Source organism: Hemitrygon akajei, chromosome 25 (genome assembly GCF_048418815.1).
Source record: "Hemitrygon akajei chromosome 25, sHemAka1.3, whole genome shotgun sequence".
Classification (NCBI taxonomy): Eukaryota; Metazoa; Chordata; class Chondrichthyes; order Myliobatiformes; family Dasyatidae; genus Hemitrygon; species Hemitrygon akajei.
The window spans coordinates 52,462,294-52,534,382 of NC_133148.1; the positions used below are offsets into that span (position 1 = coordinate 52,462,294).

General features: G+C 43.1%; 1 protein-coding gene and 1 gene segment (V, D, J or C); both read right to left on the reverse strand.

Moving 5' to 3' along the window:
* Positions 1–9,109: 9,109 nt before the first annotated feature.
* Positions 9,110–23,940, reverse strand: LOC140716631 (Ig heavy chain C region-like). The segment is given in 7 exon segments: positions 9,110–9,810; positions 10,466–10,786; positions 12,347–12,664; positions 12,750–13,052; positions 16,627–16,926; positions 17,806–18,117; positions 23,798–23,940. Coding segments are annotated over 6 exon segments (1,746 nt in total).
* Positions 23,941–24,736: 796 nt separating this feature from the next.
* On the reverse strand, positions 24,737–25,655 carry LOC140716304 (uncharacterized). Its single transcript, XM_073028898.1, has 2 exons — positions 25,517–25,655; positions 24,737–25,407 (listed from the first exon to the last, which is right to left on the reverse strand). The coding sequence occupies exons 1-2, from the start codon at positions 25,560–25,562 to the stop codon at positions 24,737–24,739; spliced, it is 717 nt and encodes a 238-aa protein (XP_072884999.1). The 5' UTR covers positions 25,563–25,655.
* Positions 25,656–72,089: the final 46,434 nt, after the last annotated feature.

Genomic DNA, 72,089 nt, shown 5'->3' on the forward strand with positions numbered 1-72,089 from the left:
GGGTAACTTTTGGGATTTTTTTTATATATGATGTTTACCGGAAATATTCTGCTCTTACACCATCCAGGCCAATGTTTAGACCACTAGTGATCTCTCTGCATCTAAAATGTAAAGGTTTTTACTTTTGGAAATGAAAGAGAAATTGCAGAAAGTGCTCAGCAGGTTAGAGAACATTTATGGACAGAGAAAGGGATAACATTGCAATAGCATCACAAGTGTACTCTGTACCATTGCTTCAGCACTAGTTCTGTGCCTGGCTGTGTACTGTGCATCTCTCTGGTTTACTGGCACTCAGCAACTGTCTGGTGTCCAGTTACATTCCACAATGCCTGCTCCAGTGGAACTCAGTTCCTCCAGTTCTGCTGACAGATAGACTTGCTTCATGTTTCTGAGATGCTGGTGAGCAAACATTGATCCTGCAGTCATTATTTCATCATTCCCTCACTGACAAGGCCGGCATTCCTTGCTCTGCTCCAGCCAGCCGATCACAGAGCAGTGAAGAGTTTGGTGTGGGACTGATGGATATGGGTAAACAGGGTAGGAAGGCCACTGTACATCACCAAAGAACATCAGAGAAATAGTTTGTAATCTCAAACTAGAATCCAGCACAGTCACCTCTGGTTGTGTGTTCACACCATTGTCCTGAGGCTTGGGAACAGACTGTAGGTCAGTGATCCTGGTACTAGTACTGAGGGAGTGCTGCACTCTCACACATCTGTCTGAGATGCGACAGAGGGACCCAGATGGGCACTTACTGATGGACAGACAGACCTTGTGTTGGTAGTTTGGAAGTGAGTCACGTTTTGAAAGCATCGGATGAACTCTGATTCTTTCCCACTCTCTGCCTCTGCATTATTAATCCACTCACACAACCACAACAATGCCACACTTGCCGTTACCTATTGACCTTGCTTGGCCCTGGGTTGTGTCTGTGGCAGAGGATGTCAACAGTGGAGTGAATCTCAGAATCATACCTTGAATGTTTTTCACATCCTGCCTGACGCTGGTGTTGGAGGGGGGATGAGACACTGTGCATCTGAAAACTGAGCCTTCCTTCCACTCCTCTGTGCTCACGGTCAGGACGTAGCTGGCAATGAAAGTCCCCGCCTGTTCCAGAGCAGTTGGTCTCACACTGATGTTGGAAGAGATCAGAGAGTCCCCTTTCTCCCAGGTGAAGGTTATTTGTTGCGGGTAGAATCCAGAGGCAACACACTCGAGGGTGACCGTGTTCCCACTCTTGGTCTCTCCCTCTGGCGGGGGCAGCAGTCTGACTTTGGGACCTTTTGTCTCCACTGGAACTGATGGGCAAACAATGGAAATGTCAAACATTTTTACTGAGGTAACCAATGTTGTCCATTTTAATCGTTGACCTCTTGCCCACCTTTGGTACTTTTTGTCTGTGCTGATACTGGTGAGGTTGAAGAAGGTTGTTGGGCAGAGCAAGTGTACTCCACCCCTCTGGCCCACTCCGCCACACTGGTCTGGAGTTGGCTGATCACTGTGTCTCGGGTTCCTTCCTCTCTCGGTTTTTTGGTCACATTTGCTTTGATTTTCTCCCTCTCGTTCACCTGCCAGTGGATTTGGACCTGGCTCAGATCAGCACCCACAATCATACACACCAGAGTAGCAGTCTGGTTGATCCACATCTCTTCAATGGAGGGATTTTGGATAAAGACAGACAACTCTGTAGATGAGAAATAGAAAATTTACAAACTGGACAATATCTGCTGTCAGCTGGCTTGGCAACTTCAGCTCAGACTTATCCTGAAGCTCAATTTGTACAGAATTGTACATTGGAATGAAATCAGGTTTGTTTGCAGAGTGGGTTGCTCATCTCTGCTTACAACCTTTGACTGAGAAAACAAAATCAAACATCAAGGAGCTTATTTCTTTAGGACCTTTTCAGGTCACAACAGGGACTGCAGGACAGTTGCCCAGCTACGTGACTGTTAGCTGCTGGAATGCCAATGAAATATGCTATTGGAGCTGCGAATTGCAATGAGAGATGCAGTTTCTCATCAAAGACAACATTTCCTGCAATCTTCTTGTCTCGGTGCATGTGAGAGTCTGTAGATCCATTTATGACAGTGACCTGAATCAAAGAGCTGCCTCATATCTGTTCAGACTGAGCCTTGGATTCCTCCAGATCGAAAATTCTGATGCTGACTTTCGGATCTCCCATGAAAAATCTCTCCTTTCATCTCTGTAACTTCTCTGCCGCAGTCAATGATCTCGCTTTGTTACAGTTGTCCTGTTCACTTCATCTATTTCCATCTCTACACCTTAAACCTCCCTGCCATTCTATTTTCTGTGGAGACTGTTTTTCATTTGCTGGACACTCATAGACACGGCTTTGTGTCCCATCATTCACATCATTAGTAATATCAGTGAATAGTTGCAGGGCTTACAAAGAACACTGCTCACGATTAAATGCTGCTGGGTTCAGTCCCCTGATACGTGACACAGTGATAATGCAGTTGTTGATGAATGATTGTAAACAATTTCAGTCCATTAGTGTACAGCAGATCCTGGCATGGTGTGGGGGCAGCTACCTCAGGTCAGCATTTTGTAGTCACTGGAAGAGCTGAGCACCATGATCAGTAAACATGAAATAGCACACCTGTATTCAAACCAGGACATCTCGAGGAAGTCTCTGAACAATGTCCACTAACATATCACCTGTGGAAACAGAGGAGCCAACACTTAATCACTGTTATACCACCATCAACAATGGTTACCATGTCAGCCCATGGGCACACTTTGGTAAGGGTGATCAACTGGCTGTACTTCAACTCCAGGCATATAGGCAGAGACTAAAGACCACAGTGATGGTAGTGAGGACCAAGAAGATATCATCAAGGAAGGCAGAAGTATGCTTACTGGACTTTTGATTTGGTGAACTGGACAATATTCAGAGACTTATCTTCAAATCGGAATGAATATGCCACAGTTATCACCAACTTCATCAAGACCTGTGTGGATGAGTGTGTCCATTCGAGAACATACCAGACATACCCAAAGAAAAAGTTGTGGATGGAGCAGGAGATTTTGAGTCTGCTGAGGGGTCGATCTGTGGCAGTCTAGGCTGGTGATCCTGCATTAGACAAGATGCCCTGTGAGCGGCCTGTTGCTGTGTGGCTCGCTGTGACAGGCGGGTCAGCCTCTCTGCCTCGTGTGGTGTCCCTCTCTGCTCTTTCAATGAATGTCGGTGATATCGGAGATGGTATTGTGGCTCTGTGTTTATGGATTGGACTGTTGTGTTTATGGACTGTGGACATTTTCAGACTTAACGTTTTATACTCTGTGTTTTTTATCACCCATTCCTTTTCCGTTTGTTGTACGAGGGCAAGGTGTTTGGGGGTTGGTCTGTTAGTTTTTTGTGCAGGGGAGGAGTTTTTTTGGGGGGGTTATGTTCCTGTTCCATTTTGTGAAGGGAGAGAGGGATATTGGGGGGAGGGATTGATAATTGGGATGTTGTTTTTGTTGGTCATGGAGGGGAAAGGATGTGTTTGATGTTTCTGTCTCAACAACTTTCATATTCTTTCTTGTTTTCGTGGCTATCTGGAGAACACAAATTTCAAGTTTTATGTGGATACAAGCTTTGATAATAAATGAACCTTTGAACAATTCCAATTGAGCTTAGAGAAGGAATCAGATCCCCTTCTGCTCTGGCAGACTTTTCAGGCCATTACTTCCTACAAGGTGAAAGCCAACAACATGAATGGCAGTGATGCTTCATTCCCAGATGAGGTCAGTGCCATTTAAGCACACTTTGAAAGAAAGAATAAAGCTACATGTGGGCAAATCCCTGCAGTGTCTGGTGACTCTGTCATCTCTGACTCGGACACCAACGGCAAAACAGCTTTCAAGAGGATGAACCCTCAAAAGGCATCAGGCCCTGATGGTGTACCTGGTAGGGAATTGAAAACCTGTGCCAACCAACTATTGAGAGTGTTCAAGGACATCTTCAATATCTCACTGCTACAGTCAGAGGTTCCACCTGTTTCAAAAGAGTGAGAATCATACCAGTGCCCAAGAAGAGCAGGGTAGCTGCCTCATTGACTATTGCACAGTTGTACCCACATCTACTTTGATGAAATGCTTTGAGAGGTTGGTTATGGCCAGAAACAACTCCTGCCTAAGCAAGGACTTGGACCCACTGCAATTTGCGTATTGCCAGAATAGGTCTATAGCAGGTGGAATCTCACTGGCTTTCCACTCGACCTTGGATCACCTGGACAATAACAATACCTGCTGTATGTCAGGATGTTGTTTACTGAATACAGCTCAACATTCAACACAATCATACCCTCAGTTCTAATCAACAAACTCCAAAACCTGGGCCTCGAGACCTCTTCTCCACAACTGGATCCTTGACATCCTTACTGGGAGACCACAGGAGCATCTTCTCCTCACTGACAATCATCACTGGAGAACCTCAGGGATGTGTGCTTAAACGACTGTTCTACTGTCTCTGCACACATGACTGTATGGCTAGGTACAGCTCAAGTGGCATTTATACATTTGCTGATGAACTGTTGTGGGCAGAATTTCAGGGTGATGAGGAGGCACACAAGAGCAGGATAGATCAGCTGGGTAAATGGTGTTGCAACAACAACCTTACATTCAACATTAGTAAGATGAAGTAATTGATTGTAAACTTCAGGAAGGGGAAGTCATGGGAACACACATCAGTCTTCATTGAAGGATCAGCAGTGGAAATGGTGAGCAGTTTCTGGTTCCTGGGTGTCAAAATCTTTGAAGATCGATCCTGGGTCCAACACACCTATTTCTTTATTTGCATAGTTCTGATCTCATCCTTTGTCTCTTCTTCCAATTCTCTCTGTCTCTGTCTCCACTGAACTCACAAGACGAAAACAGGAGAAAGTGCAGACCACCAGATTCCATCCACAGGGCTGAGATTTCTGGGGATTCATTCCCTCTGAGGGAAGAAATTTCTCTGCACTGCAATTTCAAATGTTCTGCCCCTTACTTTGTAACTCTGTCTCTTTGTTCATTGCTCAGTGATAGGTGAAATTCTCTCAACATTTACCCTCTCGTGCCCCTTTTACATCTGATATGTTTGAGTCCAGAAATCTGGATTCTTCTCAACTGCACTCAATGCAGACGCAGACTGTCTGGTCTTGGTCATTGTCTGACAATCATTGAGTCTCAGAAAGGTACAGCACAGAAACAGGCCCTTTATCCCATCTAGACTGTGCCGAGCCATTTAAACTGCCAAGTCCCATTGACTTGCACCCAGACCATTGCCCTCCATACCCCTCCCATCCATGTAACCATCCAAACTTCTCTTAAACATTAAAATCAAGCTTGCAAGCACCACTTTCTCTGGCAGCTCATCCCACACTCTCTCAAATCTCTGAGTGAAGAATTTTCCCCTCAGGTTTCCCTTAAACATTTCACCTTTAACCCATGATCTCAAGTTCTAGTCCCACCCAACCTGAGTGGAAAAAGCCTGCTTGCATTTATCCTATCTATACTCCTGATAATTTTGCATCCCACCATCAAATCTCCCCTCAGTCTTCTAAGTTCCAAGGAATAAAGGCCTAACCTATGTAATCTTTCCTGATAACTCAGTTTCTCCAGTCCTGGTAGCATCATTTTAAACTTTCTATGTACTCTTTCAAGCTTATTTACATCTTTCCTACAGGTAAGAGACCAAAACCGAACAGCTAAAGATTTTTATTCTTCATGTATATGAAGGATGTAATTAATAGTTAATTAAATTCAATTCAACTCAAATTCGGCCTCACAAATGTCTTATACAACTTGAACATAACATCCCATCACCTGTACTCAGTACTTTGATTTGTGAAGGCCAATGTGCCAAAATATTTCATTATGATCCTATCTAGCTGTGCCTCCATTTTCAATAAATTATGGACCTGTATTCCCACATCCCTTTGTTCTACTGCACTCCTCATTGTCCTATCGTTCACTGTGTAAGACCTGCCTTAGCTAGTCCTACCAAAGTGCAACACCTCACACTTGTCTGCATTAAATTCCATCAGCCATTTTTCAAACTATTTTACCAAATTTTCCAGATCGTATTACAAGCTCTGATAGTATTTGTTGCTGCCCACAACAGCCACAATTTTGGTGTCAATTGCAAATTTGCTGATCCAGTTAACCAGGTTATCATCCAGATCATTGATACAGATGACAAACAACAATGGACCCAGCACCAATGCCTACGAGACTCCACTCATCACAGGCCTCGAGTCAGAGAGACAAACATCTCCTATCACCCTCTGGCTTATCCCACAAAGCCAATATCCAATCTAATTTGCTGCCTCATTTTGAATGCCATGCGACTGAACCTTCCTGATCACCCTCCCATTTGGGATCTTGTCAAATGCCTTGTTAAGGCCCATGTATATAACATCCACAGCGTTTCCTTCATCAACTTTCCTCGTAACTTCCTCAATAACCTCCATAAGATTGGTTAAACATGCCCTACACATATAAAGCCATGCTGACTATCCTTCATCTGTCCATGTCTATCCAAATACACATATATCCAGTCCCTTAGAAGACCTTCCGATTGCCTTCCCACAACAGGTGTCAGGCTCACTGGCCTAAATTTCCTGGTTTATTTTTACTGCCTTTTTTAACCTATGGAACGTCAGCTATTCTCCAGTATCTCACCTGGTGTTAATGATGTTTTAAATTTCTCTGCTAGCCACCCGCCCCCTCCCCACAATCCTTAATTTGCTTAAAGACAGTAAACCTCCTCCTCTGTAATCTGTAAAGGGTCCATGTCCTCGCTTCTGCTTTGCCTCACTTCTATAGACTCTCTGTCCATCTCCCAAATAAATACAGACACAAAAAATCCATTGATGATCTCCCCATCACTTTTGGCACCACACATAGACTACCATTCTGATCTTCTGGAGAACCAATTTCTTCCCTTGCAATCATTGTGCTCTTGACATATCTGTCGAGTCCTTTGGGATTCCCCTTCACTTTGTCCGCTAGGACTACCTTGTCCTTGCTTTTAGCCCTTCTTATTTTTTTCTTATGTGTTCCCTTGCATTTCTTATATTCCATAAGTACCTCATTTGTCCCTACCTGCCTATACCTGCTGAGCACTTCCTTGTACTTCTTAACCAGAGACTGAATAAGAAATCAAGTATCACACACACTCTGTTGGGATTTCTATGTACTGATTAAGGAAACTTTCCTGAATACATTTGACAAGCTACATCCCTTTTGTAGTATGGGAGTCCAAGTCAAAATGTGGAAAGTTGAAATCACCTGCTATCACAATCTTATGTTTCTTGCAATAGTCTGTGATCTCCCCACAATTTGTACCTGCAGGATGGTTTATAATACAGCCCCATTAACATGGCCATATCTTTCCTATTCCTCATTTCCACCTGTAAAGCCTCACAAGAGGAGTTCTCCAGTCTCTCCTGATTGAATATGACTGTGACAATTTCACTGATGTGTAATGCCATACCTCCGCCTTCAATCCCTCCCACTCGGTTGCATCTAAAACAATGGAACCCCAGAATACTGAGCTGCCTGTCTTGCCTCTCCTGCAACCAAGTCTCACCAATGGCCACCATATCATAATTTCTTGTGTTGAGCTCTGCCCTGAGCTCATCTGCCTTTCCTACAATAATACTTGCTTTGAAATATACGCAGCTCAGAACATTACCCACAGTCATGTGACGGGTCAAAGAACCAGCAGAAATGGAAAACACATTGGAGTCTGGTATTGCTCTAAACTAATAATGTTTATTAGTAACTACGCAATACAGTACTATAAATGTAGGTATATTTGAACAGATTAGCAGTGAGATGTGTGTGTGTGTGGAACTAGGAGCAAAAATAGGCTCTTTCAAACCTGGGGTAAATGGATAGAGTCTTACGATGATAAAGAGAGTTCTGTTCAGTTCGAGGTAGTTATTTGAGTAGCGTTGTAGAGAGAGAGAGAGAGATGATGCCATCGATCTTCCTGTTGTCTTCCGTTTTCTTCCGAAATACCTGTTGTTCTCCGAAGTCCTGTAGAAGTCACCGACTGTGATTATAATAACATGTGACCATTCTTCAGTGATGGAATTATCACCCAGGCGAGGGTGGACACACAAATGATTCCCCACCAGTCACACCTTTTCACACTGCTAGAACCACTGATCTATTTCCCCAAATCGATCCTCCAAAAGCCCCCACCTTCCTGTGGGTGCAACAAAGCTCATTCAGTGTCCGAAACTGTGTGTCTCTGTGTCTCTGTGGACCTGGTTCTTATCTCCACATGATGGACACCAGCTGTCCATCAACCTGCACCAATCTCCTCTCTCTGCAAGAACTTTGCAAGCAGGCAAATGTCCTTGGAAAGGTAAACAACTTGTACAGAAACCATAACATCAATCCTTCGAGCAATTTCTGTCTCTCTCATTGTAATGGACACCTCCCTCTCTCTCTTTCTAACAGCCCAAACAGTGTCCAAAAGCCAGTTTCATTCCCCCGACATTTTAAAGTGATAGACTACAGAAAATATGAAACCTAGGGGTACATAACACTCACACCACACTCAACTTTTTGATTACTGACTTTGTCTGATGTCTGAACAAACTCTGACTCCACAACCTCTCCACGATCTGTTCCTGCACTCTGGTTCTCATCTCCAGCAACTTTAGTTTAACCAGCCCCCACCCCTACCCTGCAGCACAAGCAAACTAGGATATTCGTCCCCCTTCAGTACAGATGCAAACTGTCTGCCATGATAGATGGAGGTTTAACTGCGCCTTTGCAATAGTACAGTTCCCAACAATGATACGTTTCATTTAGTTAGCGACACACAGGCACCAGATGAGGAGCAGCAACCTTAGTGGGGACAAGGAGCCCTCAAACAGCAATCCGACATATTTGACACAGATATGACGTTTGGTAAGAGGTTTCAACTCTCAACTCTTTGTCAGATACCGTAGGTTCTAATTTCTTTGACCATTAGTTTACAGCCGATGCAGGAAGGGTTTAGACGCCAGAGATATAAAGACACCGATTTCTCACTGTGTGGGTCACCAACGACACCTCATGTTGAAAGTTCCTTATTTGCCATTTCCAAAAATCACAACCAAGACATTTTCAAGTTATATTTATTGAACTTGGATCAGTACATTGACAGATACAAAGATTTAATACATTGTGCAGTCCCAGACAAGGTTGAAATCCATTCAAACATGGCAGAAGAAAGTCTGTGAATGTACACACAAACTCAGAGATTTGTGGTGAATCATGTTTGTAGTTTAATTTGGTTCTTGATCTTAATTTCATTCTTAATTATTTTGAAAGGTCCAGATTTTAATCATGTTTTAATCAGCTAAATAATCCTCTCTGATAATTAATAATAATAAAACTAACAAAACTAGGGTTTCGTGGATTGAATCCCACAGTGTTACACACAAGATTTAAAACTATCAGTCAGAACAAGTGAGACATTGACCAGGGTGGGTTTGCTGTGAGATTTATTGATGCTTCGGAACAGGTTGGTTGTGAGCGACTCATGACCCACCACACAGGAGAAAGTGGTGCCGCTCTTCCACTCATCAGGAGAAACCTTCAGCTGACTGGTCATTGTGTTCCAGCCTCTTCTGGGGTCCTTGGTCACCGGCTGGTTCACAAACCCTGTCTTCAGAAGAGTGTCATTGGCCATCCAGGCCACATAGATCTCTGCGGGAGAGAACTTGGTGACCAGACACATCAAGGTCACAGTCTGATCGGTGTCTACCTCATCCGATGAAGGGGGGAGGAGGTAGACGTGAGGACGAGTCAGAACACCCCCTGGAACAGAGAGAATCTCAGTTAGAATGAATCTTCCAATAATTCCCTCCTTACCCGACACATTCTGGTCTTGTACCCACATGAACAATTTCTAAATCTGAGAGACTTCACTTTATCTGAAACTAAAGGCCTTTCCCTTTCTGCTCATCACTGGTATTTGTGGAGTGGAAATCTTGAACCTGCTGCATTTTACAGCTTCCAGCAAGGTTAGTCCATTCAGTTCAATCAATGGGAGTCGCTGAACACAGCAACTCGACAGAAAGTGGGACTCAGCCCCTGGACTTGCATCATCCTGTGCTGTTTGTTCCATCTCCCCTGGAGCAGGGGTGGCAGTCTCAGCTGTGTACGTGTGAGAGGGAGTGAGAACCTGTGGAACTCTTTGCCACAGAAAGCACTTGAAGAATTATCATCTAATATATTCTCGAGTGGATTGTATATACTTCTTCATGTGAATGGCTCAAAGGATATCTGGAGAAAGCAGGAACAGGAATTGAATTTGGATGATCAGCTGAGAACAGACTGAATGGTTGAGCAGATTGAGAGACCCAATGACCTACTCCTGTTCTCATTTTCTATAGTCTGTCACCCTGCTGGATGGTGATAAATATGTCAAATTACTGAGATCGGACTCACACTGAATTCTGTCCACACGTACCTGTGTCCTTCCTGATGGATTTCTTCACCGGTGTTGGCAAACTCTCATCCTCTATCACACACGAGTACTCAGCCCCACTGTTCCACTCTGCAGCAGGGACTGTCAGTCTGCTGGTGATCATGTCTTCAGCTCCGTTGCTGTCTGGACCCACAGTCCTCACCCCATCTTCCCTCTTCCTTCCGTCCACCTGCCAGGTTACACTGAATCCCTGTAAATCACTGTGAACCACCTCACACAGAATGGTGGCTGTCCTCTTTGTCCAGATCTCTTCGAAGGAAGGTTTGCTTAAAGTGACTGAGGGGTGGGTATCTGGACATTCATCTGGGAGAAACGTCACAATTATTATTTCACCATTCCCCAATAGACGAGTTTGTCACTGACAAGACCAGCATTTCTGTTCATCTCTGGTCAATGATTTGCCAGTCCCATCAAGATGAGATGAGACCAATCTACATTGGTGAAGAAAGGAATGTCCCCTATTGAGCAGACAGGGTAAACACCCTGAGGGAACGTAAATGAACAAGATTGGCCCTTACATTGTTTTTGTAGTTTCATGGTCACTTGAACTGTTACCAGCAACTTATTAAAACAAATACAGAAAATAACCAGTATTTCAGATTGTGTCAGTGGAACAGGAGCAAAGTTTCAAGTGAAAATATTTCTGAAAATACACTTCATATTTCAAAATGGGAGTAGCGGAAAGATTTACTTTTTGTCACAAATGCTTAAAAATACCTTTTTTCCTCAAGGTGTAACTAACATTTGCCTCTGCATTGTCGGAATGTTGTGTGTTCAAGCCGCCCTCCAGAGGCTTCTACACATTGTCCAGGCTGACTATTCCCACACAGGAGCAGAGGGAGAGCTGCTCTGCTGGAAATTCAGTCACAACTGAGGCACTAATCGGAGGCTGGGATTATGTTCAAAGGCAGAGGGAGGGAGCATTTTGAAGACAAGTATCAGTGATCTCCAGAGTGCCTGTCCAGTAAAATGATCCAGATTCCCCTCAGGTTATGAAAGTATTTTCTGGGATACACTTATTTCTATGGTGAAAGCCTGGATTATGTTGGTTGAATGCAGAAACAAACAGATGATTGGCCATTTTGCAGTGCCATTTGAGATTAAAAAGATTAAGGCGTTGAAGGTGAAGGTGAATTAGGAATTCGGCTCACTACTCTATGAGGCTTCACTCACCTCAGCACTGAACTGACTCTGCAGCTGTGGCCTGGAGCCATCGGCACTCACCTCAGCACTGAGCCTGGCTCCGTGGCCGTAGCCTGCAGCCATCGGTCTCCTGGACCGGTTGCAGTGCTGAACTGGTGACGTGGCTGTGGATTTACTTTAGGGGACTCTGCGGTTCAGGTTCTGTTGATTGTTTAAATTTTATTGTTTGCACAACTTGAATTTTAGAATTATAGAGTTACACTGCATGGAAACATACCCTTTGGACCAACAAGTCCATTCTGACCAAGATTCCCCATCCAGACTAGTCCCATTTGCCACTGTTTGACCCATATCCTTCTAAACCAGAGGTTCACAAACTGGGGTGCGCAAACCCCTTGGTTCATGGTCGGGGTCCATGTCATAGAAAAAGGTTGGGAGCCCTTCCAATCCATGTACCTGTCCAACTGTTTGTTCATTTTCACACATTGGATGTTTGACTCTGAATTCTATTGTGTTTCTTTGTTTTCTGACTGCCTGCAAGAAGAGAATCTCAAGGTTGTATGTGGTGCACAGACTTTGATGATAAATGTACTTTGTACTTTGAACTTTATCAGTTCCCTCAATTAACTAAGCCAGAACTACACTGTGATTTAGTGTTGACCTTGAATTCATAGCACAATGTAAACAATGTCGATGATGGTGTGAGTACCAGGACCTTACCTGGGACGTTCTTCACTTGCTTCTTGATACTGCTCTTGGAGGGGGGATGATTCACTGTACAGCTGAAGACTGATTCTGTCTTCCACTCCTGTAAACTCACGGTCAGGAAGTGTCTGACACTGAAAGTCCACCCCTGCTCCAGAGCGGTCGGTGTAGCGCTGGTGTTGGAGGTGATCACGGTGCTGCCTTTCTTCCAAATGACATTTATTTGGTCCGGGAAGAATCCAGAGACCACACACTCCAGTGTGGCCGTTTGCCTTTTCTTGGTCTCTTCCTGAGGTGGAGGCAGCAGTCTGACCTTGGGACCTTTTATCTCGACTAGAAGAGACAAGAAAACAGAAATGTCAAACATTTTGACTCAGGTAACTAATGCTGGCCATTTAATCGCTGGACTCTTGCCTACCTTTGGTACTGTTGGTCCGTGCTGACACTCGGGAAGATGAAGGAGATTCCTGAGCAGAGCACTCATACTCTACCCCACTGAACCACTCCTCCACACTGATCTGGAGTTCGCTGAGCACTCTGTATTGCGATCCATCCTTCTCCGCTTGATGGGTGTGAATTCCTTTAGTTTTCTCCTTCCCACCCACGTGCCAAGAGATGTGGATATCTTCGGGATCTGTACAGAGAACCGTGCACTTCACGGTAGCAGTCTTGTCGATCAACATCTCTTCAATGTCGGGACTTTGAATAAAGACTGACAATTCTGTGGATTAGAAATGGAAATGCTCAGAATCTTATGGAGATATTTCTATTGGATGTGTTAGGTCAAGACAGATCATCAGTGCATGACAGCTGCATTTAATGCAAACAGAGTACATAAACACCCAGGACTAAATCACGTGTCTCATATTCCTGATTCAGAAAAGAAAATCAGAGCAAAGGATATGCTAATTAGGTTTTGAATCCCTTTCTAATAACTGTACCAATTGGTTCACTGTGAGACAGAGAAACATACAGATTTCTCAGCAGAGACACAGCTCAGTATATTCTTTGTTTGGAGACTCAGTGCCATTGATCAGTATCAATGAACACTGTGAATCAATGAGAATCTCTTTCTCCACCTGGGCTGAGCCTGGGATTCACTCAGCTTAATAACTTCACATCCTGACATTCCAGTCTTACTGTGGCTGTGCCTCTCCTCATCCCTGCAACCTTCAAAACCCACATAAACTTCGGAAAACATCATATTCTTTCAACTCTGCTCATTCATAAATGAGCACTATTTCTGCTGGTGCCTGTGATTTTAGCGTTCGTGCTTACAATCATTGAAGCCTCTGTCTCTCTTGAAATGAGCAGCCATGGTCAGAGTGCGTTGTTAAGTTGCTGGGCTGATGAACTGGCAAAATGGGTTCAAATCCCAACCTGGTAGATGGGAGTTTAAATTCAATTCATCAATGCTTTTTGGAATAGAAAGATGTGTACGGAGGTATTTGTAGTTTCATTCCCTGTGATAACTTCCGGAGAGAAGTCCCATCTGATCCGGCTGGTCTGTGACTCCAGACCTGCAGCAACACGGCTGAACCTGAATCACCATCAGGAATGAGGCAGCAAGTCCCTCAGTTCCAGAGCGATCAGTGATTGATAGGAAATGATAAATGAATAAAACAGCTCTTTGATCAAGTGTTGGGTCACCTGTCCTCTGGGTTAGTGTTGCTTTTGTGTGAAGTTGTTGAGGCCGTCTCCCAATGCACGATCATCAGTTCACGGACATTGCAGCTCTCTGCACTTTGTGTACACCATTTACACACTTGGTCACCTTCGGGCACATGGGTGTTTTTGTTCTTTGACATTTAGTGTGAAGGCTGATTGTGTTTGTGTCATGGTTGAGTCCTTCAGTGAGACTGTGAGTCAGTGTCTTTGTCTGAAGAAAGAGCAGATGTAACACACACTGTCCAGTCTGACTGGGATGGATCATCTGACAAAGTATGATATGTATTTCTTAACCTTTCCCATTTCAGTAAGATTATGAGCAATTTTCCTTTAAAACAGGAAGTCCATGCGTGCAGTCTAGATGATCATTGTTGTCGTGTAATATCACAAATCTGCAAACCTAGGTGTACACTGAAGGGTCATGGAATTGTGAATCCCAGTTTAATCAGCACTGTGATGTTGTTAAATATGTTTTCTGCAGGTTTCTCAGTTCGGCCCCATATCAGCCTGGTCTTGATGTTCAGCAGTCCCTGGGAAATGGGATCCTCTCATAAAATCTGACCGAGTCACGATCGCTCCCCTTATTGCTGAATGCTGGTGTTATTCCACAAGAAGTATATAATCCTGTCAATGCTTGGGTAATTCTATCAAAACATTCTCCTTTGGACATTCCTTGGGATCACTGAGTTTCCCTTTTGGACTGAATTCAGTGTCCAGCACATGGATCAATGTAACTTTGCAATTGGACAGCAGACTGGGTAGACCCCTGTGTCTTGTCTCACCAATTTGTCTTGTGCCCAACATTATCAAAGGGTCATCCGTCCTTTGACTGAGTCAATTTGGAGTTTCAGTCCCGTTCACCTTCATCACCTCGTGCCTCACAGCCACTGGGTGAAAAACAGGTTCCAGTTCTTGCTGACTGGAGTCAGACAGGAGGGAATCTGGCCAAGGAAACTGGAATTGGGATCTGTGTCGCACTGAAGCAACAATGTACACAAATGAATGACTGTATGGACAACCAGAAACACAAGAGATTCTACAGATGCTGGAAATGTTGAACAACACACACAAAATGCTGGAGGAACACGGGAAGTCAGGCAGCATCTATGCAGGGAAATAAACAGTCGATCTTTCGGGCCGAACAGCTTCACCGGTACTGGAAAGGAAGTGGGCAGAAGCCAGAAAAAGAGGTGAGTAGAGTGGAGAGGAATACATTCTGTCAGATGAGAGGTGAGACCAGGTGAGGGGGAAAGGGTGTGAATGGGGAGGGGGTATGAAGTAAGAAGCTGGTGGGGGGTAAGTGGAAGAGATAAATGGCTGAAGCAGAAGGAATCTGACAGGACAGTGCACCATGGAGGAAAGTGTTCAAGAGGAGGGGAACCAAATGTAGATGATGGGCAGATGAGGAGAAGTGATAGAATGAGGCGGTATCTAATATGGTGATTAGAAAAAAAGGGGAATAAAGAACCGGGGTAAATTACTGGAGGTTGCAGAAATTAGAACTCAAGCTATCAGATTGCCAGATATCTGGATGGAATATGAGGTGTTGCTACTCCAACCTGACTTTGGCCTCACCAGGGCAGTAGAGGAGACCATGGACAGAGATGTCAGAATGGGAATGGGAAGTCAAATTGAAAATGGTGGCCTTCAGGATAGTAGAAAGTCGAACAGAAATGTGATTGGAGAGGTAGTCAGTTTGAATAATGGGTTTTCTTCTCTCTCTGTTAAATTTCCAACCCAATGGATACCAGGGGCAGGTCTGGAATCCAGTAAGTGGATTGTAATGAAATCAATGACGAATTGTATACACAGCCAATCACTTTATTTCACAGTTTCCTGCTGAACAATGATACTGTCGGGTTGAACCATCTGAGAATGTTGCATTGATATTACTCTGGTAAAAGAACCTTGGCACAGGCTTCAAAAAACAGCTGGGACAGTTTCCACCTGAAAATGGAACATTCATAGATTTAAGTGTTAGATATTTTCAGCTCTTTTCCCATGCTTGGAAAAAGGGAGCCCCACATATTCCCACTCTCTATCCTCTGTATATCGCATCCTATTGGGATGAGGTTGTGTCAGCCATGATAAATGCATGTGCTCTCTGAACCTGGTCAAGGATCTGAGGACACAAGGTCAGAACATTCACTCGAGGATTGGGCATCAATTCAAAAATAATCCAGGCACCTACATTTCAGTGAATGGACAATCGACAGAAGAGCCTCTCAGGAAACACTGGAAACAAAGTCTGGGGACTGAAGCAAATACAAAATTGCAGAGATATTTTTTGAGGAACTAACACTGAGAAGACAGTGAAAAGGGGAAAGGGAGATTTTCTCCAGATTCTAAAGCATGAGATGTGAGCTTTGCTCACTAACTTATTTTCAATATAACTACAAACAGAGACAACTAAAACAATTGAAACACAATGGACAGGTGACCCTAATCTTACACCTTTCCTGCCCAGTAGATGGGGTTAAAGCTGCTGGTGATATGAGTTGATTCAAAGTGCAAAGATCATCTGTACATCACTCAGCAAGATTGACAGGAGGGACAGGAATTGTGTGGGAGTATCAGTGAGCTAGTTTAGTGCTGTGTTAATTCATTTTTCTTCAGACATTACTCACCCTCTTGATACGTCATGTTGACCTGACCACTGAAACCGGAAAGTGCGTGCTTCACTTTACAAGTATATTGGTGTTTCTTGGTCCATTCCTGCACAGGCACTGTCAGGTAAGTAATTGTTTCAAATGTACCATTAGATCTCTGAGTAGAAGGGAGAACGATGCCTTCTTGGGCAGATCCAGCTTTTTTCCAGGATACTTCAATGTCGTCGGGAGAGAATCCAGATATCACACAGCCTAGGACAGCATTTGCTTGACTGTGGATCACCTCCCGGGATGGAACAAGGGAGCTGAGCTTCGGAGCTGGAACACATTTAATATCTGTCAGTACATGATTGCTTTGCCCATGTTTTTGACTTCATTCCCCCTCATCATGGGCTAGATCCCCAGTTCCAGCCCTCTCAAGAATGGTGTTAATTTACAGCTGATCTGATGATCTGATGGCTCACACCAGTGAGTGAGAGGGCTGGGTGTATCACTTGGGCCTCCCAGCAGTGTGTCCCACTATGCTATGATAATGCAGAGAGGTGGGTCATGGGGTTGAGGTGCAGACCTGCCGTGATCTAATTGTTTAATGGAGAATGACTGATACCAGCTCCTGTGAGCAGGAGTACATGGTGTGGTACTGTTTCCACTGGTGAGTTTGGGAAACACAATTTTAGGTTCAATGGGAAAGAAGAACAGATGGACAGGAGGGAATTATTTTGTAGTAACTGCAAAGGCTGGTTCAGATCTGTGAGAAGATGGTTAAAGAAGGGCAGTGGGGTGGATTCCTTCATCACATTCACAAGTGATTGCTTTTACCAAAAGAGGGGGCAGCTGCAGGGTGGAGGGGAAAGTGCAGGAGTAGTGGGGTAAAGTTTAAATTGTTGTTCTGTGTGCAGGGGTACGATGGGCCAGCGGTCTCTGTATGTGTACAGGAGCTGCTCTGTAGGGAGGGTTTAGTGGGAGGGGCTGGTGGAGAGGCTCCTGAAATTAGACAATGGAGCAGATACAATGGAGGCAGATCCTGATACCCAGTTTCGCACTCAAATTGACTTTCATACGTTTCTCACTGCCATTGTAAGAGCAGAATAAAGGAGTTAGTTGCCATGCTCCTACATTATCTGACAAAGCTTCCTACTCCAGATTTATGTTCTGACATCATTGCAGCTTTAAATATAAATTATTTCTGATACTAACGTTGAGGTTGAGGTTTCTGCCACTCCGCTGTCTTAATCTCGTTTGGCTTGTACCCTGCCTTGCAGTAGTAGACTTTATTCTTCCAGTCCGCCGCAGAGACTTCGAGCAAGCTGCTCATCGTGTACTTTGAATTTTGCCCCAACACCGCTGGGTACTTCTTGATTCCTGTGGTGATGTCCCCACTGTTAGTGGACCATGTCTGACTGATGCTCTCAGGCTGATAGTCCTTGACCAGACAGAGGAGCCTGATGCCTTGGTCAGATTCTCTGTTGCAGGAAGGTATGATGTAGACTGATGGCAAAGACTTGATCTCTGAAATAGAAAGAAATTCACAGATGGTTCCCTGAATAAATGCATTACCGACAGAGAAAGGAGACATTATAGAAAGCAGTAATTCTCAAAATTATTCACCCCATCAAACAAAGCCGATATCACTTTAACACTCAGCTGTGAGTCTGTGTCACTGAGGTAGGAGGGTGTGGATCAATCCCACAGTGGCAACTTGGACACACAGTCCAGGCCAACACTTCAGTGCAGGACTGAGGCAGTGACCCAATGTCCGCTTGGTGGGATTTCAGTCAAAATACCAAAGTGACAATCTGTCTCTCATCCAAATACAATTCCTGATTCTGAAAAGTCTGTTAGCCCCTGATCAGCAGAGTTTACAGAAGAAGTAAGATCTAGAAGTAACTTATTTGAATAATTCTGATCAGTTCAGTGTTGCTGTTGATGAGAGGAGTGATTGGTGTGGATATAGTGGTACCTGGTCTCCAGCACCATGTGTGCAATATAGTGGAGGTTGGGAAATGGACCCTGCTTCTGAAATTCAACTCAACAGGCTACATGATACAGCTGACACTGCCTCACATATTTACCGTGTGTGACTGAGCAAGAATTTCAACCCCACTGAGCCTGTGGAAACTACTGAGTAACCGGGAGGGAATGGTAACTTGCATCAGAAGGGACAGAGGAACTGTGGAAATATATTAGTCCAGACTCTGTGGAGAAGTGTCAGCCAACACATGAGATTCCTGGGCAGATGGAGAAATCTCAAAATGTTGTTAGATGTAGGTGATATTCTCACTGAACGACCAGCCCAGAGAGTCCTGTGAGGAAATGCGGGTGGTGTCAATTCCCAGCCACTTAAGGTGCAAAATACACTTGAAAGCACTGGTTCTCAATTCAATTCACTGGAAAATGAGATGTGTTGACTTACCAAGGTAGGTAAAAGCGTCAAGATCAATTAATTAATTGACCAGTTGACAGCTTTGAGAGGTGGATATGTTGAGGAGATGTGGTTTGACCGGTTGTCGGAATTACCTTGGACAGTGTTGTCGATGGGGTTTGTTCTGACCCACCAAAGTGACATCATTTACCTCATGATTGACTCTGTCAGTGACAGATTGTTGCTGGTGGATGAGGTTAAAATCACCCAAAAAGACTGTGAACACAGCAGAACATGCAGGAACTCTGGGAGTAGGAGACTAGTGGGAGAGTATGTGTCAGACAGTGTGAATTACAGAAGATGAGGACTTTGTTGTCCAACAGTAAGATGGTCAACAGACACACACAGGCTTCAGATTGATTCTGCTATCGAAAGGGCAGTAAACTCAACATTAGGAGGAGAAGTGGAGTGGTGGGAAGGTTCCGATTTCAATCAGGAGCAAAATAATGAGATATTCAGTTCACAGTATTCACTCCGGGACAAAGACCATAAAATATTGAAATCTGGGTTTCAAATAGAATAAATACAAGTAAATAAATATAACAAGTAAATAGGAATCAATATAATTTGACTGGTCAATAATGACAGCTGCATTGTTTAGAACCATTTCCAGGTGACTCTGGGGACTGTGAACTCAGAACATTTGCCTTCCTGAGCAAACACAGTTGATTCAGGTTGACAGGACAGGCAGAACAGAGAAATGGTCCCTTTCTCATTCCTTTCAGACTGAGCCTGAAACAACCAGTGAAATGTTGATGTCAGACTCCCTACCGGGGACACAACTTCTGTGAAACAGAGGAACAAGCTGACCTATGCTGTGGGTGAAGTGTCACAGGAGAGAAAGCACAGGGCACGGTGCCAACTGGACCATGTCCACACAGACCAGGCTGAATTGTGCTGGTTCTAACCTGCTGGGACTCTCCCCACACTGCTACACAGGGAAAGGTGGGACGCCGCTGGGTTTCTGGATGCTATAGGCTTGTGGTGAGGTGTATCATGGGCGTCAGCTTTCAATAGCCTAAATCAGCACCCTGCTGGGACTCTGGGTCCAGAACACTCTGACACTTGGTGCTTGGAAGTAGGTACAGAGGAGATGCCAGGGGTATTTTTTTACACAGAGAGTAGTGATTGCATGGAATGGACTGCCAGCAATGGTAGTGGAGGCAGATATGATAGGGTCTTTTCAGAGACTCCTGGATAGGTACATGGAGCTTAGAAAAATAGAAGGCTATGGCTAACCCAAGGCAATTTTTAAAGTAAGTACATGTTCGGCACAGCATTGTGGTGTATTGTGCTGTAGGTTTTCTATGTTTCTGTGCTTGGTAATTGTGGGGAAGGGATTGTCTTGTGTCAATTCTGTCATGTAATTTAACAGATTTGAAATGTCTGGGAAACATTAAAGTTGATGTAACTTCCTGTGGCAACAATTAATTTAGCATATCTTGCTTAAAATTATACATCTGAAATGCACTAAACTATAATAATCTGCCAGAAATCATTCCTGACTAAATCCCTTCCCAAGGCTCAGAATCCCCAGTCAGATGAATGGGGAATGTGATCCTTTGTCAAGTCCAGCCTGTGAGGGAAATGTGGAGGTGGATTTCCCAGTGTTACCCTGGGAATTCCAGCAGGACCTGGTGTCATGTGGTAGAGTGTGGTAACAACTCTGAAGGCATCTGTCACTCAGTAAATCCCGGGGTACAGTAGTCTGTGGAACTCTGAGACTGACTCCAGTGTAAGTGGCTGAACACTGGTGATTCCCTTTGGAATTGCCAGCCACAGCCAGCAACATTTCACCCACACTGTCCTCAGCCTCCCAGGTACACAGCAGCTCAAGAACGGGCTGGTCAGCTGAGGTCTGAGGAACCTCACTGCTCTTTGTCGACGTTAACCCCTGAAAACAACAGAATTGCTGGACCAAGCATCTGGGACCATTTGGACGACCTACAACCAAATAGTGTCTGTCTATTCATCTACGGCACAATCAAGATCCAGATGAGGAATTCGCAGTGGTGGGGAGCTTTAGGAATTGCTGGCTAAAAGTGACCATTCCCTTTCAACAAAACACAGACTAGATTGTCATGTTGTAGTTCAGTTTGTGGGAACAAGATGTAGACAAGTTGCAGATTTAGTCCCCCATATGAAGTGACACACTGCAGAAGTACTTGCTGGGTTGGGAAAGGCTCTGGGATGTTCTAGAGTTGCAGAAGTCAATGAAAAACACTTGTTTTCATCAAAATAAATCCAGTAAAATAAAACTGGAAGCAGCATAGTTGGAAGAAATCAGACTGACAGAGTCTGGTGAAGGGTCACTGATGTGAAACATTAACTCTGTTTCTCACCCCACAGATGTTCCCTGAGCTGCTCAGTGTTGGCAGTGCAGGAGGCACAATAATGTCAGTTGGTGAGATTTGCAGCTGAGGATCTTTTACATCCCGGGACCAGCAGGTGGTAAGTACAGTTCTGTCTGGATCAGTGTACTCTGGGTCTTTAGAAAAACACCCATCAAACTGACAGCAGGGTGCTGGGTGAAGAGGGGAACTGGATCTGGGTGGGTCACAGGGTGCTGGGGTGAAGAGGGGAACTGGATCTGGGTGGGTCACAGGGTGCTGGGGTGAAGAGGGGAACTGGATCTGGCTGGATCAGCTCAGAAGAAATTTTCAATTAATGACACTTGAGTATTTGTACAAAATGATTGATGTTGAATCAGTAGATCGGGGGAGACAGTCTGATTTTAGTCTGTATTGCAGTAAGTGGATAGAACATTGGGTAGTATGAACAACAGATGGGAATTTTATTTATTCATCCTTTGGGATCTGGGCTTTGCCCGTAAATTACACATCTGAACTGCCATTCAGAGGGCATTTGGAGACAAACACATTGATGGGTCAGGAGTCATAAATAGGCTCGAAGGGTAAGGATGAGAGATCTCCTTCCCCGAGGGGCATCAGTAAAACTGAAGGGTCATCATTACTAATGACTGGATTTAAAAACAATACCAATTATTAAGATGTTGTAAATCTGACCACAGATCCAAATCTGCTGCAGATTATGGTGAACTGACTCATCACTCCGAATCCAACCTTGTGCCTGTCCATTGGATCACTGTGTCCACGGTGCCCTGGACAATATTTCTCCTTCAATAACATCACCAGAACAGACTGTCTGATCGTTCTCACCTTGCAGTTTGTGGATTCTGCTGTGTGCAGAGTGGCTCCACATTCCCGACTCTAAAACAGGGCTGTACTTTGAAACTACTTCATTGCCTGTGAAGAGCTCGGGGACACCATGAAAGGTGCTCTGTAAATGTCAGCACTTTCTCTCACAACCACTTTTACTGAATCACCAGCAACACTGGTTAACGTGGGAAACCTTTTCTTAAGCAAACCCAGTCGGGGGATGGAGAAGGGCAAGAAATTAGAGCAGTTGCTCTGTCTGTGCACTGAGAATAAGCAGTTCATTTGAACAGTAAAGTTCAACTCGTGTCCGGTGAGTGTGTGATGGGACAGGTTGGGGGAAGGTTCACTCTGTGTCTAACCTCTGCTGCCTCCGCCCTGGGAGGGATGGGACAGTACAGAAGGATCTTTGTATCTAATCTGTGGCTGCCAGGATAGCACATGGGAGCTGTAATCTGCATTTAACTCATGCTCTGTGTACTCTGGGGTGATTGTTGGAATCCCTTTGCGGAAGGATTTCCCAGATTTACAAGATAAATACTGATTCCATTGAATGACAGAGCAGAGAGTGAGGCCATTCATCCGATAGTGTCTGTGCTTCCCTTTAGCTGAGCAAACCCAATAAACCCATTGGTCTCTCTGCTCTTCCCTGTATCCCTACAAAAGGCGGATTTCGTCCTGTTCCCTCTCTACACTCGCTGTTGGCCACCACCATCATTCAGGCAGTGTGTTCCAGATCACAAACGTTCATCAAGAAACCATGACTTAAATGCTCCCCTATTACACATTATTGACTTGAACGCTTCCCTCCCCACCCCCCTCCCACCAATGCAAGGCTGCCTGGAATGTGTGAAGGAATTGTGATTTCAATTCCCTGCCTTACCCTCCTGCACCACTTCCTCGCTGCCTTCCCAACTCCCCCACCGTAGCCCACCTCCTCACCCATCAGGGAATAAAACTAAAACCTTAATCCCGTCAATTAATCCTGGGATATCGCCGATTCTTTTGCTGTATCCCGGGACGGACCTCACACCGGACATTACATGATGGGACTGACACCCACCTGTACCCTGGGGATATTGAGCCATCAACCAGATCATACATGTGTAACCATTCCCTCAGATTATGTCTCAATCCCATTACCTTCAACATGAAAGCAGCCGACAGTAAAACCCGATCCCAATAACTTGACACTGAACAGATCCATTGTTGTCACTGACAGGGAACGAGTTCAACTGCACTGAAACGCTCAGCCCCTGAACGTGGCTTCAGTTGGTGCTGAGGATCAGAAGCCAGACTTGAACCAAACACTGAGCTCACTCAGCACAACCGGCCGGTGTCAAGGCACAGTCTGGTGACAAGATCCGACCCCATTCCCCTGAGCCTGTTCCCGGTCTGTGGACAGTTCACTGGTGGGGTGGGGTATGTACCCTTGTACTGTTACTGGGCTCTAGAGAAACCCGCCGGTTCGGGGAGATGCATGTACTCTCTCTAAATATCTCACTGATTTCAGTTAAATCACAGAATTCGCCAAAACCGTAAATAAATAAAATTCTAGTGCGTGAAGATACAATTGAGAAGTTGGTCTTACCTGAAGTCACTGTCAGCGAGGTTCCTCCGCCCCAGTAGTCAAGATAGTCACAGTGCTCCGTCTCCCCATTCACCCAGTGCAGTAACTTCACTTGCCCGTCACATCCAATAATCTCAGCAAAATGTCAACATGATCCCTGTTCGGACCGGGAGCAGCCGCTTCCTGGATTTCCATCTCAAACTCCGTCCTTGTCTCTTCATGGCGTGTCAATAAAACAGGCATTTTCACAGTTTCCCTGTTTGCGGGCAACAGCTCCCACCATCCCCCCGAATCAGTGTCGTATCCATTTAGGCTTTTAATTGTCCAGAAATGGATATTTGCGCCCAGCAGTCCGAGTCAGGCTTCGGGGATTTCACTCTGGGAAGCAGCAATGCGGAATCCGTGGAGACAGACTGCGCTGCAGACGCTCCTTTGTCGGGACCAGTTTCTGTTCAGCTCCCCGTCACCGTGCTCCATAGTCACAGCGCTTCACCGCAGGTCACAAACCGCCTTCATCACATCCAGCCCGAAATCCAGTGGATCCCAGAGCCGGCCGGCGGATTTATTAAACCCTCCCTCTGTGTCCGGGTGTCCCACACTGCGGGTCTCAATCTCGGCCATCCCAGTCCTGAAGTGGAGATGATATAACCCACCGGGACCTTTCACTGGGCTTCCACTGACAGCTCCTCCTCGGTGGCTCCGTTCATTTCCAGACACATGTCCAGTGGAACTTATTCCGACTCCCAGATTATGCACTCGGGATCTGATTTATATCCACGGATCCCGGGGTAAAGGCTGGTGGACGCGCCCGAAGAGCCGAATTTAAATTTTTGTTGCGGTAGGTTTGTGTATGGAGGGAGCCGCCATCTCTCACACTGTGCCACCCCATAGTAGTCACAGTGATACACCGCCGTACGATAACCTCCGCCCCTCTCACTGTCTCCCAGCACAAGTCACTCCTCAGCCAAACCCCACTGGAACACCAAAGTGTCTCTGATCATTAATGTTCCTCATAGCCCGACCATTTACTGTCACGTGTGGACGAAGGACCGACACCTGACCAGGTCGATTGGTGACCCCATTCCCACTCACGGCGCTTGGCTCCGAGCTGCCCTCTGAAGTGATCCGCTGAGCCCCTCGGCCCATCCATCCAGCATCTCTTCTCGGGAATCCCCGCTGACAACCCGCCTTCCATTGCGTGGACGAGCGGATGTGGCCCAGAACGACCGGGATGCAGCTGTGGCGATCACTGCTGCCCTTTCCCTCAGCGCCCGAAGGGCAGGCGCTCTCGCTGGGTTTTTGTCCCGGTCCAGTCCTGGTCTCTCTCACTGTGTCTCTCGCACAGTAATAGGTGGCCGTGTCGTCCAGTCTCAGGCTGTTCATTTGCAGATAAAAGTTGCTGCTGTCCTTGGAAGCGGTGAACCGGCTCTGGACTCCAGGCGCGTAATACTTGCTACTGTCAGTATAATGCGCTACCAGCCACTCCAGCCCTTTCCCGGGGACCTGTTTCACCCAGCTCATGTAGTCGCTGTTGACATCGAACCCACTGACCGCACAGGACAGTCTGTGGGACTGTCCGGGCTTTACCACCGCTGACTTGGGCTGTGTCAGCACGATGTCGGACCGCACGCCTGTCAATAAAAAAGAGCAGAAATTAATAAAATGTTCCACGGGCAGAGATTCACAAAGCCTCCGAGAAACAGCCGGTCCCGGGTGGACGACAAGCCGCGGGACACCCACCTGCCAGACAAGACAGGAGGAGACAGAGATAAGGAACGACCCCCATCGCCCTGAACACTGAGCCGGACTTGGACACTGTTGAGATCGGCGGCTTCAGCTCAGGCCGGCTTTGTCCGGAGCCGCAGTGAGCGCTGTTTAAATAGGGACGTGGGCTGTGAGTGAGAGAGGGAGCCGCGGTTTGAACAGGCTCTCACACACTGAAACCAGAGGCGCAGCTTCCTGTCCCCGCCCACAGCAGCGATTTCAATTCCCCAAAAGACGTTTCTCTCTGCAACAGGCGGCGGGTCAGCGGCAGTGACCAGATCCGGATTAAAGATCTGTCACACTCTGATCGATTCATCAATTTCAGCGATGAACAGTTTGTGTAAACTGAAACACACAGAGTCCCAGCGACAGGGACTGAGAGACACCAGTCAATGGTCAGATATTCTCCATAGAGACACAGTCTGAGACTGTCTTTGCAGGAAAATGTATTAAGAAACAAAAAGATTTACTACACCATCTTCTGACTGCAGCCACACCACAAGAATCAATGTTAAACAGAGATTCCTGGTAGAAATGGGTGGAATTTACACTTTTAAGACGTTTTCTTCTTCAGGGACCTGGTACCATGAATTTCAGTGCCAAGCCCTGCAGGGAACTTAGGAGTGGAAGCCACACAACAGGAGAAGTCATTGTTGCTAGTAACAGGATGCTCCCCAGTAGGTTGTCAGACAAGCGATGCAGAACGATCTGTATTGAAAGGAAACTGACGGGGAGGGGAATGCATCCAAGGTGGAGATCAGCAAGGTGGCTAATTCTGTTTACCCATCCTGGGTACGGAAATACTGAGTGTCCCAAATCCTGCATCCTCTGTAAAGTATAAACTGCACTGACTGAATTACTAATCAAACCAAAGCTCCCCCCTCTCGGGCTGATTTGCCACCACTCAGCAGCTTTCATGACTCCATGGCAAACCAGAGCAGTTTCTGCACTCAATGAAGTGCCTTTCGAAGTAGAGTCTCTGTTGTCCCAAAGGGAAGGTGGAACCTGAATTACACAGAGCAAACCTCTCTGAAACAGCATTGATGTATAAAGAGAACTGACCTTCTGTGATGCTGGTTGAAGGATCAATTTTGGGACAGATAGTGGAGAACTTTCCAAACCTTTTATGTCCACCTGATAACAACAACCCCATCATGGCACCAACCAAAATGGTGTTTCTTTTTCCTTCAAGATGACCACAACCTTGCTGTAGGGTTTGGAGGCTTGAGTGCCTCAGTGACCCAGAGATCTATGTTGGCTTGAGTCAGTGCCTTGGTAGGGTCACCCATGCCAAACAGTTCAAAGAGCAGAGGCCAGACTAAGAGTGGTCCAGTGTTCCTCCAGGTTCAGAGTTTCAGGTCAGCGTTAGTGAACCTGATGAGTCAAAAAGAAAAATTGTTATTGTTTTGAGATGCTGCCAGCCATGCCAGCTTCCAGGATTTAGATGCTTGAACTCTCTGGAGTACAAATAGCTGGTTGCAGCCCCTTTAAGGTTCAGGATGATTCCGCTAATTGGCAATCATGTTTTGGGCACTGAGAATTGAGTATTTAAAGAACACCTGAACTGATGTTTAGTGCTCAATCGTAAGCCCTACTCCTGATATCATCTATCATTTGTTTTGTGCTCAGCTCTCGATCCAGTTTGATTCCGTGTCTTGATCTTTGCTTCGGATACTCCAGCATTTGTGTCCAAACCATCCTCATCACCGACTGCTTCATAGTTACAGAAACAGCAATGGAGAATCCTTCTACATCTGAGTGCGATGGTATTCCCTAATCACCAGCTGGGACTTGCATGGCTGACAGTAGTGAAAACAGAGAGAAAGCAACAGGCATGGTGAAGAGAGCCATGAACTTTGCCAAGACCAAAACCAAACATGTTTTTTGGAATGTACGAACCATGTACAACACTGGCAAGCTTGCACAAATACCCACAGTATTGTGTCCTTACAGCCAACATATGCTGGTGTCAGTGAAAGCAGTTGGACAGGGTCGCGCAGACTAAAGGCAGAAAATGGTGAAACAGTTCTATAGTCAGGAAGGGAAGATGGTCAGCGTCATGATGGTGTAGCTGTCATTTTGAAGAACGGCATTGAAAAGTGCCCACTGGAGTTAAAACCAATCAAGCTGGTGAAAGTCAGGCTGCGAGTGAAGGAAGTGGACATGACTGTGATCCAGTGCTATGCTCCAAATAACAACAAGAGTGACATTGAAGAAAAGGACACCTTCTACAAATGGCAGAGGTAGAGTTAACACCACGCCATGACATAATCATCATCATGGGAGATCTAAATGGCAAAGTGGAAAATACAACTCACACTTCACTAGGGTCATGGGTACATAAGGATGTAGAACGATGAATAACAACGGTGAAAAACTGGTGGAATGCTGTGGCATGAACAATCTGGTCATAGGAGGGACCCTCTTTCCAGACCTTGAAATCCACAAACTGACATGGTGCTTACACAATGGACATGACATGATCCAGATTGACCTTTTAATCATCAGTGGTACATGGAGACAATCCTTGCAGGGTGTAAAGGTGAAAAAGTGGAGCAGATGTAGGAAGTAATCACCACCTTGTTGTAAACATGATAAAACTCATGCTGAGAAGCACTGGGACCAGAGCACATGTACAAAGATATTTTGATGTTGAGAAGCTCAAGGACACCAGTGTGATATCTGCTGTCATCATTGAACTTAAGGAACAGATTTCAGGCCTTTACGAGGATGTGTCAGTAGACAAGATCAACAAAATGTGGAAACAGATTGTGTCAGTGTTCAAGGTGATCAGTGAGGCTTGTCTACATTACAGAGCTGGAAAGAAAAACAAAGAATGGATACAGCTGGAAACATGGACAGCCTTAGAAGAAAGATGGAAAATTAGGGAGAATGTGTTCAATGCAAAGTCAACATGAATTTAAGGTGAAAATTCAATTGGCATTCACTGAAGCTAGCAAGAAATTGAAGAGTTTCTAAGAGTGGATAAGTGTCTACATGGAAGTCCTTGCATGGTGGCTACAGCAGCAACCTGTCAACGTGATCAGGAAAATATATACAAGATTTCAAAATTGGTATGCGGAAAGTTCCAAGCCAGATCCAGTTGCCCCATGAGAGGTAAGAATGGTCTGCTTTTGACAAGAGCATGAAGCATGATGGACAGGGTATTTCAGAGATTTACTCAGTAGATGCAGAGGACCTTGACATCAATGCAGATCCACCCAGGAAAGAAGAGATTGTTACTGTGATTAAATCATTAAAAAAAAAAGCAAGGCTCCAGTACATGACAATCTGAAATCCGTAATGTTCAATGCTGAACCAAAAGTTGCAGCAGTCATCCTGCAACCTCCACTGTCTACTATAATCTGGGAATGGGGACAAGTGCGGGACACGGACTGGACAAAGGGAGCAAGGTTGCCCAAGAAAGGAGCACTGAGTGATTGCAACAACTGGTGTGGTATCACACTTTTTTCTCACCAAAGTCATTGTCCAGTGGATTACAGATGCTGTAGATGTGTGTTGAAGAAGGAGCAAGTTGGCTTCAGGAAGAATAGAGGTTCTGTCAACCGGATCTTCATGCTGCAGAACACCACAGAGCAGAACACAGAGTGGTAGAGACAACTGTACATAAATATCATGAACTTTGAAAAGGCTTTTGATAGCATTCACGGGGAGAGCCTCTGCCTAATTCTCCGCTCATACAGGATCCCTTCCAAAATTGTCCAGCTTATCTTGAGTTTGTTTGCTAATTTCACATTTGGAGCAGGTAAAGTTCTAGTCATTGCATTACTGGAATGATGTGGATGCTTTGGAGAAGGTTGAGAGTGGATTCAGTCAAATGTTTGGATTGGAGCATATTAGCTGTAAGGAGAGATTGGGTAAACTTGGACTGTTTTTCTGGAGCGTTGGAGTCTGTGGGATGGATGAACAGAAGTCTGTAAATTTATCAGAAACATAGATAGTCACAGACATTTCTTTAGAGTAGAGATGTCAAATGCCAGAGGGCAGATGTTTCAAGTGACGGGAAAATTATAAATGAGATTTATGAGGCAAAATTGTGGTTGGTATCTGGAATGTGTTGCCAGAGGAATTGATAGCAACAGATAAGACAACAAGATTGATCAATGAAGAACCAAGTGGTCCCAGCAAAACCTAAACTAGTCACTGGTGTTGAGGTTATTCGGTGAGTAAGAAGTGCCTCTTTCCAATACTGTCAACTATGACTTCCATCACTTTACTGAAGTCTGTGTAGATGAATTGGGCCATTATTGTCTAATTAAATTTGTCCTGCATTTTGAGAATGGACACACTGGGCAATTTTTCCCATTTTTGTGCAGATGTCAGTGTTGTATCTGTACTGGAGCAGTTCAGTTGGAACCATCAGTATAATGGCATTGGGCCAAAGCACAAATTTCCTGCTTGCAGCGTAAATAAGCACCACCTTCAATCTGAGCCCATCTTTGTTTTCTTCCCATAGAACCCAATATTTAAGTTTGGTTCAAGTCAGCTTTATATTGTTACTCCCCAAAGGACTGATGTCTCCATACTTGCATTGGACCCATTCTCCCTTCAGACTTTCAGTCCATTAGTCAATCCTCTTTTCAGTAATACAAGAATTGTTTATTGGTATTGGTCCCTTAATCAAAAAAGTATTTCCATGCCTTGAGCAGGAAGCTTATTCTTTTTAGTAAGCCTATTTCCTCTGGAAGGCCCCCCTGTTCAGATTAAGTCAAGCCACAGCTCCTACAGGAAGCTGAGAAGGATATAGCCTCTATATCACTGCCCAGTTTCATCCACCTGTCAAGAAAGAAAATATGAAATGTGTTTCTGGTAAATCAACAGCTGCACGCAGAGATTCTGTTCAAATTTATCCTGTGCACTGAGTGCCAGAAGGAGGTTGTTCAGCCCTCCAGTCTATTCCTTCTAAAGCTGACCTGTGTCTGAGCTCCATTTATCCTCATTGGCTCCACATATTTTAATAATTGAACTCAAACAAAATTCTATTAATTTTGAAATTTTGACTGACACCTCTCACCACCCCCCCAGTCTTGAACACTTCCCATGGAGACTTCAAGATTTCTAGTGACCTATATATCCTGAAGTAACAGATTATTTGTGTTATTCTTTTGCACCATTCTTGAATGTTTTCAAACTCCCCAATCTCCCACGCTTCAGGGATCAGGAGACCAGACCTAATATTCTATCCCACTCCCAGTAGCACTTCACTGTGCCTCATCCACACAACCCCTCTCCAAGGAAGACACATCCTTCCTGAGGGGTGATGCCAAGAATCGCAGCCAGTGCCACAGATGTGGTCTATAGATCTCTACTCTATAGCAGTATAATATTTGCCCCTCTGTATCCCTGTTTTCCCCATTAACTGCAGGACAGTGAGACTTTTAGCTTAAATATGTCCTTACAATTTATTAGAACCCAAACCTGCCAGTGGTCTCTCACCCAAAGTTAACGTTTTACATTCCTTCTCTGTCTGCCTGGACTGGTTATTCCCTTATGGATCTGTGTCAGTCAGCTGACACAACAGAAACAAGACCTCTCTTGAAACACAAGCTCACCAAACAACAACCTCTGTGACTGTGGGCAGTTTACCTCCTTATGTTTCTCACCACACCTGAGTATTTTCATGTGTACCTGCCTCGACCTACCATTGGCTTGTATTCATTAAAAGGTTGTTTAAAACTTTCGAGACTTACAGCTGTAAGTTAAAAATCTCACAGCTGGCTGATCCATTCCATCTCCCACTATCTCTTTGTCCCATTCTGAATTGAGATATGGGACATGCTCCACTCTACTCTCTCTACACCCATGAGTGTGTGACTGGGCACAGCTCAACTGCCATCTTCAAACTTGTCTGTTGTTGGCAGAATCTCAGATGGTGATGGGGAGGTGTACAGAAGTGAGATAGATTGGCTGGTTGAGTGGTGTCACAATGACAACCTTCCACTCAGTGTCAGTGAGAATAATGAATTGATTGTGCCTGTGGGAAGGGAACGTGGGGGAACACACACCAGGTATCATTGAGGAATCAGCAGTGGAAGGGGTGAGCAGTTTCAAATTCCTGGCTGTCAACATCGCTGAAGATCTATCCTGGGTTCAACTTATTGATGAAATGACAAAGAAAGAACATTAGAGATTAAATTTCATTGGGAGTTTGAGATGATTTGGTGTTTCACCAAATACTCTAGCAAATTTCTACAGATGTACCATGGAGAGCATTCAATGTGGTTGCATCACCATCTGGTACAGACAGGCCACTGCACAGGATCAGAAAAAGCTGCAGAGAGTTGCAAACTCAGCCAGCTCCATCACGGGCACCATCTTCCCCAGCACTGAGGACATCTTCAAAAGGCAATGCCTCAAAAAGACACATCCATCATTAAACACCCACATCACACAGGACATGTTCTCTTCTTATTACTACCATCAGAGAGGAGGTACAGGAGCCTGGAGACACACACTCAACATTTCCGGAACAGCTTCTTCCCCTCTGCCATCAGATTTCTAAACAGACACTGACCAAGTTATGAACACTACCTCCTATTTTTGCTCTTGATTTGCAGGACTTATATAAGCATGTATCTTATTGTAATTTATGATTTTTATGTGTTCCATTGTACTGCTGCCACAGCACAACAAATTTCACTACATATGTCAGTGATATTAAACCTGCTTCTGATACTGATTGGAATGAAGGCAGAAATTAGTTGTGTCTGATAATCTGATATACCTGACTGTTAGGAAACAACAGTTCCTAAGAAAGTGTTCCGGATTGGGTGATGGACAGAAGAGTGAAGGGAAAATAAAGAGAGGAACATACAGAGAGACTGAAGGAGGAAGAGGATAAGAGACATGAAGTGGGTGAGAAAGAAATGGGGAGGAAGTGATGAGAGGGGTGACAGAAAGAGGAAAGAGGAAATGAGAGGGAAATGATGTGGATATGCAGTTAGTGCTTTGGGGTACAGGAGAGTGAAAGTCCAGGAAGAGATAAAGAGAGTGGGAGAGGACCACAGTGAAGGAAAGAAACATTATAAATTGTGTTTCTCTCCCATGACTCTGGTACGACACAGACTTAAATGAAACATACAGTACAGGAGCAGATTCAGACCAATTATTTCATGCCATTGTTTATTTTCTGCAGGAACCTTCAGTCACTCCATCTTTGTGCAACTGGGTTAACTTCTCCTTCTGTTCCCTTTCTCCACTTTCACTTTTGTGGGAGAGATCCATATTCTACCAACTCTCTGGATAGATAATCCAAATTGGATGATAATCCAGATTGGATGATTAATGATTGCTTACAACAGTTTTACTCTCCTAAAGACTGATCCACCTTTCTCCTCCAACCTATCAGATATTTTTATCATCTGTGATTTTTACCCTTCAACCTTCTCATGACCCTCATATCCAGGGTAACAGCTAAAACATTCACACATTACTAATGAGGTAAAAAATGCTCCCATTTTCACAGGAAAGAGCCCAAAGTCAAATCCAGTACATTCCAGCATCAAGGAGACAGTGACCCTGCTGGGAGAATTTCATGGGACTGGGTAAGAGGAGAGTACAGATTGCTTTTTGTCCAAGTTAAAGCATAGGTTTTCATGCCTGCATTAACCTGGGTGAAACTTCATGAACCTTCAGTTCTGGTTGCTCCATTGTAAAGACGTGGGAACTTTGGAGAGGGTGTAAAGGACGTTCACGAGCATGTTGCCTGGATTAGAGAATATTATCTGTAAGGAGAGGTTGAATAATCTTTGACTGTTTACTCTGGACCTTAGGCTGAGAGGCAACCTGATAGAGGCTTATAAAAGTAGGGGAGTCATCGATAAGGTCGACAGTCAAAGTCATTTTCCCAGGGTAAAATGTCAATCCAAAAGAGATTTAAGGTGAGGGGTATAACATTCAAAGGAGATTTGTGGGTTGTATTTTTTACACAGAGAGTGATAGGTGCCTGGAATGCACTGGCAGGAGTGGTGGTGAATCAGCATGATAGTACAGTTGAGATACATTTGAAAAAGCACATGACCATTCAGGATATGGAGGGATATGGATTCTGTGCAGATAGTTCAGTTTAGATTAATTTGGTGTCCTGGCTGTCACAGTCATCATGGGCTGAAGGGCCTGTTCCTTTGCTGTACTGTTCTGTGTTGTAGGTTCACTTGAAGCTCAGTAACTATTTGTTATTAATAGCTGACAGATGTCTGAAACTCTGCGATAACATTAACACTCAGTCCTTACACTTCCTCTTAGGTTTCACAGGCAGCTTTAATTTGAGCAGGGGGCCCTCCCAGTGGAGCTGTGTTACTAAAAAGAATAAACACACTGCTTTACATATGGAAATACAATTCTAACTTTGTGCTTTGCATCAACCAACAAGTTCGCCTTAACCACACAGAATGAGACAAAATGAATCAAAATCAAAGAGCGAAAGACACAGAGCCTCTCCTTGTTACAGAGCATTTGCCACGTGTCAGAAACAGGCTCACTCTAATGATGATTGACTGTAACTGATTGATTTATTGATTTTGCTATGGGTATGAGCAGTTCAAATGTATGTACGGCTGCATTTTATGTTCAGGACACTCCTACCAGCAACTGAAAGTATGTTTGCTCAAACTGAGCACAGAAGTCCATCCTAACGACTCTAGTTCAGGTGATCAAATAATTGTGAATTGGCAGCAATAAAGTGGAAAATAAGGAGAAACTAAAAGATGCCACAGACTGCCTTGTCAACATTACATCTGTGGGCAGAATCCCGGTATGACATGCTGGAGCTGATGTTTATTAAAGAGAACGAAGGCTGCCTGGTGAATCTAGTTTAGACTGAAGCAGCAACACAGACCACAATCACTGTGAATCACTGAGCTGGGGGTTATCATTGACCTGAAAACTCTCAGGCCCTTAAGATCCAGTATAACAAACTTGCATATTCAGAGAGATTCAATGATCTGTCATCCAATTGTCATTGCAAGGTTGTCAGCTGATGAGGTCTACAAGTTCAGATAGCTACTAAGCCTTTCTTTCTGACATCTGGACAGTAAAATGTCTAGTATTACTCCTGTAAGAGCCTTGGGCCAGTAGCTTGCTGTTTCATTTTTGTGTTCACCTTGAATAAAATAATATCACCTGATCTGGATTTGTCTCTTTAAACTCTGAATCTTTTCTGGTGAGAACAGATTGATAGATCTCACAATACCTGAAAATAACTGTCCCAGGGAAGGTACCGGGATGGTACTACTGGTAACTTTGCACTTTCAGTTATTAGATTGGACTATACCCTATTTTCATTGTAGTTTAACTTTCTTATGTTTGTTTGTTTTTACATAATTACTTATATACATGTAATTGTTCAGTGGGTTGCCATTGCCTGTGTATCTCCTGGAAACTCTCAGTTTTGGTGGCAGGTATCACATTGCTCGAATAGGGACTACTTTGTTGGTTAATTTAAGCAATGGAATTTGAATGGAATATCTGCCACCAGTAATCAGCAGTCATAAGAAATGGATTTTAATGCTCTTTCTGACTTCTGAAGAACTTTAGGTTGAAAAAACATAAGGACCCAACACAAGTTTACGTTTTGATCAACAAATCCATCAGACAGGCTGGGGAACCCAGCATTTGGGGCGGCATGGTCATGTAGTAGTTAACAGAATGTTTTCCAGTGCTGGCGACCTGGGGTTCAATTCCTGTCGCTGCCTGTAAGGAATTTGTAATTTCTCCCTGAGAATGTGTGTGTTTCACTTAGGTACTCCAGTTTCCCCTCACAGTCCAAAGACATACCGGCTGGTACTTTAACTGGTCACTGTAAATTGTCCTGTGATGAGATGAGGATTAAATCGGGATTCCTGGGCAGTGTGGCTCGAAAGGCCAGAAGGACCTATTCCATGCTGTGTGCAAATAAATAAATGAATTAAATAATTTACATGAACTCATTCTAAAACTATTCTTGAGTTTCCTCTCACCCTCCTCCATATGGGAGTCCGGTCCTACTGTCAATTACTCTGTCTGAGGAGCTTCCTCAACAAAGTTCACAGATTCATTCTGATGAATTTAAACTCTCTGTGTCTTTCTCTTCCTCTTTAATTTAAATCCATCTTATGGATGTAATTTCCATTCCCTTCACTCTTCCATCACTCTGTGTCAGACGTCTCAGTGAGTCAGTAAATTGTGGTGCAAACCATTTCAGCACATCATCCCGTTGGACTGAGGCATTGCTTCCAGATTCCTCCTCTGACCAGACACTTCCTCACCTGTCATCCCCTCTCCTTCTATGACCTGACATCTGATTTATGCTCCTGTGAAACACCTTCTGATGATTTCCTCTATTAAAGCCACACTATCAATGCAAGTGGTTGCTTTTGCATAAAATTGTCCAATTATTTTGCATTGCAGACTGACCACGTCCACAAATGAGCCACAAAAGTTCTTGATGATGAACGGGCACTGAGTCCCAAGGAAGTCACATTTTCTATTAGAATATGCAAGAGCATAGAAAATAAAATCAGAAAACAACAAGATAGGCAGTGTCTGGTGAACATTAATCACTGGTGATTCAGGTCTGCATTCCCCTTCAGATTGCAGTGGGGTCACACTTACCTCTTTTGATGGTTAATCTCGGGAACACTTACAAGGCTTCTGTACAAACCATTAACCACTGAGTCTGTACTAACCATTATTAACCATTGAGTCTGCACTAACTATTAACCACCTGGCCTATAATCTCCTTTCTTCTGCCTCTATCCCTTCTTAAAGAATAGAGTGACAGTTGCAATTTTCCAGTCCTCTGGAACCATTTCAGAATCTAGTGATTGTTGAAAGATCATTGCTGATGCCTCCACAGTCTCTTCAGCTACCTCTTTCAGAGCCCTGAGGTGTCGACCATCCAGTCCAGGTTATTTAAGTGCCTTCAGACTTTTCAGCATCCTAAGCACCTTCCCCTTAGTAATAGAAATGACACTCACTTCTGCCCCCCGACACTCTTGCATTTCTGGCATTCTGCTGGTGTGTTCCACAGTGAAGACTGACAGAAAATATTTTCTAAGATCTCCTGTCATTTCTTTGCCCACATTGCTACCTTTCCAGCGTAATATTCCAGTGGTCCAGTGTCCACTCTGGTCTCTCATTTACTCGATATATATCTGAAAAAACTGTTGGTATCTTTTAATTTATTGGCTAGCTTACCTTTATATTTCATGTCCTCTCTTTCTGACTTTTTTTTAGTTGCTTTCAAGCTTAAGTTCATTTATTGTGATTCATCCAGGCGTAAATGTCCATCAATACAGACAAACAAAGCAGTGATTCTCCAGGGCCAAGATGCAAAACACAGTACAAACAGTCATACACAGCACAAGCTACATATAGCACATATTAGATAGCAAGCCTTCTGTTGGTTTTTGCTATGTTATATGCCCTTTCATTTCCTTTGTGCTGTTTTTGATTTCCTTTCATAGTTATGGTTGTTTCATCCTTGCTTTGGAATACTTCTTCATCTTTGGGATGCATCTTTCCTATGCGTTTCAAATTTCTCCCAGAAACTTGAGCCTTATCAATTCTGCCATCATCCCTGTTACTGACTCCTTCCAATCAACTGTAATCAGCTTCTCTCTTGTGTGTCTGTAATTCCCTTTACTGCACTATAATGCTGATACATCTGGTTTTAGCTTCTCCTTCTCAAACTGCAGGGTGAATTTTATTATATTATGATAATTTTTCCTCAGGGTTTCTTTCCCTTAAGCTCCCAAATCAAATCTGGTTCATTACCCTACACCCAATATAGAATTACTGCTCCACTTTTGGACTCAACCACAAGCGGATCGAAAAACAACCTCATAGGCATTCTACAAATTTCTTCTCTTGAGATCCAGCACCAACCTCATTTCCCCCATCTATATACATATTGAAATCCCCATGACTTTTGTAACTTTTCCCTTTTTACATGACTTTACTATCTTTCTATATCCCTCATCCTGGCTACTGTTCAGGGGTCTGTATACAACTCCCATCAGGATCCTTTTACCCTTGCAGTTTCTTAACTCTCCCTACAATGATACATCTTCCAGAACTATGTCACCTCTTTGTAAGGCTTTGATATCATTTTTTACCAACAGAGCCACCTCATTCCCTCCGCCTACCTACCTATACTATTGATACTATGTGTATCTTTGGATGTTAAACTCTCAACTATGATCTTCTTTCAGCCATGACTCAGTGATGCTCAGAACATCATACCTGTCAATCTCTAACTGCGCTAAAAGACCTTATTCCATATTCTGTGTGCATTCCAACATAACACCTTCAGTCCTGTATTCATCACTCTTTTTGATTTTGGTCCCCTGTTACACTTTAACTCATTCACATGACTTCAATTTTGCCTATCATCTGCCTGTCCTTTCCTCTCAGCCTCACTACACACCACATCTTGTTGTATACCAACTGCCCGATCCTCACCTCTATCACTCTGCTTCCCACCCCCTGCCAAAATAGTTTTAACCCTCCCAAACAGCTCTATCAAATCTGTCTGCAAAGATATTGGTACCCCTGAGGTTCAGGTTGTAACCTGTCCTTTTTGTACAGGTCTTACATTCCTCAGAAGAGATCACAATGATCCAGACATCTGAAACACTGCCCCTGCACCAAATCTTCTGCCACACAATCAACTGTCAAGTCATCTTATTCTTACCCTCACTGGTGCATGGCACAAGCAACAATCTAGAGATTACTACCCTGGAGATTTAGTTCTTCAGCTTTCCATCTAACTCCCTATAGTCTCTCTTCAGGACCTCCTCATTTTCCTACCTATGTCGCTGTTACCAATATATACCATGTCTTCCAGCTGTTCACTCTCCCCTTTAGAATGCTCCTGACCTGATCCGAGACATCCCTGACCCTGACACCTGTGAAGGTGGATGTCTCTTTCACATCCATGGAATCTGCTGTCTGCTCCATACCCCTATCACTGCTTCACTCCTCTTCCACACCCCCACCTTCCCTTCTGAGCCATTGGAACAGACTCAGTGCCAGAGAACAGGTCACTGTGGCTGTATCCTGATAGGCCATCCCCTCTGACTATTTCCAACGCATTATACATATTATTATAACTCTGGACCTATTGTCAGAGCATTTGGTGTGTACTAACAGAAAAAGTAAACTTACTATAAACTTACTCAGAATATCCGACTGTGTTTTCCCACACCAGTTTTCAAGGAAGCCTGTTTCGTCAAAGCCTGACAACTCTAACACTTCACTCACACAGTGGCCAATCCATTTTTACCTTTCTTCTTTTTATTCATCCCTGTGAAGTGCCTAACAAATTGTTATGATTGCAGTCCCAAAAAACTTGAGCACTTTTTAAGCCTTTTGCTGTGACACCCTCGAATGACTTTTCGCACTGATTGTAGCCCAACAAAAAGTTCCAAAAGCATGAGCTCTTTTTAAACGTTGCACTGCATCACCAATGAATGACGTCTTGTGTTGATCACAAACCATTGTAAAGTCCTGAAAACACCCAAGCTCTTTTTAAACCTTGTGCTGTATCACCAAGGAACGACCTCTCACAATGACTGCAGCCCGCTGAAAAATAAACGGTAAAGTCAAGAGCGAAGGTTATCAAAATTACAGTGGAATCTTGATCAGCTGAATAAGTGGACTGAAGAGTGGCAAATGGAGTTCTATTCAGGGAAGTGCAAGGTGTAATACTTCGGAAATTTAAACCAGGTAGGACTTCCACACTGAACGATAGGGTCCTGGAAGGTGTTGTGGAACAGAGGGGCCTTGGAGTTCAAGTGGAAAGCTGAAAACAGGACTTCCAGTGCAGTAATCTTTGGATTCCTGCCTGTGCCACATGCCTGTGAGGATAAAAATAGAATGAATTGGCAGATGAAAGCATGGTTGAGTAACTAGTACAGGGGGCTGGATTTCAGATTTCTGGATAAAGATTATAGTTGGGAGCTTAACATCCAAGGATATCAAAAGGATAGGTAGGTAGGCAGAGGGAGTGGCATGGAAGATGTAGAAACACTGTGGGTAGTGTTAAGGAACTGCAAAGGTGAAAACATCCTGAAGGGAGTTATATACAGATTTCCGAACAGCAGCCAAGATGTGGACTACAAATTACCGTAAGTCAAAAGAGCAAAGTTATGATAGTCATTGAATGGGAAAATCAGGTTTGTTGCTGAATTTGGATTCCAAGAGAGAGAATTTGTGGAATGCCTATGAGATGGATTTTTATAACAGCTTGTGCTCGAGCACACTAGGGGATCAAATATTCTGGATTGTGTATTGTGTAATGAACCAGATTTGATTTGGGAACTCAAGGTAGAGGAACGTTTAGGAGCCAGTTATCAAATTATGATAGCATTCAACCCTCAATTTGAAAGCGAGAAGGTAAAGTCAGATTATCAGAATATAGAACAGTACAGCACAGGAACAGACCCTTCAGCCCACAATGTTGTGCTGAACCAACTAAAAAGTAAATCAAAAATCCCCTAAAACTAATCCCTCCTACCTACACAATGTCCATATCCATCCATTTTCCTCATATTCATGTACCTGTTCAGAAGTCTCGTAAAAGTCTCTAATGTATTTGCCTCCGCTACCATACCAGGCAGTGCATTCAGGCATCCTCCATTCTCTGATGATAAAACATGTCTCTCACATTCCCTTTGAACTACCTCCTCTCACTTTCAATGCATGCTCTCCGGTGTTAGACATTTCCACCCTGGGAAAAAGATACTCTGTCGACTCTACATACACAGCTCATAATCTTGTAAACCTCAGCCTCCACTGCTCCAAAGAGAACCTAAGTTTGTTTAGCCTCTCATGATAGCACATTCACTCAAAACCACACTGAAATCTGTTAAACCTCTTTTGCACCCTCTCCAAAGCCTCAATATACTTCCTATGGTGGGGTGACCAGAAATGTGTCCAATCCTCCAGATCTGACCTAACCGGAACTTCACAAAATTGCAACATAACCCCTTGCCTTTTGAACTCAATGCCTTGACTAATAAAAGCAAGCATTCCATAAGCCTTCTTAACCACCCTGTCCACCTGTGCAGCTGCTTTCAAGGAGCTATGAACTTGGGCGCTAAAATCTCTCTGTTCAGCAGCACTATTAAGGGTCTTGCTCTTAACAGTGTACGGTCTCCTTGCATTTGCCCTACCAAGGTGCAACACCTCACATTTATCTGGGTTAAACTCCATCTGTGATTTCTCTGTCCATATCTATATCGTGCTCTATTCTTTGCCAGCCTTCTACACTATCCACAACTCCACAAGAATTGGTATCATCTGCAAACTTACTAACCCGCCCATCTACATTTTCATCCAGGTCATTTATATACATCACAAACAACAGAAGTACCAGCACAGATCCCTGTGGAACAGCACTAATTACAGACCTCCAGCTCGAATACGTCCCTTTGACCACTACCCTCACTCTTCTCTGTGCGAGCTATTTCTGAATTGAAACATCCAATTTGCCATGGACCCCTTGCATCTGAATCTTCTGGATTAGCCTCCCAGGAGAGATTTTATCAAACGCCTTACTAAAACCCATGTGGACAACATTCCCTGCTCTACCTTGATCAGTCAGTCTAGTCATCTTGTCAAAAAACTCAATCAAGTTGGTAAGGCACAACCTGCCCTGCACAAAGCCATGTTGGCTTTCCCTAGTTAGGTCATTGGTTTCCGCATGCTTATATATCCTATCCCTAAGAATTTTCTCCAGCAATTTCCATACAACTGATGTGAGACTCCCTGTTCTATTGTTCCAGGATTTTCCTTTTCCTTCTTAAATAGAGGTACAACATTAGCTAATTACCAGTCATCTGGGACCTTGCCTGTGCCTAGAGAGGAATCAAAGATACTGGATAAGGGCTGAGCAATCTTCCTCAACAACCTGGGATAAATCCCATCAGGCCTGCGGACTTATCCACTTTAATACTCATTAGTATGTACAACACTTCCTTCTCCTTAATCTCTAAATGCCATAACATATCTATGCACTCAGCTCTGATCTCCTGCTCCTCCATGCCATTTTCCATAGGAAATACTAAAGCAAAGTACTCATTAAGTACCTCACTCATCAACAAATGTTCTCCCCTTTATTCTTCAGCTGTCCTAACTTCTCCCTAATTATCCTCTTGTTCCTGATGTATGTGTAGAATACCTTGGGATTCAGCTTAATCCTACTTCCCAAGGGCTTTTCATAGCCCCTCCTAGTTTTCCTAATTCATTTCTTTAGTTCATTTCTGGTTTCCTTATTCTCCTCATGTGTTTCGTTTGATCCAAACTTCCTAAGCTTTACATGCTTTTCCCTTTTCTTCTTGACAAGGTTCATCACCTCTCACGACATCCAAAGTTCTATCTTTCCATCTCTGTCTTTCCTTCTAACAGGAACAGACATTTACTGTACTCTGTGTAATCAATCTTTAAACACCCTCCACATGCTTGATGTGGACTTGCCAGAAAAAAAAAAGGTTTTCCCAAATAACACTTCTTAGATTCTGCCTAATGCTCTCATATTTTGCCCTTATCCAATTTAAGAATCTCCTGCAATGACCATACCTGTCCTTATCTATAGATATCCTGAAAGTTAAGGAGTTGTGTTCACTATTCCCTAACTGCTCATCCACAGAGAGGTTGCTCACCTGGCCAGGTTCATGATCCAACACCAGGACCAGCACAGCTCCTCCTCTTGTTTGACCGTCTTGTGATTGCATCTTTCCTATTCTTGAGTTCCACCCAAATGGACACAGTGTCTGAACCCTCCATTATGTTTCCCCTCAGTGCAGCTGTGATATTGTCCCTTTGTGATGTACATTCCCCAACCCCCCCCCCCCCCTTTTACCTCCTTCCCTATTTTTTCTAAAACTTTGAAAACCTGGTACATTAATCACCCATTCCTGCCCCTCTCTCAACCAAGCCTCTGTATTGGCCACATCGTAGTTCCATGTCCCGATCCATGTTCGAGGTTCATCTCCTTTACCCATAATACTCCTCACATTAAAACACAGACACTTTACAAACTATGCACCTCATCATACCAGGGTTATTTTGATTTTGCATATCAATACTTACCCTGACATCTATCTTCTTGTCCAATACTTCAGTTACTGAACTGGTGCTCGGTTTCCAGACACTGTAAACTCTCCCAGGTAGCATTAGCAAACATCCTGGCCAGGATATTCATTCCCCTCCAGTTCAGGTGGAACCCATTTCTCTTATCTAGGTCAGGCCTTCCCCAGAAAAGGTCCCAACAATACAAGAACATTAAACCCTGCCCCCTGCACCACTTCCTCAGCCGCTCATTCATCTGTGCTGTCATCCCATTCCTACCTGCACTACTTCCTACATCGGAAGTAATCTGGAGATTACTATCTTGGATGTCCATCTCTTCAGCCTCTTTCCTAACCCTACATACTAACTTTTGCCAATGTTTCATATGGATCATAACCTCTGGCTGTTCACCCTCCCCTTTGGGAATATCCTGTCATCTCTCTGGTACATCCTGGACCCTAGCATCTGGAAGGGAACACACCACCCTGGCGTTGCTTTTGCTGCCACAGAATCTCTTCTATGTCAAGTCCCTCATCACTTCTGTACTGCCTGAATTTACCCTTCTCTGCTGAGCCTCAGAGCCAGCCACAGTGCCACTAGCCTGGGTGCTGCTGCTGTGCCCTGATGGGCCATCCCCCACAACAGTATCCAAAGCAGTATACTTGTTGCTGAGGCCAACTGCCACAGGGGAACCTTACAACGACTGCTGAATCCCCTTATCTTGCCTGGTGGTCACCCATCTACTGTGTGATGCCCGTAATCTGGGTGTGACCACCTCTTCAATAGTCTCATCTATAATATCTTCAGCCTCCCGGATGATCCCGAGTACAGTCAGCTCCTGCCCCTGTGGAGTATTTCACTGGGGTAAAGGGAATTACAGACTAATGAGAGAGGAGCTAGCCAACGATGAATGGAAGGGGACACTAACAGATGATGGCAGAGGAGCAATGAAAAGTATTCTGGAGGCAGGATGACATTCCCATGGCTGATAAGGGAAGTCAAAGCCAACATGAAAGCAAAAGAAAGGGCATATAATAGAGCAACAATGAGTGGGGAGCTAGAGGATTGGGATGCTTTTCAAAACCAACAGAAGACAACTAAAAAAAAACCGTAAGGAGAGAAAAGGTGGAATATGATGGTAAGCTCACCAATAAAACCAAAGGGGATACCAAAAGATTTTTCAGATATAGAAAGTGTGAAAGTGAGGTGAGAGTAGATAGCAGAACATTGGAAAATAACACTGGAGATGTAGTAATGGGGGATAAGGGAATGGCGGAAGAAATGAATAAATATTGTCTATCAATCTTCACTGTAGAACACACTAGCAGTTTGCCAGAGGTTTGAGAGTGTCATGGGGCATAAGGGAAAATGTGCTTGAGAAGCTGAAAGGTCTGAAGGTAAATAAGCCACCTGAACCAGATGGACTACACCCTGGATTTCTGAAAGAGGCAGGTGAAGAGATTGTGAAGATATTAGCAATGATTTTTCAAGAATCACTAGATTTTTGCATGGTTCTAGAGGACTGTAAAGTTGCAAATGTCACTCCACTCTTCAAGAAAGAAGAGAGGCAGAGGAAAGAATATTATAGTTCAGTTAGCCTGGCCTGAGTAGCTGGGAAGATATTGGAGTCGATTGCTGAGAATGAAGTTTCAAGGTCCTTGGAGGCATGTAATAAAATGGCCACGTCTGCATGGTTTCCTTAAGAGGAAACCTTGTCTGACAAATCCATTGGAATTCTTTGAGGAAATAACAAATCGGATAGGCAAAGGAGAGCTGGTGGATATTGTGTGCTTGGATTTTTAAAAGGACTTTGACAAGGTGCCACACATGAGGCTGCTTAGCAAGATAAGAACCATGGTATTGCAGGAAAGATGCTAGCATGGATAGAGCATTGGCTGACTGACAGGAGGCAAAGAATGGGAATAAAGGGAACCTTTACTGATTGGCTGCCAGAGACTAATGATGTTCTGTAGGAGTCGGTATTTGGACTGCTTCTTTTTACATTGTGCGAATGACTTGGATGACAGAATTGATGGCTTTTTGGTCAAGTTTGTGGACAATACGAAGAAAGGTGGAGGGGCAGGTAGTGTTGAGGAAGCAGGTAGGCTGAAGAAGGATTTAGATTAGGAGAATGGGCAAAGAAATGGCAGATGGAATATACTGTTGGGAAGTGTGGTCATGCTCCTTGGTAGAAGGAATAAAAGCGTAAACTATTTTCTTAACAGGGAGAAAACTCAAAAATCCAAGATACAAAGAGGCTTCAAAGGGATGTTGGAGTTCTCATGCAGATTTCCCTGAAGCTTAAATTGTAGGTCAGTTGTGCGGAAAGCAAATGCAATGTTACCATTCATTTCAGACGACAAGAATTTAAAAACAAGGATGTAATTCTGGGGCTTTATAAGGCATTGGTGTAGCTTTGCTTGGAATATTGAGAGCAGTTTTGGGCCCCTTATCTAAGTAAGGATGCATTGGCTTTGGACAGCGTTCAAAGGAGGCACATGAAAATGATTCCTGGATTGAAAGACTTATTGTATGAGGAGCATTTGATAGCTCTGTGTCTGTACTCACTGAAATTTAGAAGAATGGGGGTGGGGGGGTTGGATCTGATTGATACTTATGGAATGTTGAAAGGCCTAGATAAGAATGCCTGTGCAGAAGATGTTCCCCATGGTGGGGGAGTCTAGGACCAAAGGGTAATGATGATGATGATGATGTCGACTCAGGCCTGAGAGGGCAGTGTTGGGCATCTTCATGCCTTACAAGGCATGGAATGAAAGACTGTGTGGCGCGCACACAGTATTTTTCTTTATATTACGAGGTTGAGTTTCGAGCTCAACACTCAACATAGCACAGATGGAAAGCGTACTCGGGAATGGCCCGACTGGATTCAAACACAGGAACCTCTGTTCCGGAGTCTGGCACTGCTGTCACTGCACCACCAGCCAACCAATGGGTACAATTTCAGAATAGAAGGACACCCATTTAAAACAGAGATGAGGAACAATTTCTTTAGCAGTTATGGAGGCCAGGTCTGAGAGTGTTTAAAATGGAGGTTGATAAATTTTTGATAAGTCAGGGCATGAAAGATTATGGGGAGAAGGTAAGAGAATGGGGTTGAGAGGGAAATGGATCAGCCATGATCAAATGGCAGATCAGATCCAATCAGCTGAATGGCCTAATTCTGCTCCTAAATCTTATGGTCGATATGGTCACTGAAAGTGGAGTTAACATGTAGACAGGGTGGTGTAGAAGCCTGTTGGTATTGTGTGTAAATCTTGGGAATATATGGTGGCATTGTACAAGGAGCTAGTGAGGTTGTGCTTGGAGTATTTTGTTCATTTTTTATTCATCCTGCTGGTGAAAAGATGTTATTAATCTGGAAAGAGTGCAGAAAAGATTTACAGAGATGTTGCCATGACTGAGTTAAAGGGAGAGGTTGTCTAGACTAGGACTTTCATTGGTGTGAATATACAAATTGCAGAACATATAATTTATTCACAATCGCTGTGAGGAGTCAAAGTAACAGTGAGATGGGATGTCTTTCTGCTACTGTACTTGATTATTAAATATCTAGCAATCTCCATCTTATTTCTGGTGAAAAACTCTGGCTTGCAAGTGATTGAGTGCTAATTTAATAGAGATGCATAAAATCAAGAGGGCAATGGATAGGAAAAGTTCCCACAAAACACTGTTAATGTGACTAGCTTGGATGGGCATTTTGGTCAACAAGGACAAATTGGGCCAAAGGGCCTGCTTCCATTATCCTTGACTCTCTGACTCTACAAATGCAAGTGCAATTTACCATGGGCAATTAACCTACCAACAATTGTGCATTTAGGATGCGGAAGAAAGACATATTTCAATGTGACATATTCATTTGAAGAGCTCCTGTAGACTCAGGAATTCCTGATGCTCTGGAATCCTCCTGTGCACTGTTTCACCCACATTCTCCACCTTCTCAGTCTGACTGATACACTGACACCCAGTGTCTGTTGGTTAGTATTACAGCAATCAGTTTGACTGAAGCCTGAATATTTGGAGGTGTTCCTCTGGCCCTCAGTGGTTGCAGTTCATCACTTCAAGGAAACAAAAGCTTCCAGTCAAATTGTCTTCAATCCAGACACAAGAGTCTGTAAATGCTGGGATCTGGAGCCACATACAATCTGCTGGAGGAACTCAGCGGGTTGAGCAACATCAATGGAAAGAAGTTGTTGAATCCTTGAATGAGGACAGTCCATGAGCATTTTGATTACAATAGACAGAACAAAATTACCGAATAAAGAAAACTTGTTCATGTTGCAAATCAGAAGGAAAACCTCTTGGAAGCACTGGCCAGGCAATGGACATTGGACATCAGTAGCAGAGGGAATGAAGTGAAGTGTCAATGAGTAGACCATATAAATACATCTCCAAATGTGCCAAATTATGGATGTCAATGATCGACAACTGTAAAGTAGTAAAAATAGAGTCTAATGAACAAGAGCTCAGATCAGAGCTCTATTGAAGATACCAGGTAAATGCAAATTATTTCAAGGAAATGATGCAATGACAGAAAAAAGAAAGTGAGAGAAAGCAAGGATTGTATAAAATATCCTATCAGTGAGATACTAACTGATGAATGAAAACCCTGCACTTTCCTTGTCTGTCACTTTCAATGTGACATATTCATCTGAAGAGCTCCTGTACTCTCAGGAGTCTCAGGACCTCCTGGCACAATGGAATACTCTTGTGCACTGATTCACCCACACTGTCCAGCAGTGTTTCTGTGCTTGACTGTTACACTGACACCCAGAGACCATTGGTTACTATTACAGCAGCCATTTTATCTGAATCCTCAATATCTTGAGGAGTTCCTCTGACTCCTAGTTGTTGCAGTTATTATTGCAGGGTAACAAATAGTTCAAATCAAATCAGCTTCAGACAAAATTAGCATCTGAACTCCAACAGAAAAAATGAAATCATCACTGAAGGACAACTAACTACACATGTTGCAAATAAGAGATAAAAACTACTGAAATTACAGGACAGACAGTATCTGTGCAGAGAAACAAACTAATATCACAAGCCTTTCACCAGAGCTGAGGAAATTAGATATTTTAAGGTTGATAACAAAGTGCAGTATCAGAAAAAAGTCCACCTCACACTAACTTCCACTCTCCACAAAGACCAAGAGACCATGGGACTGCTGCTTGATCTCTCTTAAAATTTGCTTGTCAGAAATAAACAATTCCCCTGGGATCACGTTGAGTTTGGGGAGTTTGGAAAGAACAACGTGCATGAGAGGATCTGGGTAGACCAGGATGAGAGAGAAAAGGGAACAGAGGAGGAGAAGTTGACCTGAAGTTGCAGAATTCAATATTCTTGATATCTGATTGTACGCTCAAGTGGAATATGAGATTCTATTCCTCTGGCTTGCTTTTAGCCTCACTGTTGCACTGAATGATGCCAAGACCATATGGCTTGCTGTGGCAGTGGGGAGAGGAATTAAAATAGCTTGCAAGTGGGAGCTGTCGATGACCATTGTGGGTGCAGTGCAGGTGTTTGTTAAAGTGTTTCCCTAGTTGGTACTTGTGTCAACTTGAGAGCACTGAATGCAATAGTCAACAATGGATGAGGTTCATGGAAATCTGAGCCTCATTGGAAAGACTGTTTAGGTCATTGAGTGGTGGGGAGGAGTTGTAGGGACAGGTATTACACCATCACCAATTGCAGGGGAAATGCCTGGGGGGGGGGGTGAGTTGTCAACAAACCAGTGAATCACAGAGAGGGTGGTCCCCGTGGAGAACAAATAGTTGGGGAGGGTAAGATGTGACTAATGGTGGGATCACATTGTAGTTGCTGGAAATGTTGAGTGAATTGCTGGAGGTGAAGCCTGGTGGGATGAAATGTGAGGAAACTCTCTCACCTCTGTCTGAGGGAGATGGATTCAGTGCAGAACTGCTGGAAATGGAGGAGATGTGGGTCAGGTCTCTATCAACCACAGCATGACAGTGAGCTGAAAGCTGTTGTTCTTTCTGAAAAGATGACATTTCAGATGTTCTGAAGAACAGATACTGCAGAGACAGTAAAACTGAGAGAAAGGAATGGCATCCTTACATGAAAGAATTTGAGCAGAAGTGTTACTCTGGTAGTTATGGGAGTTAGTCATTTTGCAGTAATTGTAAATGGACCAAGAAAGGGGAATTTGTTGTTGGAAATGGTCCAAGTGAATCTGAGATTTTGGAGGGAAATAGGTAATCAACATTCTGGATAAAGGTTCTTCACCCTAACTGAGAGAGTAGAACATAGATTACCAGTATAAAGAGGTGAGAGAGTGGGCTGGAACCAGAGCTAGTTATCTTTGGATCTCCTTTAGTGAAGTGAAGTCCCAGATGTCTGCAAAATTGTTAATGTTTTTCTTCATATAAGGGCAATTTATTTCTCTGGATCACTTACCTGCCCTCTCTTTTACCATTACAAAGAGAGTGCTACAGCACCTCAAAACATTTTATTCACAGCATTTTCAAACTAACTGGAAAAACATCCAACGGTGAACTGTTATTTTCAGCCAAATGAACACAGAGACACTGTGTCCAAAGCCACTCACTGTTGAGGGGTTAATGTACAGACATTGAAGGATCAGTCCAGGTACACTGTGAAAGTCTGCAGTACCCTAGCAAGTTGCACAGAATCCCCTCAGTTGACCTGATGGAGAGTGTCCTGAGAAGGAAGTCCAACAACTCCAAAGCTCTCAGGGAATGGAGGCACAAAACCTGTTTAAAATCCTGACAAATCAATAAGCAACACACACAAAACGCTGGAGGAACTCAGCAGGTCAGGTCCATTGATGCTGCCCACTCTCAGTGTAAAGTTAACTCTCAGATCTCTTTTTACTCTCTGCCCTCTTATCTTCTATTAGTACCATCCCGTGTTAGACTCCCCAACCCTGAGGAAAAGCCTATGACCATCCAGCATTCCATACCCCTCATGATTTAACAAACTTGTGAGGTTGTCCCACATTCTCCTGTGCTCCAGAAAATAAAGAACCGGCATGGCTTACCTCGCCCTATAACTCAGGCCCTCTAGTCCAGGCAGCATCCTTGTACATCTCTTCTGTACCATTTCCAGCTTGACAATGTCTTTCCTATATCAATGACCGAAACCATTCACAATACTCCAAGTGTGACCTCATTAACGATTTACATAACTGCCACATAATCTCCTTAACTGATGAAGGCCAGCATGGTAAATGCCTTCTTCACCACCTTTTCATCTTCTCACAAACTCCATCAGAACAGTTGCACCACAAGGTTGTGTGCTTAGCCCTCTGCTCAACTCACTTTATTGTCCTTTCTTTTCCAAGATTTTTATTAGTTTCTACATAGAAGAATACAGAATACAAGAAAGTGTATATAAAAGGTCAAAAAAGATTTTGATAACTACCAATTGCACTATATCTGTTCATAATAACAATTACATTACCCCATATTCATGTAAGTAAATCAATAGTTATATTGAACTATACTAATTTATTACCAAAAAAAAGAAACTAACCTCTACTAAGACTGAAGCTGTTCATTAAGGAGAAAAGAAGGTAAAATACCTTCTCATATACTAAAAATTAATAATAGCCAACATCTGGGTTTAAATAACGAATTTAAACAATGATTGAAGGTCTTGACAAGATTCAGAAATTGAACAACAAATCTTCTCTAAATCTAAACATGACATAATGTCACATAACCATTGAGCATGAGTGGGAGGGAGAACATCTTTCCATTTAAACAAATGTGTCCCCATAGATATAAGAGAGCTAAAGGCCAAAATATGTAAATCAGATGCCTTCAAATTACTATCTTGTCCTGCAACAATACCAAATAGGCCCGTCAGAGGGTTAGGCTTAAAACTGACTTCAAAAGTAAGGAAAAAGTTTGAAAAACTTTCTTCCAATATTTCTCAAGATTCGGTCAGGTCCAAAACATATGAATTAATGAAGCTTCTCCATTATTACATCTGTCACAGTAGGGAGATATATCCGAATAAAAACAAGATAGCTTATCCTTAGTCATATGAGCTCTATGTACCACCTTAAATTGTATGAGGGAATGACGAGCACATAGCGATGAAGTATTAACCAGTTTAAAAATTTCATTCCAAGTTTCCTCAGAAATTGATGTTTATAAATATTTTTTTTTATTTCCATCTTTTACAGTTCCAAAATAACAATAAAGAAAAAGGGCCCAAAGCAAAAGTTTGGGCACCCCGCATAGTTGATACTTAGCAACACCCCCTTTGGCAAGTAACAAAGCGTGTAAATGCTGTCTGTAGCCAGCTAAGAGTCCTTCTTGTTTTGGGGATTTTTGCCCATTCTTCCTTGCTTCTAGTTCTGTGAGATTTTTGGGCCATCTTGCATGCACTGTTCTTTTGAGGTCTATCTACAGATTTTTCAATGATGTTTAGATCGGGGGACTGTGAGGGCCATGGTATTTAATTGATTTAATTCTTCCCTCTACCAGTGAAATGTTCCCTGTGCCACTGGCTGCAACACAAACCCAAAGCATGATTGATTCACCCCCATACTTAACAGTTGGAGAGGTGTTATTTTCATGAAATTCTGCACCATTTTTTCTTCAAAAATACCCTTGCTCATTGCAGCCAAAAAGTTCTATTTTAACTTCATCAGTCCACAGGACTTGTTTCCAAAATTCATCAGGCTTCTTTAGCTGTTCCTTTGCAAACTTCTGATGCTGAATTTTGTGGTGAGGATGCAGGAAAAGTTTTCTTCTGATGACTCTTCCATGAATGTCATATTTGTTCAGGTGTCACTGCACAGTGGAACAGTGCACCACCACTCCAGAGTCTGCTAAATCTTCCTGAAGATCTTTTGCTGTCATACGGGGGTTTTGATTTATCTTTCCAGCAATCCTACAAGCAGTTTTCTTGGAAAGTTTTCTTGGTCTTCCAGACCTCAACTTGACCTCCGCCATTCCTGTTTACTGTCAATTCTTAATTACATTACAAACTGAGGAAATGGCTGCCTGAAAATGTTTTGATATCTTCTTATAGCCTTCTCTTGCTTAGTGGGCATCAAGTTTCAGAGTGCTCGGCCGCTTCTTAGAGGAGCCCATTGCTGCTGATTAATGGTACAAGGTTTGAGGACTCAGGGTATTTATAAAGCTTTGAAATTTGCATCACCTCGCCTTTCTTAATGATGACTGTGAACAAGCCATAGCCCTAAAAAGCTAATTAAGCTCTGAGACTTTGGTAAAAGTTATCTGAGAGCTCAAGTCTCTTGGGGTGCCTGAACTTTTGCATGGTGTTCCTTCCCTTTTTTTCACTCTATAATTGTAAAAACAAAAATAATACACTAATCTTGCTTAAAATGTTGAAAAGAATGTTTCATGTTCAGGCCTTTTGGAGATCAGTTCATCTTCTACTCACTTAACTATTCACAGTAACAGAAATTTTGACCGGGGTGCCCAAACTTTTGCATGTCAATGTAACACTTGCAGTATAAGAAATAATTTTTCCTCTAATATAGACCTTGAATGTGTCCCATACAATAAGATTAAAAGTCTCTTCCTTTTTATTCTCTTCATAAAACAAAATAATAAGCCTCTCTAGAATTTTAAAAAATTCCTTATCAGATAACAAAGTTGTATTAAAATGCCGAATTCTGTTTGTTTGAGGAAGACCAGGGAAATTTAAAGATAGAAATACAGGAACATGATCTGAAACAGCAATATCTTTATATTCACAGGAATGAACTGATGAAATCATTTGAACATTAATAAAAAAATAATCAATCCTGGAATATGTATGATGAACATGGGGGAAAAAAACGACTACCTCCTAACTAAAGGATATAAGAAAAGTCAAATTTCAACAATACTACATTTCAATTAAAAATATTAAATAAGCAAAGCTTATTTATTAAGAGACACTGGCTTAGCAGGTGATTGGTCTAAAATTGGGTCTATCCAGAGTTAAAATCTTCTCCCATCACCAAAGAATAAAGGCTCAGATCTGGTAGAAATGAAAAAAAAAAAAATGCTCAAAGAATCCTGGATTATCTACATTGGGGGCATACACATTGGCAAATACTGTTAATTTATTATCTAGTTTTCCTGAAACCATAACAAAACGTCCATTATATCAGACACTACTTTACGTTGGACAAAGGAAAATGTATTATCTATAAGAATCGAAACTCCTCTAGATTTAGCCTGAAAAGATGAATGAAAACAAAGTTTGTTCCAACGGCTATAAAAATGTAGATTATCCCATTTGCGTATGTGAGTTTCTTGTAAAAAAAAATAGGGACCTTAAATTTCCCAATATAAGCAACAATCTTATTATGTTTTACAGAGTGATTTTACCCTTTCATGTTAAAACTGAGGAGATTAATAGTTTGGTCCATTTCTAGAATAATTTAAAGAAAGGGTTAAAAGGTAAGTTAAAACCAATCCAGAAACCTTGAGAAATGATAACCAAGCAACAAGTTGGCTAAAAAAAATTCGAAAACAGCTTCTGAGAAAAACAAACAACCCCACCCCACCCCCCCCCCGCCCGCCTCCCAAAGAAGGAAAACCAACCAATAGAAAGCCAGCATCTACAACTATGGACATCCCCCCAAAAAACTTGGTGATCTCTCCAATTAGTTTCAGGTTGTTTATATTCCAATCTAGACTAAACAATATCTAAACAAGAAATTCGATTTTTGTATATCAAAAATTCAGGATTAAAAAAATACAAAAGGAAATTAGTTACAAAGGCTTACCAAAAGTAAAATATACCATTATTCATACAGAAAGACATTAAACATTTAATCTTATATCTTCATGAAAAAAACAGGCTAAGCAGTTAGCTTTCAAATTTTTAAAAAAATTATGCTTCAGCATTCCAACGAATCTATTCGAAGGGTTCATCTTTAATGAGATTCTCAGTCAAAATAGGTAGCCAAGGGACAGGTTAACCATTGATAAAAAAAAAATCCTGCAAAGCTTGCTTAAACTTAGCACATAATCTCAAGCAAATAGTTTTCGAGAATCTTAATATTCCACTATAACGAATCATGCCCCTTCGACGGGATTTGCAATTTAAAAGTTTCTCATTTAATCTTGTGTTTTCATGTAAGGACAGACTAAGCAGCTAGCCTTCGGATTTTAAAAACCTTTGTGCTTCAGCAGTCGAACAAAACCATTTGAAAGAACCGTATTTAAGTGTGATTTTGAGACGAGCTGGATAACGAAGGGAGGGTTTAAAACCATTGTTAAAAAAACTCGGACATAACTTCTTTGAATTTAGCACGTTCTTGCATAACCCCAGGCGGGTAATCTTCAACAATTCTAATCTTGCCGTCACAATAATCAGTCATGCCTCTTCGATGAGATTTGCATATTAACAGTTCCTTTGTTTTAAATTCATGGAAGCAAATTATTACGCATCTTGGTCTATTTCTGTTAGGAGATCTAAACACAGGGGACCTGTGAGCTCCATCAATCATAGGCAAAGACGCCAAAATTTCCAGAAATAATTCTTGCAGAATGTTTGCGAAGAATTCCGTAGGATGATTACTTCTGATTAATTCTTCAAGACCCAGAACCCGTAGGTTGTTCCTTCTACTTCTATTTTCTATGTTGATAATCTTTTGTCTTAACTTTTCGTTGGACTACAATTGCTTTTCACAAAGCTTTTGCAGTTCATTCGCTTCTGTTTCCAGAGACAACAACTTTGTTTCATTATTTTTTATACACTTATCGTGTTCATTAAGAGTTTGCTCAATAGAATAGAATAGAATCCAATTTACCAACTATTTGTTTCAATTCCGAGCTGAATTGTTGACACTTCGCCAAGGCTTCTCGTTGTTGACTTTGCAACAAATCCATAATAGAATCCAAAGGACCAGGGGGATCATCTTTTTTAGTACCTCTGCCATTCCTTGTTGTAGCCATAATGAAAAAATATCACACTTAAAAAGGGAGTTTCAAGACAAGTTGGAAATAGTAAGATAATTAGAGTTGGGGCAATGGGAGATTGCTGCTACTCCATCAGCCACCACCAGGAAATCTTCACTTTATACTCAGCATAAATTCAATGCCATATTTATGTTTGCTGATGATACCTCTGTTGTAGGCTGAATCAAATATGTTGTCAAATCAACATATAGGAGAGAAATTGAAAATCTGGCTGAGTGGTGCAACAACAACCACCTATCACTCCATGTCAACAAGGTCAAGGAAAGGATTTGATTTCAGGAGGAGGAAACCAGAAGTCCAAGAGTCCTCATCAGGGGATCAAAGGTGGAGAGGTTCAGCAACTTTAAATTCCCCAGTATAAGTGTCATTATGAAGAAAGCATCGTAGTGCCTCTACTTTCTCACCAGTTTGCAAAGATTTGGCATGACATCGAAAAACGTTGATAAATTTCGATAGTATATTGACAGGTTGCATTATGGCCTGATATGGAAACACCAATCCCGTTGAATGGACAAGCCCAGTCCATTATGGGTAAAGCCCTCCCTACCATTGAGCACATACACAAGAACTGCTGTCACAGGATAGCAGCCTCCATCATAGAGGACCAATACCATCCAGACAATGTTCTCTTCTCAGAAAAGAGGTATAGGAACATCAGGATCCACACCACCAGGTTCAGGAATAATTATTAACACTCAACCATCTTCATTTCACTTGCCCCATCACTGAGCTGTTCCCCAAACTTTGGAATGACTTTCAAGGACTCCTATGTTCTCAATACTGATTGTTTATTTATTTTTATATTTTTTATTTATTATTTCTTTTTTCCTTTCAGTATTTGCACACTTGTTGTCTTTTGCACATTGATTGTTCGTCTGTCCTGTTGGATGCAGTCTTTCATGGATTCTGCTTTGTTTCTTGTATTTACAGTGATTGCCTGCAAGAAAATGAATCTTCGGGTGTTAATTGTGAATATATGTATGTACTTTGAAAATGAATTTACTTTGAGCTTTGAACCTGTGTGGCTAGTTTCAGTGAACAGTGTACTAGGACTTGTAGGTCCCTCGGTTCTACAATACCCAACAGTGTCCTGTCATTTAATGTACAAGTCCTTTCCTGCTTGACTGTCAAAAAATGCATCACCTCACTTTGAACTAATTTGCTATTCATTGTACCTTGTCTCAAACAGATCAAAATCTTTTGGCAAATCAAGGTAACCCGCATCACTATTAACAAGAACCCCTCATTTAGTATCATCAGCAAACTTGAGTTGTACCTTCTACATTAACATTCCAAATAATTTGCACAAATCATGAATATCAGAGGTACCAACAATGACCCCTGGTGACCACGAGTCACAGTCCTCGAGTCAGAGAATCGACCTTCAACCACCACCCTCTGCTTCCTATCATCATTAAACATACAGGCAATTGTGATGATCTTTCAAAGGATGCAGTCTCTCCATAGTCAACCTTTTACTGTTAAGGTAGCTGTTGAACCTTGGTATCAACCATGCCTGCCAAATCTATCTCATAGCCTCTTTTTGCCCTCCTGTTTTCCCTCTTAAGCCTGGTCTTAATCTTTTTACATTCATCAAGGGATTCATTCACACCCAGCTGCTTAAACACATTGTACACTTTTTTTTTACTAGAGCATTGATATCTTTTGTCAGCCAGGTTTTCCTGAATTGGTTATGCCTACCATTCACACTAACAGGAACATGCTGCCATCTGGACTCTTGATATCACCCTTTTAAAATCTCCCACTTGACAACTATTCCTTTGTCTTTATTTAAATGGAGTCAGCCTTGTTGCAGTTTTACCATGTGGACCTCTCTGATAGGAAACTGATAGATCCCATGGTTCTTTCTTTTTTCCCATTACTAATTTGAAACTAGAATTATAGAATTGTGGTCACTGGACTCCCCAACTTACACTTCAGTTACTTGACCCACCTTTTGCCTAAGAAGACATACGGTAGGACCCCTTCCCAAATAGGCTTTTGGACACCCCACACAAATTGGACCCCATACAGACCGTTTGCACTCTGGGTGACTCAGGATATTTGACATTTCCTTTGAGCATTTCCCTACTATTTTCACAATTATGTATAATTTCTCCACACATCTCTGCTCCTTCAGTTTCCACTGACTGCTGTCTGATTTCTAATTAGCCAGACCAAGGTGACCATCCATTTCTTATTTCTAAGTTCTACACAAATGCCCTTATTAGATCATCCCTCAAGAATGTTCACTCTAAGCACTGCTGTTATGTCATCTGTATTCAAAGGACAATACCCTCTCCAGTCTTATCTGTTCTTTCGTCATGCCAAAAGCATCAGTATCCCTGAATACTGAGCTGCCCCTCTCTCAGCCACATTTCTGTTCTGGCCACAATATTCCAGTTACTAGTGTGATGGAATCAAGTTTTATTCATTATGGTCTGTGCCTTTAAGAACCATGTCTGTAAGACAAAGAGAGACAGCACCAGCCCCTTGTTTCTGGGGGAGAGGGGGGGAGGGGGGGAGGGGGAGAGGGGGAGAGGGGGAGAGGGGGAGAGGGGGAGAGGGAGAGGGAGAGGGAGAGGGAGAGGGAGAGGGAGAGGGAGAGGGAGAGGGAGAGGGAGAGGGAGAGGGAGAGGGAGAGGGAGAGGGAGAGGGAGAGGAGCTACAAGATGGACAGCTGGTGTTCAGCTCAATGATACTTAAACGAGCGTCATTGCTTGTTTCACAGGACACAGATGCATGAAGGCTGGTGGCAGAAATTGCCACTGAACTTTTAAGTACTCACGAAGGGTGGGGCTGAGGATCGCTTAAAAAGAAATGATCCGTGACCATAAGTGCGTGTGAAGGGCGACCTAGTGGAATCTACCGGTGTGGCTAACCCTTGCCTGGGTTGGTAGATTATCACTTGAAGACGGCGCTCTTAAATTGGTCACGTTTGGCTGACCTGGAAGATTTGGAGGACATCGAGGAGGATCGACGACACCTGTTTATTCAGATTACAAGTATCTCTCTTTCACTTCAATCCCATGCATCTGAACTGAACTTTTCTTACATACCATCGTAAGACTGTAATTTTTACCACCTCAGCCTGAATAAGTTTGGGAACTTTTATATACACCTATATATGCATAACACCGTTAACTCTTGAATTACCTGGTTTAAGTTACTATATTACGTAGTCCCTGATAAAATAATGTTTTGTTAACAGCAAAACCAGACTCCAGATGTGTTCTTTTGCTGCTGGTACTTTTACAGGATTGTGTGTCCGTGACACTAGAAGCAATTCAGAATCCTTTCATTTCATCCATCCTACCTGTTAAGAGATATAATGTAATTCAGTGGTCTGATTTGAAACTTCACTGCAAACATGGCTATCCTGATTGCTGTGTGAACACTCTTTGGATGCTGAATATACCCCTGCTTACTCACTGACTTCACTCTCTTGTGTCCCACACCCCTGCCAATCTAATTTAAACCCTCCCTTGTTGACACCATATACTACCCTGAGGTTCATTTTCTTGAGGCGTCAGAGTAAATACAAAGAAACACAATCATATCAATGAAAAACCACACACATGCCAGACCAGTAACCAATGAACAAAAGTCAACAAACTTCAAATTCTAAATGAAAAAAGAAACAAACAAAATAGAAATAATGAATAAATAAGCAATAAATATCAAAAATGAGATGAAGAGTCCTTGAAACCAAGAGCATAGGTTGCAGGAACAGTTCAATGTTGGGGTGAGTGAAGTTATCTCATTTGGTTCAATGGTCTGATGTTTGAGGGTAATAACTGTTCCTAAACCTAGTGGTGTCGGTCTTGAGGCTCCTGTACCTCCTTCCAAAGAAGAGAACGTGGCCGGGATGGAGTAAGTCATTGATGATGGAGCTGTTTTCCCTTGACAGCTCTCCTTGTAGACATGCTCAATGGTGGGGAGGGTTTTACACACAATGGACCTGGTTGTATCCACTATTTTCTGCAGGCTTTTATGTTCAAGGGTATCGGTGTTCCCAAACTATGCCATAATGGATCCAGTCAGTACTGTCTCCACAGCACAGCTATAGCAGTCTGACGATGTTTTTGTATTATCCGGGTTCATATTCTTTACTGTTAGGCTGTATATATTTCGCTTTGTGTAGCTCTATGAGAGCTGTTTGTTTTGCTTTCAGCCTGTTTGTGTTATTGTTGAAGATAAGGGATGATGTGGAGTGTGTGCCATCCAATTAGCAAGATGTTTTTCTTGGTGAGGGACAGTAAGATTGGTCTTGGGCTTTTGTTCAAGAGGAGATGATGAGAGAAGATGTATACGATCCGGTGCGAAACCTGTTTGTTCAAGATGAATTGCGAGTGACGTTTGGAAGGAGTTGTGTGAACCATAGAACCATAGAGCATTACAGCACAGTACAGGCCCTTCAGCCCTCCATGTTGTGCCGAACCATATAATCCTTTAAAAAAGTACTAAACCCACACTACCCCATAACCCTCCATTTTTCTTTCATCCATGTGCCTGTCCAAGAGGTTCTTAAATACCCCTGATGTTTTAGTCTCCACCACCATCCCTGGCAAGTCATTCCAGGCACTCACAACCCTCCTTGTAAAAAATTTACCCCTTCCCTCCCTTAATTTTGTACATGTACTCTCTGGTGTTTTCTATTGGTGCCCTGGGAAACAGGTACTGACTATCCACCCTATCTATGCCTCTCATAATCTTGTAGACCTCTATCAAGTCCCCTCTCATTCTTCTACGCTCCAAAGAGAAAAGTCCCAGCTCTGCTAACCTTCCTTCATATGACTTGTTCTCCAAACCAGGCAACATCCTGGTAAATCTCCTCTGCACCCTCTCCATAGCTTCCACATCCTTCCTATAATGAGGTGATCAGAATTGAACACAATACTCTAAGCACGGTCTCACCAGAGATGTGTAGAGTTGCAACATGATCTCTCTACTCTTGAACTCAATCCCCCTGTTAATGAAGACTAACATGCCATAGGCCTTTTTAACTACCCTATCAACCTGTGCAGCAACCTTGAGGGATGTATGGATTTGAACCCCAAGGTCCCTTTGTTTATCCACACTCTTAAGTAACTGATCATTAATCCTGTACTCAGTCTTCTGGTTTGTCCTTCCCATCACCTCACACTTGTCCAGATTGAACTCCATCTGCCATTTTCCTGCCCAACTCTGCAGCCTGCCTATATCCTCTTGTAACTTTCGACAACCTACAGCTCCATCCACAACTCCTCCAATCTTCATGTCTTCCACAAACTTACTCACCCATCCTTCCACCTCTACATCCAGGTCATTTATAAAAATCACAAATGTGCTTTTACATTGAGTGAGGACACAGTGCATAAGTGACCTAGAAGTTCAAGATGAACTCCAAATTATGCACATTTGACTGTAAATAAGAATGGGCTCTTTTCTTTTTGTTACTCTTTAATAAGCCTTCCATTAAGATTCATAGACATCATTCCTTTAATTGTATGCAGCGTACTGATATTCTGTGGCATTAATTTGTAACAGGGTAGCAAAGGACATGGCATTCACACAAACCGAGGTTTGGGGTGGGATCCAATGCAACTCAATCTCTAAAGTTTGGCAGGACTGGAGGTTGTCTTCCCTAAACTTACTCAGCCAATGCATGCTCACCCTCTGAGCCGAAGAGCCAGTCACACAGCCAGAGACCTAACCATTTCTGCTGGCCCTTGAAAGAACATTCCTCCTTGATAGTATCTAAAGACATGTTCCTGTATTCATCTGTAAATTTTATCCTTGCCTTCATAAATCATCGCGTGTTATGTGCACTGATGTGATTTATACCCTGGTTCAGAGAAACGTTCCCCATTTCAATATACATTATATGGTTATATACGTTATAGACATGTACAAACGTTTGTAGATAGCTAAATGACAATGAACTTGACATGACTTGATGAAGTGAAGTTGAGTTGCTGGAATGCGAGAACCTGTGGAATCTCCAACAGCGAAAGATATGTGTGTCCCAATGCTGTGCTACTCTCGAACACGGACGTTGATGTTGCCACCCTAGTGAGGGGATCGGGAGAAAGTCAGCTGCAGGAACAAGGCAACAGGTACACATTATGAAAGGGTCATATAGAGGGAAAACCTCTTCTACGTAGGGTTCTATTAGCTGTGAAAAATCAGATATTCGTCCCAGTGGGCGGTGTTAACAGTGATGTCAATCATGTTGAAAGGCAGCCAACACTGAAACAACAGCACCTCAGGAACTCCAAGGAAATGCAAAGTGATACTGACTCAACAGAGACCTCTGGTGGTTTAAGTGATGATGACAGTAATGAGGTAATTGGTCTGGCAGCCATGGCAGGACTTGCCCCAGTAAAAGTTCAGAGAGTGAAAACACACAAGACTGATGATAGAAAGGAATAGGAGGCGTGTCATCAACCACTAGATCCCAAAAAAAAATAATGAATGATCCAAGGAAGTTGTTGGGCTGAACTTCAATGGATTAAGAATATATCCAAATTGCATCCATGTGTGGGCATTCAAATTTTAGATACTATGCTATTAACTCAGCAAATAAACCAGGATACAAGCTCAATAAACAGTTTAGAGATGTATGACATGCCAGAAAACAAACCCCAGATTAACAAAGCAGCTACCTCAACTAAGTACTCCTGCTCCTTCCAGTCCATTTTTACACCTACTGGTGGACTACATTATATTACAGGACGGACACGTTTCCAAGATTGGTGGAACCCATCCCAGCAAGAAAAGCTTCTGCCACACACACAGCCAAAACTGTGATTAAGGACTACAATCCTAAATGGGGATTGCCATGCCACATTGACTCTGATCAAGGAACACATTTCACTGGAAGTATTTGTCAGGAATGGCATCATCAAACAACGGCTGACTAAGTATAAGGAGGAGGTCGTAGCATGTTCAACAGCTAATCCTTCGCTTTTATGTGGCATCAGGGCAACCTCAAACAAGAACACAAAACTGAGTCCATTTGAAGATATGACGAGGTGACCTATGTCACTAGTGGGTGCACTCGATCTCAGAGAGGCTAATATACATTTCTTGCCAGATAGTTTAGCTGACTATTGCTCAAAACCAACACAAGCTGTTTGGTCTGCTTCTCAACAGGTTTCTGTTGGTTGTGGTACATCAGAATGAGAACACACTTTGATTCCTTGCGAGTGGGTCCTGGTCAAAGAACTGTATAAGGAACCCCTGGGAGCCTGGTTAGAAGGTCCTTATCAAGCATTGTTAATTACTAATTCAACAGTTAACGTAGAAGTCAAATGTAAGTGGATACACACCAGCCACTGCAAATGAGCTCAAGTAACTCCAGATTGAAACGAATACTGTGAGAAGACTTCAAGCATAAATATAATTATTGGACATTACGACTATGAATCTACATTTTTTGTGTTTGTTTAAAAGTGATTACTCTGAATTTTCAGACACGATTCTGCCAGGGTCCTTATACAATCAAAAGGGGGAACTGCAGGAAACCAGTGTTTTTATAATAACACTTTGTATAAAGTTTGTACTCTTAAGTGAAGTCATGTATTTGTCACAGTGTGTGGTGGTTCATCTCCTCTCACTGGCACAAAGCCGTATAGCAGTTAAAGAAACGGTTTTCCACCTATCTCATTTTCCATTGGCTATTAGCACATTACCCACATGATGTGATTGTTTTCATAATCTAGTTCATGAGTTGGCTTATTCTCTATTTCAGGAATTTCTTTATCTTCTCCATAAAAGTGAGTGATTTTTCAGAATCGCAATCTTGGCTTCTTCTTGATTATTTTGTCTGTACACCTCTTAGCATTGTTTCACAGCTCTTTATCTAGTTTGCTTCGAATTGTATGTTGTTTATATTCTAAAATAAACTGAAATATTGGAATTAAGACTGCTCGCCTTTTTGACTCCAAGATGAGCCCAAAGGTTCAGAAAATAAACAGAGATCCAACAGTCTCTACCACAGACTGTTCGGCAATAAATGTGTGTCCCACTACCCTGTGGCTGGAAAATTGAACCTACATGTTCCTGACACTACAATCAGTGTGCTGAGATTTGTAGGTGGAGTGTCAGAGTTTTTTAGAAAAAATAAAGCTCGATACCACACTTCAAGTGGTGAATCTTTAATTTTAGCATGATATCATGGAGAATCCTTATGTGGGGAACTCTGGTTACATGGAATCATCTTATGTTTATATCTAGTAGCAGACATTGAGCGAAACCAGCCCCCATCCCAATTAACAAAACAAAGAGTTGATTTGTGGCTCATCTGCCTACCCCTATCTTGTGCTTTAATTATTGCTTTAATAAGGGGTTTTGTTCAGCATAATAATCTCAGTTATGCAGACTTAGAACTTAATTGGAAAACACAGGATGTCCACAAGGTCACAAAGCTTGAGCAACATACAGCACTTGTAGCTCTATATTCGAAATATTCTTCCACAATTCCCTTCTTTTTGATCGGTATCTGCAAAAGGGATCTCATACCTTGAGGATAGTGGTCGCATTTTCAAACCTTCTCGTTCATCATAAACTATCCTCTTCCCCACTGTTTCCCATATTTGGGGACCTCACATGAAGCAAAGCGTAGTCATTTTTGTCTTTGACTGGGAAGGTGTATATGTCAGATGAATAAACCACTGCAAGATGCAGTGAATAACTAATGCCAAGCAAATCTGAGCAATATCCATAAAGTGGGACTGCAACCGGAAAAACACCAATATCCCAACCCTTAGGAGAAGCCTGAAAACTTAGCTTGAGTTTTGTTGAGTCATGTTTTTGAAGCATCCGGTCGATAAGTGCAACATTCTTTCCCGACTAGTGCACAAACGCCACCTTCTTTTGCTAAGACGTAGTCCGGGGCCATCCTGTTCTGCAAAACGACTACTCAGAGATTTTGCATTTCCTGATTCATAATTGAGAACATTTTATAGTTTCATTAGCTAGAATTTCTAATTCTAAACTTATATAATCTATAGTATGGGCATTATTTATAGCACCCTATCAAGAGAGTCCAATAAACCCTGTTCAAGTTTTCAAATAGATCGGGCCACTGCTGCGTTAGGGGTGCAAAACAAATAGCATATGGGAAAATTCTAACCAATTTACCTTAGGCTCTGGTCCTGAGAACAAACAGACCAGGGTTGAGCAACAATTTGGTGGTGGTATATCCCCATAACTTAGAGCCACTCAAAACAAGATACTTTACAAAATTCAAACAGGTTGGAGTCGAACTATTACTAGATATATTATAAGATTGCAACACAATTAACAAACAATGTCATGGTTCCTTTGCCACAGGCTGCTGATATCCCCAGGGCAAACCACTGTTGTGTGATCGCATGGAAGATCCCTCCTTTTCCAGCATGACCTTGCCAATGCGACACCTTAGCGAGGGAATGCAGGAATCCCTTAGGACATACAACACATCCATCTGGGTGAGTCCACAAGCCAGACTCCGTTTGTGTGTAGCCAGGAGAAATCCATGGGCGGGTGCTTGTGCTGCACAGACATTATCAAGCAGAAGGCTGAGTGAATCCTGATGCTGACGGACATCACTGACCACAGAGGTCTGGGACATTGCAGCTTGCTTAGCAGCGGCGTCAGCCGAGGCATCACCGCTGAAAACTTCATCTTCTCCCTTCACACATGACAATTGCCAGTTGTGAAGGTAATAGAATAGTTTGGAGTAAAATAATAATTAATTGAGACTTGACACAGACTAAGAGCTGGGACAGGAACAGATGAAAGCGGGACCAGGATGAGGAACTGGGAACTAGGAGCCTGGGCTTCGACTCTGAGCCAGAAACTGGACAAGGACCCGGAACCTGGGTCTTGACTCAGGCTCGGACCCCGGAACTAGGCGAGGACATGATCAGGCTAGGGTTCTTCGAGGCTAGGGTATGGACTCTGAGCCAGAGACTGGGCAAGGACACAGAACCTGGGTCTTGACTCGGGCTCAGACTCCGGGATTAGGCGAAGTTTTGAAATGGCTACAGGACTGAACAAGGCTTGGATTCTTCGAGGCTTTTCTGGGCAGGACGATGTGCTTCTTCTTGGAACGCAGGGCTGGGACCCTTTCTAGGATGCCGGACCGGGATGCTTACTAGGATGCAGGACCGGATGACTGTGGAGGTAAACTGCCAAGGAAACTGTCAGAGATTCAGATGGAGAGGGGAAGGGAACAGACCAGCCTCAGGGCAACAGCAAAGAAGGGTTGACTTACCCAACAGAGGGAAGGACAGGAAGGGAGCTCAATCCAGGGTGGCTTCGAGTCTCAGGGCAGAAACAGCCGCATCCATATCTTGCTTGGAGTGGCAGACGGCCACTCAGCTGGCCCCAGAAACAGCCGAATCCACACCATGATGACTGCTCCGACTAGAGACAGCCAGGCTTCATGAAGCAGTTGTCCTCCAACCAGGCCTAGAGATCATGAATGGCTGTCTAGCCTTCCACTGGCAGGTTGCTCCAAGGGGATTCTGGCAAGACAAACCAGCCACCACACTCGACCCCAGGGTCACTTATATTCCCACCCCCAAGACGAGAATCAGGTGCCTATGATTTTGCCCGACTGAAACAAGGGACAGCTGGAAAACGCAACCGGAATGCAGAATTCACGGATCGGACCATGACACAGTCTCAGTTAATGGAAGAAGAGAAGCGGGGTTGAGTGTAGGGGCATAGCGGAAAGAAAGATTGGGTTTAGAGAGCAACATGACAGCATAACCTGTACACCTTACTGCTGTAAAATGCTTCATGTCCGCTGAATTTAAAAGAAGCAAAATTGCACGTGGACCCAAAACTGTACAAAGGTTATCCAATACTATCAGACTGGCCTTTTCTTCCATAACTACAGTGGCGGCGACAGACCTTAAACAACCAGGCAAGCCTCTTACAACTAGTGATAATTGTACAGAATAATATGCAATGGGTGGGTCGTCTCAGGCCTCCATGTTGTTGTGTGAAAATACTGCTTGTAAACTCTTGGCGTTCATTAACAAATAATTGGAAAGGAGCTGAAGAGTCAGGTGTGCCCAACGCTGGAGCAGTTGTCAAAGCTGTTTTAAGAGCATTAAAGGCTGTGATTATTTCCTGAGTCCATTCCATTTCTGCAGACATGCCAGGTCAGGAGGTTGGCAAAGAGGAGCATCCATTATTCGATATTCAGGAAACCAATGTCTACAATAAGACTAGATGGGATAGAGTTTTTCCAAAGATGTTCAGGAAAGTTTCCTTCATCAGTACGTAGAGTAAGTATGCGATACTGGATCTGCTATAAGGGAATGAGACAGGGTAGGTGACAGAAGTTTGTGTAGAGGAACACTTTGCACACAGTGACCACAATGCCATTCGTTTCAACATAAATATGCAAGAATGTAGGTCTTGTCCATGGATTGAGATTCCTAATTGGAGAAAGGCCAATTCTGATGGCATCCAAAATGATCTTGCAATTGTGGATTGGGACAGGCTATTTTCTGGCAAAGGTGTACAAAGGAGGCCTTCAAAAGCGAAATTTTGAGAGTGCGAAGCCTGTATGTGCTTGTCATAATAAAAGAAGTAAAGATAACAAGTGTAGTGAACCTAGGTTTTCAAGAGATATCGAGGCCCTGGTTAAGAGAAAAAATGAGGTGCAGAGCAGGTATAGGCAGATAGGAACAACTGAGGTACTTATGGAGTATAAGAAATGCAAGAGAGCTCTTTGGATGTACCAAGATGTAACACTGAGCATCATAGGAAGTCATTCCTACCTGTGGCCATCAAACTTTACAACTCCTCCCTCAGAATGTCAGACACCCTGTCCCAATAGGCTGGTCCTGGACCTATTTCCACTTGGCATGATTAAGTTATTATTTAATTATCTATGGTTTTATATTGCTATATCTCTTCACTATTCTTGGTTGGTGCGGCTGTAACGAAACCCAATTTCCTTCGGGATCAATAAAGTATGTCTGTCTGTCTGTCTGTCTGTCTGGAAAGAAACCAGGAGGGCTAAAAGAAGGCACAAAGTTGTTCTAGCAGACAAGGTCACACAGAATCCTAAGGGATTCTACAGAAATGTTAAGAGCAAAAGGACTGCAGGGGACAAAATTGGTTCTCTGGAAGATCAGGATTGTAATCCATTTGTGGAGACAGAACTGATGAGGGAGATCCTAAACATTTTTTTTTGCATTTGTATTTACTCAGGAGATGGACACCGAATCTACAGAAGTCAGGCAAAGCAACATCAACTTCATGGACCCTGTTCAGATTAAAGAGGAGGAGGTGTTGGTAACCTTGTGGCAAATCAGTGTGGATAGATTCCCAAGGCCTGATAAGGTGTCCCCTCGTTTCCTACGGGAGGCAAGTGCAGAAATTGCTGGGGACCTAGAAGAGATATTTGAATTATCCTAGTGACAGGAGAGGAACCAGAGGATTGGAGGATAGCCAATGTTGTTCTGCTTTTTTAAAAAGGCTCGAGACAGAAACCAGTATATTATAGACCGGGGAGTCTGACATCAGTTGTAGGAAAGTTATTGGAAGCTATTCTAAGGGACCAGATATATAAGTATTTGGATAAACATCGACTAATTAAGGTTAGTCAGCAGGGCTTTGTGTGTGGTAGGTCAAGTCAAACCAATGTCAGAGTTTTTGAAGAAGTTATCATGAAAGTGGATGAAGGCAAGGCAGTGGATATTGTCTCCATGGACTTTAACAAGACACTTGACAAGGTCCCGCATGGTAGGTTGGTCAAGAATGTTCAGTCGCTCGATATTCAGGATGAGGTAGTAATGGCAGATGGAATTTAATGCAGACAAGTGCAAGGCTTTGCACAGTGAACGGTAAGGCACTGAGAAGTGTGGTAGAACAAAGAGATCTGGGAATACAGGTCCATAATTCATGGAAAGTGGCATCACAGGTAGATAAGTTTGCAAAGAAAGCTTTTGGCACATTGGTCTTCGTAAATCAATGTATTGTGTGTAGGAAGCAACAGAAAATCTGCAGATGCTGGAAATCCAAGCAACCTACACAAAATGCTGGAGGAACTCAGCAGGCCAGGAAGCAGCTATGGAATAGAGCAAATGGTCGACATTTCTGGCAGAGACATTCACCAGGATTGGAGAAACAAAATGGTAGTCAGATGTCACTATATAATCATAATCACATGCAGGATCTGTCTGCCTCCAGTCTCCTGTTTAAATTTCCCCCACCCACCAGAAGACCACCGGTCATGTGTCCAACCATACAAGTCACTAGTAAAAGGAATCACATACCTGCTATCTCCAGTTTTCCACCATACCGTATCAGCAGGGGAGCCTGGTGGCACCAGCGGCTGTGCCAGGGATTTCTTCACTCATTCAGCCTTCTGGTGCTTCTTTCTCATTTTCTTCTTTATCTTTACAGGGATCTCTCCCTCTCCCTCCCTCTACCCCTCACTCCCTCTTCCTCTCTCCCTCCCCCTCTCCCCCTATCCCTATTTCTCATCAATTTTAATTCTACTACTTCTCATCCTCCTTCAATCTACTTACCTGGTCCAGCAAAAAATCCAGATCCAGAGTAACAATTATTACATTCTCGTTTACACTTGTGTTCAGGAAATCGCATTAAACAATATTGAATCTTGAGTCTTAGAACCTTTGTGATTCAAAATACCTTCACAGATGTTCCCTCCACTTCCTCCTTTCCAAGCAAAATAATTCCAGCTGTTCCATTGTCTAACTGATGTCCATTATTCCTGGAATCATCCTAATGTTCTCTCAGGGTGACTCATCATTCCTCTGATACTGTGTCCTGAATTATGAATAATATATACACTGGGAGAATATAAACGGATATAAAACTGATCCTCCTTTTGTCAGAATCAGTTTTATATATGAATAGACATCATTGTTTCCTTCCCTCTTACATCCTGATTATTTAGGCTGTAAAGGGATTACTGACAAATGGGATGATGTCATCAGCAGGTTACCTGTACATTTTGGTTGTTCTTGCTGTGGAGATGGTGTGAATACTATATACTGTGTCACGAGTATAACTCTCACATCCCTGTGTCTGTCAGTGATACAGAAATAATGTTGATACTCCAGATTGTTGTCAGTGATATGATATTTGCACACGCAGACTGTTAGTTAGTCAAGGGTGGGGCTCACATCATTGTTGGTGTCTGTGAGGTGGGTGAAATGACAATGTAGGAGCAGACATCAGCTTCCAAGTGTAGATGGTGCATGTCATACAGACAGTAGCATTCCCAATGTCCTGAGTACAGTTGTCCTCCATTGTGCTAGAGATTGCAGCGTGGGAGTTGCTGTCACAGAATCTTCACTGAAGTGTGTGGTACATTTTGTAGATAGTATACACTACATTCACGGTATATCAGTAGTGGAGTGAATGAATTGGGGTATGGGTGGACAGACCATATACATTACCAAATGTACCAACACGTGAGGTGTCAACTATCAAGTCTATACATCTGTAAAATAGCAAAAGAGGCAAAGAATGGCCAAAGTACAGTACTATCAAGAAGAGATCAGATCAAGCCTCTGCAGTCCTGCCACATGCAGGTGTGAATGATGATGGATTATTAAAAGTGAATGAAATGAGTCGACTCCAATAGAACCAACTTCCAGGAGGGTGGAGCCCAGCACATGAGAGCTAAAGACAAGGCATGAATGCTTTGTGATGAACTTCCCTCAGAAACGGTATGAAACAGTTCATATTAGATTAGGTTGGTTTATGGCCACGTACCCCACGGTGCAATCAAATTCCTTCTTCACGTGAAGCTGGTAGAGATCGGCCAATATACATGATGATAGAAAATATATTTATAAGCAGAGAAACTGAACGATGGTACAGGGATTGTTGTGCAGTGGGAGGTAATGCCACAAAACAACATACTACAATGACAGAAACAGAATAAAGAAGAGAATGGTATGAGAAGGTGGCAGCACCACCAGGAAGGAGATGTGATAGAATTGATCAGCTCAGGAGACTGATATCAAGGGGAAAAGATGTTCTTTAGTCTGGATATTCAGGTTTTTCAGCTTCTCGACATTCTCCAGAAGGTAGCAGACTGAAAAGGGAATGGTCAGCATGGTCTGCATCCTTGACATCACCACGAGTCTTCCTGAGGCAATGCACCCTGAAGGCTGACTGGATGGGAGGAATTAACAAGCCTCTGATGGACTGGGCTGTGTTTAGCACTCTCTTCCGGTTCAGATGGTCAACAGCAGAGCAGTTGCTGTACAGGAGTGTGATGCAACCTGACTGAATGTGTTCCATGTGAGATTGTAGAAATTTGAGAGATTCCTGGCAGACATACTAAATGTCAGTCACATTTAAAAAGGAATATGCTAATGAGCTATCATGATCATATCATCAGTGTGAAGGGACCTGGTGAGGTTGCTGGTGATATGGGTGCCGAGGAACTTGAAGCTGTTGAATATTTCTACAGCAGCTCCGTTGATGAGTTGGTGCTGTACCTGGCCACACAGTTGTGGGTTTACAGGGAGCAGATCCAGACAAATGGCGGATATCAGGGGTCAGTGCTGGGCCATTTGCTTTTCACACTTACATCAACGATTTGGATAAGAATGTACACGGCATCGTTAGTAAGTTTGCAGGTAACTTTAAAGTAAGTAGTAAAGTGAACTGTGGAGAAGATGATGTTGATTAGCTGAGCAAATGGGCAGAGCAGTAGCATCTGGGTTTAAATTCAGATGTGTGAGGTGTTGCATATTGGAAAGTCAAACCAATGTAGGACATTCAGTGTAAGTGGCGGGGCCATGGAGAGCGTTGTGGAACAGAGGGACCTTGGAGTTCAAGCACATGGTTCACTGAGAGTGTTATCAGAGATAGATACGGTGGTGAGGAATGGTTTTGGCATGCTGGTCTTATTTAGACAGAACATTGATTCTGAATGCTGGCTGGTCATGGAGTGGTTGTACAAGGCACCAGTGAGGCTGCGCTTGCAGTATTGTGTTCATTTTATTCACCAAGATGCAAGAAAGATATCATTATATTGGAAACAATGCAGAAAAGGTTTACAAGGATGCTGCAAGAACTCGAGGGACTGAGTTCGAGGGAGAGGTTTGACAAGCTAAGGCTTTATTCCTTCAAGTGTCGGAGAATGAGGGGAGATTTGATAAAATCACGAGGACTCGGCTGTCCTAAGTGAATCCACATAATCTTTTATCGAAGACTGGGGAATCAAGAACTTGATGGCTTAGGTCAGCTGACAAGGGCAAGATTCAATAGGAAAATAAAGGATATTTAAACAGAAATGGTGGAAAATTTGTGGAATATGTTACCAGAGGAAATGGTTGAGTTAAATAAATAACAACTTTTGAAAGGCACTTGGACAGGTACATGGAGAGGAACATTTTGGAAGGTTATGGGCCAAACACTGGGAAATGGGTCTCATCTTGGTCAGCATGGACGGTTTGTGCTAAAGGCCTGTTTCCACGCTGTAGGACTCTATCAATCCACACTGCGGGCAATTTACAGTAACCAATTAACCTACCGACAAACACGTCTTTGCGTGTGGGAGGAAACCACGTAGCAATGTGACATATTCACCTGAAGAGCTCCTGTCATCTCAGGACCTCCTGGCACAATGGACTCCTCCTGTGCACTGTTTCACCCAAACTGTCCATCAACCCCTCTCTGTCTGTAACACGGACACCCAGTGGCGTGAGGTTGCCATTACAGCAGCCAGTTTGACTGACGCCTCAATGCCTTATTTCAGAGGTGTTCTTCTCACCCCCAGTGGTTGCAGGTTGTCACTGCAAGGTACCAAATGCTTTCCATCAAGTCAACTTCAATCTAGACACAAGAGACTGCAGATACTGGAACCCAGAGCAACACACAATCTGCTGGAGAAACAGTGATTTCAGTAGTACTGATGGCTGGAAAGAAACTGCTGAATCCCTGCATCAGTTCGGTTCAAATAAGCATCTGGGCTACCACAGACAGAATGTAATCATCACCAAAGCAAAATAAAACCCGTTGAAGTTACATTGCAGAGAAAAATACTCTTGAAACACCGGACAGACAATATCCACGGTGCATCAGTCGTGGAGGGAATGAAGTGAAGTGTAGCTGGGCAGACCATACACATCACCAAGTGTGCCAACTCATGAGATGCCAACAATTATTTTGACACAGCTGTAACATAGCAAAAGCAGCAAAAATAAATTACTAAAGATGTGTCCCATGAACAAAAGTTCAGATCAAATCCATATTGAAGCTGCTGTCCAAAAGCACGGGGTTACTGCTGGCTGCCTTCATTCAATTGTTTATCATTGAGGTCTATCCATGGACACAAATCAGCCTCTGTAATCCTTAATGAAGAACAGGGGCTGATTCAAAAGACAGTCTGTTTCAGATTGGAAAGTGGGAGAGCAGAAACAGTGAGACAGGCAGTGTGGTGTGAAAAACAGAAACTACAGTCAAATTGTATGAAATAAAATGATGTGGCTGGCAAGTTTTCAAACCCTGTCAGCTTTATACACGTTTGTACAAGGGAA

Excerpts from the sequence above, each read along its gene's own strand:
- LOC140716304 (XM_073028898.1), bottom strand. The coding sequence starts at position 25,562 with ATGGGGGTCGTTCCTTATCTCTGTCTCCTCCTGTCTTGTCTGGCAG. Across the intron at positions 25,408-25,516 it reads CCTCCTGTCTTGTCTGGCAG|GCGTGCGGTCCGACATCGTG; the intron begins GTGGGTGTCCCG and ends TTTTATTGACAG.